The sequence below is a fragment of the Arachis stenosperma genome, chromosome 4, assembly GCF_014773155.1.
Source record: "Arachis stenosperma cultivar V10309 chromosome 4, arast.V10309.gnm1.PFL2, whole genome shotgun sequence".
NCBI lineage: Eukaryota > Viridiplantae > Streptophyta > Magnoliopsida > Fabales > Fabaceae > Arachis > Arachis stenosperma.
The window spans coordinates 34,519,748-34,591,836 of NC_080380.1; the positions used below are offsets into that span (position 1 = coordinate 34,519,748).

At 35.2% G+C, this 72,089-nt stretch overlaps 3 protein-coding genes and 1 non-coding gene across 5 annotated transcripts; 1 reads left to right on the forward strand and 3 right to left on the reverse strand.

Moving 5' to 3' along the window:
• Window positions 1–852: 852 nt before the first annotated feature.
• LOC130976826 (mst2 complex subunit nto1) lies at window positions 853–2,379 on the reverse strand. 2 transcript variants are annotated; one of them, XM_057901757.1, is made up of 2 exons: window positions 1,178–2,379; window positions 853–1,102 (listed from the first exon to the last, which is right to left on the reverse strand). In XM_057901757.1, the coding sequence occupies exons 1-2, from the start codon at window positions 2,126–2,128 to the stop codon at window positions 1,058–1,060; spliced, it is 996 nt and encodes a 331-aa protein (XP_057757740.1). In that variant the 5' UTR covers window positions 2,129–2,379; the 3' UTR covers window positions 853–1,057. The 2 variants fall into 2 exon arrangements, with proteins under 2 accessions (XP_057757740.1, XP_057757739.1); XM_057901756.1 differs by having other exon boundaries at window positions 853–1,108.
• A 30,482-nt stretch (window positions 2,380–32,861) lies between these two features.
• LOC130978024 (small nucleolar RNA R71) lies at window positions 32,862–32,969 on the forward strand. Its single transcript, XR_009085688.1, has one exon. It is a non-coding gene; the product is annotated as a small nucleolar RNA R71 (small nucleolar RNA).
• A 9,940-nt stretch (window positions 32,970–42,909) lies between these two features.
• On the reverse strand, window positions 42,910–44,114 carry LOC130974864 (protein FAR1-RELATED SEQUENCE 9-like). Its single transcript, XM_057899704.1, has 3 exons — window positions 43,826–44,114; window positions 43,586–43,729; window positions 42,910–43,499 (listed from the first exon to the last, which is right to left on the reverse strand). Exons 1-3 carry the CDS (start codon window positions 44,112–44,114, stop codon window positions 42,910–42,912), a joined length of 1,023 nt encoding a protein of 340 aa, XP_057755687.1.
• Window positions 44,115–44,118: 4 nt separating this feature from the next.
• LOC130974865 (uncharacterized) lies at window positions 44,119–45,936 on the reverse strand. The gene is made up of 2 exons (XM_057899705.1): window positions 45,837–45,936; window positions 44,119–44,882 (listed from the first exon to the last, which is right to left on the reverse strand). Exons 1-2 carry the CDS (start codon window positions 45,934–45,936, stop codon window positions 44,119–44,121), a joined length of 864 nt encoding a protein of 287 aa, XP_057755688.1.
• Window positions 45,937–72,089: the final 26,153 nt, after the last annotated feature.

The following is a 72,089-nucleotide window of genomic DNA, read 5'->3' on the forward strand; positions in this document are numbered from 1 at the left end:
TGAGATTTTAAATATAATTTTGAAAAGTAGTTTGAATTGATTAATTTGACATGGTTAATTGAAATAGATTTAGATTCTTTTAATTTTAAATTTTATTTTAAAAGATAAAATGTGATCTCTCATTTATTTTATAGATAAGACAAAAAGAAAATACAAAAGAAAATTATTCAAAGATAAAAAATTATACTTTACTATATTAAATAAAATTTTAAAATTTAAAAGATCCAAATTCAATCGAAAAAAGTTATCAAATTAGTCTGGTTCATTGTTGGACTTTTGTAATTTTTGACTATCCAATTGGAGTAGGGAAAAACATGATATATTCCTTCTAGAAGATTATGGTGAAGACATGGCTTCTTTAGATGTTTGTACCCAAATAATTCAATGCATTGGCATCAAAGCAAATGTCTTTCGTGCATTGATTTACAAGGAAATCCTTCTCTCCCTATAATCAAAGAAATTAATTAATTTGTTATTGTTAGATTAACCTATATTTGGAAGAATTATACAAAATCCCCATTATCTGCAACTCAATAATGCACAATTCATTTTTATCTCATACTTTAATATCCCTCTGATTTTGGTCGTTTTATATTTAACTGTTTATTTTAGATTTGGGGGAAAGAAAAAGAAAGAAATGCAGAACAATGTCTTATCTGTGTGGTCAGTGATCAAAAGGAAGCTAATTCAAACAATATGGCAATGGATATGGATATGAATGCTATGAGACTATATAAGTTAATTTCTCCCACTGTGTAGAAACAGCATATGAACATGGCTAAACTAAAGTTTGCGTCGTAGTCAAATCTTGATACATATGGCATCAAAGGCTGAGTGTATTTATTGCTGAAACAAACCAAGGAGGGAACTGAACAAATAACATTAAGTTTAATCATAATTCAAATGCTATATTACTGAAATCCATCACAGAAAACATGTTTAGTGCAAAACTAAATTAGAACTCAATTGAACTCTAAGAGAAACAAACTTTGCTTTTCCCTAAGAAAAAACGGGGTCAACGAACAACAATGTTAAAGAAACCTAGCTGCCAAATTTGCTACACTTCATCTTCAACCGCAACAATTTTGTATTTCCCTGATTGCTGTTGCTGCCAAAAAAAAACCCATCAAAATTGAATTCTAAGTAAATCAATACGAGTGAGTTATAAAACGGTTACCTTGTCCCAAATTTGGGTGTGGGTTTTGCAGAAGCCAGCAACAATGGTAGCACCCTTCTTGCCTTGCTTATACTCAATACAAAGCTCCTCTTTAATCCCACAAGTAACATGAAACGCCAAACCGCACTTTGGCTCAGAGCACACAACAGCACAACCATCACAAGAATCACAAACATAGCACCTCTCCAACCACCTCTTCTTCGGAACCATAGAACAATCGATTCCTTCTCTCCCTTCAGGATCCAAGAAGAACACCTCCGGCACCAGCAGCGCGCAAACGATGTGAGCCCAACGGTTATCCGTTGTCTTCTTCATCGCACCTTCGGTCACCGGACAGAGGCAGCAGCAGCAGCAAGAACCAGAGGATGCATCTGAAGCAGCTTCTTCGTCTTTGAAACGACACCGTTCGCAGAACCAGTCTCCGTCTGGGATTGACTTTGAGAGCGGGTTTCCGTAGCAGGAAGCGTGGACCATTAGGTCACAACCGTCGCAAAATACGATTGGATCCGTAGGGTCTCCGTCTGTGCTCTGGCATACACAGCATAAAATCCCGTCGTCAACGTCAACGTCAACATCATCGCAATCGTTGACGTTACCGTTGCCGTCAAGATATTGCTCTTGACGCTTTTGGAGAGATGAGGGGAGAGATTGGAGCTTTTTGTCGATTTCTTGGTATTCGAGGTTGAGGTCGATTTGGAAGGGTGAAACGGCGTCATTTTGTGGGAGGAAGGGTTGAAAAGCGCATACTCTTTTCTTGGCGGGTAAAGAATAAGCAGTGGCGGAAGGAGGGATTGGATTTGGGTTCAGGTTTTCGTAAAACGCAGCGTTTCGGGAATCTTTGCGCTTCTTGGCAGGTAAGGGAGTGTTTTGTTGTTGTTGTTGGAGTTGTAATCTGAGTCTCTTGAGGGGAGGTAGGTCGTAGAATGTGGAACCAGAAGAAGAAGAATCCATTTTTTGTTCGGGGGCGGGGGGGTTCTGTCTCTGTGTCTTTGGTAGGTTCGTGAATTGGAATTTGACAAGTGAGAAAGAAATGGGTTTGGCACTTTGGTGCTATGCTTTCAATTCAAAACTAAAAGATGCAATGGAAGTGGAAGCGGTGAATTGAAAGGGAAAATGAAAAATGAAAGGGAAAAGAGGGCCGGGAAAACGGAGGAGGGAAGCGAGGAGGGGAGAGGTTTTCGAAATGAAAACATTTTTGGTAGTTTAGGGCAATGAAAATTTGGCGCGAAAGCCAAAACGGTTTGTGTGTTTACTGTTTAGACTTTGGAATTTTTTTGATGAATAAATTAACGCGGGCGCGGTTTGTTTTCTGAAATCTGGATCTGGTTGTTGCCATTCCGACTAGATTAGTACTAATTAATTAAGTACAAGTTGTACAATACAAACTAAATAAATTATTAGAATATTAGTAATTACTTAAGTTTTTTTTTTAAAATAAAAAGCTCAACACAATAAAATGTAGCATTTAAAAAGTCCAGAATTACAATACAAATATTAACTAAAAAAATTGAAATTATCTCTAATATTATCATCCATAACTAGAATAAACAAAGTCAATTCACTCTTTGTAGTTTCTAATTAACTTAGTAATTACTTAAGCTACTAATACTTGTTCTTTTGCTAACTGTCCAACTATGCATGATAGTACCAAAAATTATTAAAATCAATGTTATAATTCAAAACACAAATACAATTTCTCTTATCTTGAATTAAATATTTGTACATTATTAAATTAGGGAGTTTATGGCCGAATTGAGTCTTAAGGTCAACCGTTTTATTTTGATTTGACCTAAAATAAATTGGATCAATTCCATATAAAATTAGTATATATAAATTTATATATTTTATATACTAAAATAATAAGATTTTAATTTTTTAAATTAAATTTAATAAATATTATATTATATTTATACTAAAATAAATCATTTAAAAAAATATATCGTATAATATAAAAAATATTAATTAAAATATAAAAATATAATATAACATTATTAGTTTCAATTTAAAATATATATATTTTTATTATAAAAAATAATTTTTGATTGGGTTAGGTGACCGAGAGAATAATTTAAATCCGACCCGAAAATAACATCGAATAGAAATAACAAATTTAAATCCAACAAAATATATCTTAGGTTCGGACTAAATTTTAAATAGGACTAGATCTTGAACACCTCTACTATTAAAAATAAATTTGTTTTAAGAGTTAATTACCAATTCAATTTAATACAAAAAAGTCTTTTAAAAAATTTGACTAAATGTTAAACCTCCCTCTCTCTAAAAAAATTCCAATTTGAAATCTTTATGCCGTTTAAGTTGGGGTAAAATTCTTGATAACTTGGGACTAAAATGTGTGTTGTCAAGCCATGTTAGAACATATTTTGAATCATTGTGTGCTTTTAAACTCCTAAAACAGCAAAAAGAGGTATGAATTTGCATTTTTTCGTAGCAATTTAAATTTTATGGGGGTTAAAAATAATAAAAATTTCAGCAGTGGTGCAGTTAACATTTACGAGATGTATCGCCAAATGCTCACTCTAAGGTAGCGTTTGTTTCCAGATACTGAGACAGAGATTGAGAAACTGAGACTCAGTATTGTGTTTGTTAGTTTAGAGACTGGTACTAAAATTTCTGTCTCTGTCTCTAAAATTTCAGTATTTCAGTACCTCCAAAAAGTAGGACGCAGGGGACTGAAATTTTTAGAGATGGAGACTGAAACTTTAATAACATTTTATACCTAAAATACTTTCATTTCAATTAATTAATTCTAATTTTACCATTTGTACAAATTAAATTAGAGTTTCATTCTTATTTCAATTCTTGTCTCTCATTTTGCACCAAATAGAATACTGAGATTTGTTTCAATCTCGGTCTCTTAATCTCTGTCTCTCAATCTCAGTCTTTCTGTCTCTGTCTCTCCACCAAATACTAATAGAAGCAAGAGAAGGCTAATTACAAAAGGAGTAAGGAATGATACGCAAAGGAGTCATTTGTTTGGAGCCTTTTGCTATGATACAGTGTCTTAACTTTGTCTGTTTGTGCTATTATTTTTTTCTTATTTTCAATTTTGTTTAGTGGTGTTCACAAGTCGGATTGGTTCACTGAACTAATTAAATTTTAATTGGTTCGAATTGGTTTGATTTTAAAATTTTTTGAGTGGACCCAAACCAAATTCAAACCAATTAAATTTAAGTTGAACTGGTTTGGATAATTGGACATCCAATTGAAAATATAATTTATAAAAAAAATTAAAAAAATCGATAAAGTTCTATAAGTACTATAAATAAATAAAGAAATAATAATAATAATAATAATAATAATAATAATATAATTATTATTATTATTATTATTATTATTATTATTATCAATTTAAATTTAAATAACTATCATAATTTAAAAAATTTTTGAGTTAAGAAATAAAGATGTATATATTATTAGATTTTATTTTTTTTTAAATTAATATTAAACTAATCGGATAAAAAATTGATTTGGGTTCCGCAATCTCATAACCAATACTCGAATTAATTACGATTGTGTTTAATCATTGATAAACCCCATTTTTAGGGTCTATCTTGTGCTTAATTTAGTAAATTTTATTCATTATTCTCATACTTATGCATGTAATTCGCATGTTTTACATTTTTTTTTCATAATTTTGCACTATGATTGAAAACATACTTTTTTTACCTTAATTTTGCTAATTTTAATTATTCCTAATTACCATTAAATATCGTGATATGTTTGTTGAGTGTTTTCAGGGTTTATAGGGCAGAAATGGCTTAGAGGATGGATAAGAGGCATGCCAAAGTGGAAGGAACGCAAGAAAATGATGTTTTGGGAAGCTGGTAGCGACGCACATGCGTGGACGACGCGTACGCGTGACCAGAATTTTGTCAAGCGACGCGTACGCGTGACAAAGCGTCACGTGCTACAGATATCAGAACTCGCTGGGGGCGATTTCTGGGCTGGTTTTGTCCCAGTTCCAAGCCCGAAAACACAGATTAGAGGCTGCAGAATGGAGAAATCAGGGAGACACTTCTCATTCACATAATTTTAGGTTTTAGATGTAGTTTCTAGAGACCTCTCTCCTCTTTCTAGGTTTTAGGGTTTTTAGGTTTAGTCTTTCTCAATTTCAGATTTCTATTATGCTTTAATTTAGTTTCTCTTCTACTTTTATTTGTTCTAGCATTCTAGTTTATTTATTTTCCTTGTTGATAACTTTATGTTGCCAATTTAATTTATGAATATTTGATGTTAGATTAAATTTCTATATTAATGCAAGTTGAGGTATTTTATGTTTATTGCTTCTTCCTTCTTCCTTCTTTTGTTTTCATTGATGTTTGAAATTGGTTATTTAGATTTTTCATTCTCTTATTACTTTTCTATGCTTTTATTTTATGCCTTCCAAGTGTTTGATAAAATACTTAGTTGGATTTTAAATTAGCTTTCTATATTCTTGACTTGGATTGATTAGTTGAGACTATAGAGTTATCAAATTCTCTTGTTGAAGGGTGATTGAAAATAGCTGATTGGCTTAGGCTTCACTAAATCTAATCTTTGATTAGGACTTGTGAACCTAAGTTGATTTTGTTCACTTGACTTACCTTCATTGTAGAGGTTAACTAAGTGAAAGCGAAATACAATTACCATCACAATTGATGACGATAACGAGGACATGACTTCTAATTCTCAATCCTAGTTAAGAGTTTTCTTAGTTATTAATTTAATTTCTTTCCATTTTATTTCCATGTTTCTTATTTCAAAAATCCAAAAAGATACTTTTCTATAACCAATAGTAAAGACACTTCCCTAAAATTATGTAAATGAGAAGTGTTCTTCCTTGATTCCCCCACTCTACAGCCTCTAATCTGTATTTTCGGGCTTGGAATTGGGACAAGACCAGCGCAGAAATCGCCCCTAGTGTTTTCTGATATCTGCAACACGTTACACTTTGTCAGGCGTACGCGTCGTCCACGCGTGCGCGTCGATTGACGAAATTCTGGTCACGCGTACGCGTCGTGTCACGCGTATGCGTCACTTGCATCCTGCGCCAGTCACGCGTATGCGTCATGTCACGCGTGTGCGTCGCTGCCAGCTTCCCAAAACATCATTTTCTTGCGTTTCTTCTACTTTTGCATGCTTCTTATCCATCCTCTAAGCCATTCCTGCCCTATAAACCCTGAAAACACTCAGCAAACATATCAGGGTATCGAATAGTAATAAGAGAGGATTAAAATTAGCTAATTTAAAGCCAAAGAAGCATGTTTTCAATCATAGCACAATATTAGGAAGAAAAATGTAAAACATGCGAATTCTATGAATAAGTGAGACAATAAGGGATAAAATCTACTAAATTAAGCACAAGATAAACCCTACAAATGGGGTTTATCAATCTCTCCACACTTAAACATTAGCATGTCGTCATGCTAAATTCAAGAGAAGCAAAAGAGTGAAGAGGAATGGTAGAATGTATGAAATGTAACTTATCTAAATGCAAGCTACCTACATGCATCATGCTATTCTAATTACTATGTGTGTGTGTGTGTGTGTGTGTGAGTCAAATTTTCAAGAAATTATATATGCACAATCAAGAGCTAAATAAATCACATCAAACACGTTCACAGTTGAATTGAGTTACTAAACAAAAAAAAGAATTCACAAACTTGCAAGATAAGCAATGATCAATCATGTCTGATCTAATTTTACCCAATTACACCCATCGGGTCTAGAACTAATATAATCGGGTTGGGTTGATTTTGGATAGGTAATCGGATTATCTGTACCGGTGAACACCTTTAGTTTTGTTATTTTGATTAGTATTGCAGAAGACTTTATATTGCTTGTATCAGGGGTATTCAGAATGCGGTTTAGATCGATTTTGAGTCAAAAATTTATTTAATTCGAACACTAATTTTACCTGTAGTGCGGTTGGATTGGATGGTTTTCTCTAGACAATCCGATCCAATTTTAAACGGTTTGGATTGGATTGAATTTGCGGTTTTGTAAATTAAAAAATAAAAAATATACTTAACAAGTTTCAACATCAAATCTTAAATAACCAATAATGACATAACACCTTTCAATAGTATACTGGAAAATCAATAATAACATAATAATAGAATAATAAATTCTTTTTTAAATTTATAAAATATTTACTAAATAATAATAATACATGAATAACATAAAAATGTATAACAAATTGAATATATTAAAGGTAAAAGTTTAAATATAATAATAAAAAATAATATTATATCACATTGTGTGGTTTTCATTGGATTGTATCGATTTTTGAGAAGTAAATATGAAATTTGATCAAATCCATGCAGTTTGCCTAAAATATAATCCAATCAAATCCAAAATAGTGCGATTTTAATAGTTTTTAGTTTGGATTAGATTGAATAAGTGGTTTAATTTGAATCAATTTAAATTTAAACACCCTTAGCTTGTATTATTGTTCTGTTGACAAAGTCCCAGTGGGAGGCCTTGTTAGCAACGTCAAGGGAGAAGAAATCGAGAATGGTAGAACCCTCCGTAGTGGATAGAAGCTCAATAAAGAATATCCTATTATAGAAGATAAAGTAGGACTCGCTATTGTTGTCTTTGTCAAGATTGTAAGATTTTAGAAATTTATTAGTTAATCATCTTATTTAAATTTGGGTTAAGAGATATTAAACTGTCCGATTCGTGTTACAAATTTAAAGTTTTTAATTTGGATATTCACATATAAGATTTGAACTCAAAAAATTATTTAGAGCGTCAAAGTGTAATTATTTTTAAAAAAATGTGTACCGGTGTCATAAGTAAATGTACATATTTATGTCACTCTGATACTGCCAACAAAAAAATTAAAGAAGTAAAAATAACGAAAAAAATATTCTAAATACAAATTGAACAAATATCTTTTAAATTAGACCCTCTAAAAAGACAAAAATACACTCATCCTTAACTAGTAAGCCTTGTGTTTTATCTCTCTCTTCAATTATTATTATTATTATTATTATTATTATTATTATTATTATTATTATAACTTAACAATTAAAATGTATCACATCACTTTTTTCTTGTTAAAATTTAGATGGCATATTTTTTTTACTTAATAAATTCTGTTGCTCCGTTATCTTATTTACTTTACGATTTAGTATAGATTTATTTACTTAAAATAATTCTTTTTTGTTAGAAAAAAAATATTTGCCTATTATTTCTATCAGATGACATAAATTAATTTTAAATAATTTATATTAATTGTGTATTCTTTTAATGATTGGAGAAAAGAAAAGCATCGATATTGTAAATAATTAAAGTAAAGACTAAATTTTTTAATGCAAGAATTAAAATTATAAAATATAATTATTTATTGTCCTATTCTTTATACATTCTAAAAATAGAAAAACGAAAAGAACAATTAAAATTATAAAGAAAATTAAACTTTTATATTTTTCGAGAAGATAAAATAGTTGAAATAGATGAAGCAATCTAATTTATTAGCTTAATGACTGACTTGTCTTTTTTTTTTTTTTTTGGATTAGGGTTAAGGTTCACATAAGCAGACCTAACCCGCAGAATTCGATCCATTTCCAACAGACCCATACCTCCGACTTGGTTCCCACCCACTCTAACATAGACCTTCTTCCTCCGCTAGTAACATATATGAGTTCCATGAACGTTGAAGAAGATGATGTTCTTTGTGGACTCTCTACACGCTGTCGTGGAAGCTTCGTCGGAACACATCTCGTTGCTACCTCTGTGTCATAATTGTTGAAACCGAACCGATCATCGAAGCGGTCAGACTACTAGATCACTAGTTTAAGCAATGAGTAACTGGTTGAACCGATTGATCCGATCATACGTAAATAAAAAATATATAATAGTAAAAAATAAGAAATTTAAATTTAAAACACATAATTTCACTAACATTTTAAGAATAATCAAATAATTCTAAAATAATACGAAACAGTAATAATAAGTATTTCATTATTTCTACTCTGTCAAAAATATTTTTATTTTATTTTTATGTTTAAATAAGTATTATTTTCACATTTCAATAATATATTAATTACTTTATACGTATTATACTATTATATACTACAAGTATTTATTAAAAAAATATTATTAATAGATATTATATAATTACGAAAATAAAAGGTGAGTGAGTGTATGATTATTGTTAAAAAAAATTAATTTAAAAATGAGTGAGTTTCTAACTAAAATTAAAATAAATTAATTAGAAATAAACTATTTGATGAAAGATATTTATATGTATTATAATTTGCATATATATTGACAAGCATGACAGCCTGGTGGCAATTTATTTATGTCCCTTTCTTTGAGGAGAGAGATTCAAGTACGAAGGATCACACTGTTCATGTACCATTCTTTTCTACTACTATTTTTTGTAATTATATTCTTTCATTAGATTATATACTATTATTTTCTAATATTATTATTATTTATACAGATATGAGTCTTAGAAAAGAATAATATTAAATTTTATTTTTTTATTTATGAGAACATTATAGCTTATTATATTATAAATTAATATTGTACCATTCAACATGAAATAAAAATATATGTATTTGATTTTTGTTACTTATTTTTTTAATGGTCTAAAATAACATATATTATATGTAAAACCCGGTTAATTAACGGCTAATTAACCCATAAATGAGAATTTATTCTAGAAAGCCTAAAATGTAATTTTTATGGCTAAATGTGATAGAGGAGACTGAGACGAGAATTTCGGTACCAATTTTATAGAATTCGGACCAAGATTGGACCAAACGGGCCAAATCGGGCCAACCGGACCCAAAGTGGGCCCTTGGCCCAACATAACTTAACCAAAACCCTAGTTTTCAGCACTCTCTCTCCTCACAACACTCAAAAACACGCTGAACTTAGAGAGAAAGGGAGGAAGAACACTCTCTCAAGTTCTCTCCCTTGGTTGATCTTCAAACCACCATAACTTTTGATCTAGAGCTCCGATTGCCGCTCCGTTTGCGGCCACGCGTTCACCGAGGAGAGCTCTACAAAACCCATACAATAAATCTTGAGGTAAGCCACAAGTTTCTGTTCGAAATTCCAGTCCTTATTTTCGAGTTTCATGGGTGAAATGTTGAGATTTTGGGTTCTTTGATGTTATAGGACCCAACTCTCTTGAAGGAGAAGGTTAATCTTGTCTCCTTGGACCTTGGGCGTGGTAAGATTCTCAACCCTAGTGTAATTTTGTTGTTCTATGATGTTTGGGTTTTGAGATGTTGTGTATGGGTATGATGGTTGTGGCTTAGGTTGTATATGTGTGGATATTGGAGCTTGATTGGTGATTTTGAAAAGCTTGGAAAGGGTTTGGTGGTGAAAAATCTGTTCTTGGAGGTGTTGAGGCCTTGAGAGCTTGTGGATAAGTGATTTGGAAGTGCTCCGGGGGAGCTTGGGAAAATCGGCTAAGGTATGGTTTCGGTTTCCCGTATCTAATATGTAATGTGGTAGGAAATACTTAGGCTAGAGGCCCTAAGATAGGCATTGAATTGTTGATGTTGTTGAATGATTGAGATATATGATGCGGTCATATATGTGATGATGATTATTGATGCCTTGGTGGTATGATGTATGAGAAATATGCATGTTGTGATATATGCTTGATGATTGGTTATGGTTGAATTGTGGGTTGAACCATGTTGATGGTGAGTATGATGTTGATTGTGTACAATAATGATTTATTGGAATTGGTGTTGTTGAGAATTGGCATGAGGGATAGTATATGATATGTCAATGTGTTTGAGTTTGAGCCACTTGGGTGAAGTGGGGTAAATGATGAGATAGTGATTTTGGTAAATTGTGGTAATGTGTCAATGTGTGAGTTGAGGAGGCTTGATGTTGAATTTGATATATTTTGATTGATTTCAAAGAAAAGGGATGAACTTGGCATGTTTGATTGGTTTTGAAAAGAGTTGGAAATGGCTTGTTTTAAAAATGGCACTTTGTGGTTTTGTATGAAAATATGGTTTTTGGGCACACTTTGGCGGGACATAACTTGGACTATGGATCTCCGTTTTGTACCAAATCTGTTTAGAAATGAAATTGGATCCGGGATGTCCATGCCGTTCAAAGAACGGGTGAAAAACGATTTAAAATGAGGAAGTTATGTCCGTTGGAAGATTGGGGTTTAAATCTGTGAATTCTGCAGCTTTTAACTTAGAAAATTTTTAGCAGAATGACCCCTTGCGCGTGGGCGCACCTGGCGCGTACGCGCCGATCTTCCAGAAAGCGCCATCCACGCGTGCGCGTGACGTGCGCGGGCGCGCCGATTGTGCTGCACCCAATGCCCAGCCATTTTTCAGAGAGTTATGCCAGAACTGTGCCAGTGTTGTGCCTGGGGCACGAGAACACCCGCGCGTACGCGTGGTTGGCGCGTGCGCGCCGATTGGCAAATTTTTAATCCATGCGTTAACGTGCATGACGCTTACGCGTCGATGAGTTTTTGAGGCCATCCACGCGTGCGCGTGGAGTGCGCGTACGCGTGGCCCTGTTTTCATCCCAAAGTTGATTTTTGAGTTTTAAAAGCCAAATCTCATACTTCTAAGCCTCCGATCTCACCATTTATGTCTTAAATCATTATGACCTGCCTAGCTATTAAAAAGGGGCTAGTGAATGAGGTAACTTGCGAGTGAAGCAAGGGAAAAATGAATGATCAATAAGGATCAAGATGACTATGTGAGATGCGGAGGATGGTGGTGGAAGTGCTTGTTATACCATGGGTCGAAAGGCCGTAATTGTTAATGAAACGGCTGGTTATGAATTTAACCGTGAGCCGGATGGCTGGTTATGGATTTAACCGTGAGCCGAAAAGGCTGTGTATGATATGAATATTGGCTGGTTCTGGACTGAACCGTGAGCCGGATGGCTGATATGGATGTTGATCCATGAATGAGAATTCATGCATGTTTATGCTGAATTATTGATTATTGAGATTTGCACTTCCACTATCAGAGGCACGAGATCCCTGGGAGAAGGCAGTGGCTAGCCACCACGTGCTCCAGGTGGAGGCTCGAGACTCTGTTGACCCTATGTCGTAAGTGTGGCCGGGCACTGTGAAAGACCCGGATGAGCTCGCCCCCGAAATATTCACCAGTGAGGGTGATGGATATGGATCATGTTTATGATCAAGTTTATAACGAGTATAACTCGAGTTGGGGATACGCGACAGAGGGACAGTCCAATGGTTAGCGACCAGGACTTATCGGGTTGGCTCTATAACTGACAAGATGATATCATCAGCCACTAGGGATAGGCATTCATCATATGCATACTATGTGAATTGTTTGAGATTGCCTATTTGACTGCATATTACTTGCTAATTGTCTAAATGTCTTAACTGCTCCTATTTGTATATTCTTTGTCTGATATAACTGTGTTTGCTACATTATACTCCTGCTGGTGGTTGGGAGGTGAGAAGGAATTGGAAAGGGAAGTATTAGTTAGACTGAAGAATCTTTAGTCAGATGCCCTTATATGGTTTAGCTTGTTTATAAGCTTTGAATTATCTGGAGGAAGTTCTAGGATTGCCTTTGGCTTTCCTCTATTATTATGTATTATATATGTGGAAGCTGTTACCATGCTGGGGACCTCTGGTTCTCACTCATGCGGATTTTGTGGTTTTCAGATGCAGGACGTGAGGGTTCCCGCTGAGGCATACTGGAGACTTCTAGATTCGCGAAGATTCCTTGTTCTTGGGGACTCTGTTTAGTTTATATGTTTTGCTTAGATACTTTTATCTCCATTAAATAATACAAACTGTGATGACTCCTCTTATGGGAGATTTTGGAGAATTGGTTTTATGTATTTGTGTCCCTTTGGGTTTCCTTTGGGGTTTTCCTTATTTTATCATATGTATATGTTGCTATGCTCGGACCGGTTATCTTCGCAGCCGGATCTTGAGTCTTGATATTCCCGTTTTTGACACTCTTTTTATATATATAATCTCGCGTTGGTTTATCCTTGTTCGTTGCGTTATCGATCGGAGTGTTGCGCTTTTGAGTTGCGGTTTTTGTTTACCCCTTTTTCTACAAAGGCTCCTAGTTATAATCAATCATTCATACTACTATACGTACTAAATTTTTATTTTAGAGGTCGTAATACCTTGCCATCTCTGAATTATGACTTAAGCATAAGACTCTGTATGGTAGGGTGTTACATTATGGTATCAGAGCAGTTCGTTCCTGTAGAGCCTGAGGGATGGACTGACTATGCTTCTGTGCATTCTCTGTGTGTGTGTGTTATGTGCTATTAGTATATCTGCTTGATATAATTGGCATAAACGTTCATGAGCATGCATTTGGGACTTTGAAGTACTAGACTTCCGATATCGAGACTGATCAACTTAATATCGATTGTTTGGTATGTATAGGAACCAGATGGCGCCTCGTGGACGCGGTAGAGGTAGTGCGAGAGGTCGTACGAATGCTCGTGCACCGGAGAATAACCCTAATGACCCGGTGAACTTTATGGCTGCGTTGGAGAACATGGCTGCTGCTATGCAAGCCACTACTGAGGCTCTTGGTCAACAGATGAACAACCATGGTAATGATGGAGGTGGAGTTCAGGGTCCGATGACCTTGGCAAACTTTTTGAAGTTTAATCCGCCTAAGTTCAAGGGAACTACTAGCCCGACTGAGGCTGATACATGGTTTCAGGCTATAGAGCGAGCACTGCAAGCACAAGTGGTACCTGAAGGACAGCGTGTCGAGTTTGCCACCTATATGCTCACCGGTGAAGTGTCGCATTGGTGGCAAGGCATCCGACGTCTTCTGCAGCAGGGTGATGACTATATCACCTGGAATGTCTTTCAAGAAGAGTTCTATAAGAAGTACTTTCCGACTTCTGCTAGGACGGCTAAGGAACTTGAATTGTTATAGCTGAAGCAGGGTACTATGTCCATATCAGAGTATACTGACAAGTTTGAGGAGCTGTTCAGGTTCTCTCGTATGTGCCAAGGGACTCCGGTGGAATATGAGGAATGGAAGTGTGTTAAGTATGAAGGAGGACTCCGAAGTGATATCTTCAGTTCAGTGGGACCAATGGAGATTAGAACTTTCTTCGAATTAGTGAACAAGTGTAGGGTTGCTGAGGAGTGTGTGAAAAGGGAAACCGCTGAGAAAGGGAGTCACAAAGGTTCATTTCCACAGAACCGAGGGAAGAGCTTTGCACCTAGAGGTCCGTCTTTCAAGAGGGGAGGCTCTTTCAGGAGGCCCAACAACAACAACTCCCAAGGAAAGAAGTTTGGGAAGCAGCCTCAGAATGATCAAGTTTGCACTAGGTGTGTGAATCACCATCCGGGAGCACCATGCAAGGCCGGATGGGGTTTGTGCTACAATTGTGGAAAAGCGGGGCATAAAGCCGCCAGTTGTCCGGAGAGGCAGAAACAAGGTGCTGGGAAGGCACAACAGACTGGTCGGGTGTTCACCACTTCAGCTGTAGGAGCTGAGGGATCCGAGACACTTATTCGAGGTAACTGTGAAATGGATGGTCAAACTTTAAATGCTTTATTTGATTCTGGAGCATCGCATTCATTCATTGCATTTGAGAAAGCCCATGAGTTAGGATTGAAGATTGTAACCTTAGGTTATGATCTAAGAGTGTACAACGCTACTCATGAAGCTACGGTAACTAGGCTAGGGTGCCCGGAAGTTTCCTTTAGGTTCAAGCAGCGTGATTTTGTTCATAATTTAGTCTGCTTACCGATGATCGGCCTTGATCTTATCTTGGGATTGGATTGGTTATCTAAGAACCATGTTCTGCTTGATTGTTCTACAAAGTCGGTGTACTTTATGCCGGAAGATACAGATGGGCCGGTCGTGGTGAATAATTATTACTTGAATTCGATGATGGTGAACTGTTCTGGAATCGAATGTCAGGGTATCATGTTGTTAACCGCGGGCGTTTCAGGTGATGATCAAAGGTTGGAGCAGATTCCAGTTGTGTGTGAGTTTCCGGAAGTGTTTTCCGATGATATTGATGAGTTTCCACCTAACCGAGAGGTTGAGTTTGCTATTGAATTGGTGCCCGGGGCGGGACCAATCTCAAGTGCTCCTTATAGGATGTCACCGTTAGAGATGAACGAGCTTAAGTCTCAGTTAGAGGATTTGTTGGGAAAGAATTTCATACGACCAAGTGTCTCCCCGTGGGGTGCTCCAGTGTTACTGGTGAAGAAGAAGGATGGGAGTATGCGGCTCTGTGTGGATTACAGGCAGCTGAACAAGGTTACAATAAAGAATAAGTACCCATTGCCGAGAATTGATGATCTCATGGATTAGTTACAAGGAGCTGGAGTTTTCTCCAAGATCGATTTGCGATCCGGTTATCACCAGATAAGGGTGAGGGATGAGGATATCCCTAAGACCGCTTTCAGGACTCGTTATGGTCATTACGAGTACACTGTGATGTCTTTCGGGTTGATGAACGCTCCTGCGGTATTCATGGATTACATGAATAGAGTTTTCCGTCCGTTTCTGGATAAATTCGTTGTTGTCTTCATTGATGACATACTAATTTATTCCAAGACTGAAGAAGAGCATGCGAAACACTTGAGGACCGTGTTGCAGATTCTAAAGGAGAAGAAACTTTATGCAAAACTGTCTAAGTGTGAATTTTGGAAGAGTGAGGTGAAGTTTTTGGGCCATGTGGTGAGTAAGAAGGGAATAGCCGTAGACCCAACTAAGGTGGAGGCTGTGATGGATTGGAAACAACCAACCACCGTAACAGAGATAAGGAGTTTTCTGGGTTTAGCTGGCTATTACCGAAGGTTTATCAAGGGCTTTTCACAGATAGCTTTGCCAATGACAAAGTTAACCCGCAAAGACACTCCGTTTGTTTGGACTCCTGAATGCGAGGAGAGCTTTCAGACATTGAAGAAAAAGTTGACTACTGCACCTGTGTTAGTGTTACCCGAGCCGAATGAGCCATTTGAGGTGTATTGTGATGCCTCATTGAAGGGTTTAGGGTGCGTGCTGATGCAGCATCGTAATGTGGTGGCGTATGCCTCACGACAGTTGAGACCTCATGAAGTTAGTTACCCTACGCACGATTTGGAACTCGCTGCGGTTGTGTTTGCCTTGAAGGTGTGGAGGCATTATCTCTATGGGGTTAAGTTCCAAGTTTTCTCTGATCATAAGAGCTTGAAGTATCTCTTTGATCAGAAAGAGCTTAATATGAGGCAGAGAAGGTGGATGGAATTGTTGAAGGACTACGACTTCGAGTTGCATTACCATCCGGGAAAGGCAAATGTAGTGGCGGATGCGTTGAGTCGGAAGTCATTATATGCGGCTTGGATGATGCTTCAAGAGGAGAAGTTGCTCAAGGGATTCGAGAGTCTTAAAATTGGTGCTCGAGAAGTATCCGGAACTTTATGTTTGAGCCGATTAGAAATCTCAAGTGACTTTAAGTCCGAACTCCTAAAGGCTCATCAAAATGATGAAGCGTTATGGAAAGTGTTACCGGCCATTGAGCAAGGAAAACAGTGGAGAGTGTCGGAAGAAAAAGATGGGTTATGGAGATTCAAGGGTAGGATCATTGTGCCGAATGTTGGCACTTTGAGGCAAGATATCTTAAAGGAGGCACACAAAAGCGGATTCTCCATTCACCCGGGAAGTACTAAGATGTACCATGATTTGAAGGCGATGTTTTGGTGGCCGGGTATGAAGAACGATGTGGCGGAATATGTTTCAAAGTGCTTAACTTGTCAAAAGGTAAAGATTGAACATCAAAAGCCTGCCGGTATGTTGCAACCTTTAGAGATTCCACAATGGAAGTGGGAAAGTATTGCAATGGACTTTGTGTCAGGATTGCCAAGGACTAGGGCTGGTTTTGATGCTGTTTAGGTGATTGTGGACCGACTGACAAAGTCAGCTCACTTTTTACCCATTCGGATGACTTACACCCTTGAGGAGCTAGCACGGTTATACATAAAGGAGATTATGAGACTTCATGGTGTACCTGCTACTATAATCTCTGATAGAGATCCTCGTTTCACTTCAAGGTTTTGGGGTGCATTTCAGAAGGCTTTTGGGACCCGATTAAGCTTGAGCACGGCTTACCATCCTCAAACAGATGGTCAATCTGAGAGGACGATCCAAACACTAGAGGATATGTTGAGAGTTTGTGTTTTGGACCAACCGGCGAGTTGGGATCGGTATATGCCATTAGTGGAGTTTGCATACAATAATAGTTATCATGCGAGCATCAGAATGGCTCCGTATGAGGCCTTGTATGGGAGGAAATGTCAATCTCCGCTATGTTGGTACGAAGCTGGAGAGAAAAGCTTGTTGGGGCCAGAAATGATAGCTGAGACTACTGAACAAGTCAAGAAAATCCGTGATAGGATGCTTACGGCGCAGAGTCGTCAAAAGAGTTACGCCGATCAAAGGCGAAAGCCCTTAGAATTTGAGGAAGGAGACCATGTTTTCCTTAAAGTTACTCCGACTACAGGAGTAGGTAGGGCGATCAAGCCAAAGAAGTTGAATCCTCGATACATTGGTCCATTTCAGATCCTAGAGAGGATTGGACCGGTGGCGTATCGGATGGCTCTACCACCTCACCTTTCGAATCTGCACGACGTGTTTCATGTGTCGCAGCTTCGGAAGTACACTCCTGATGCTAGCCATGTGTTAGAACCTGAGTCGGTTCAGTTAAGGGAAGATTTGACGCTTCCAGTGGCTCCAGTCAGAATTGATGATACTAGTATCAAACGGTTGCGTGGAAAAGAGGTTTCTTTAGTGAAAGTGGCTTGGAGTCGAGGCGGTGTTGAGGAACACACTTGGGAACTTGAGTCGGAGATGCGAACGGATTATCCGCATTTATTCTCAGGTAATTGCATTTGAATTTTGTGGGCAAAATTCCCAATTAGGTGGGTAGAATATAAAACCCGGTTAATTAATGGCTAATTAACCCATAAATGAGAATTTATTCTAGAAAGCCTAAAATGTGATTTTTATGGCTAAATGTGATAGAGGAGACTGAGACGAGAATTTCGGTACCAATTTTATAGAATTCGGACCAAGATTGGACCGAACGGGCCAAACCGGGCCAACCGGACCCAAAGTGGGCCCTTGGCCCAACATAACTTAACCAAAACCCTAGTTTTCAGCACTCTCTCTCCTCACAACACTCAAAAACACGCTGAACTTAGAGAGAAAGGGAGGAAGAACACTCTCTCAAGTTCTCTCCCTTGGTTGATCTTCAAACCACCATAACTTTTGATCTAAAGCTCCGATTGCCGCTCCGTTTGCGGCCACGCGTTCACCGAGGAGAGCTCTACAAAACCCATACAATAAATCTTGAGGTAAGCCACAAATTTCTGTTCGAAATTCCAGCCCTTATTTTCGAGTTTCATGGGTGAAATGTTGAGATTTTGGGTTCTTTGATGTTATAGGACCCAACTCTCTTGAAGGAGAAGGTTAATCTTGTCTCCTTGGACCTTGGGCGTGGTAAGATTCTCAACCCTAGTGTAATTTTGTTGTTCTATGATGTTTGGGTTTTGAGATGTTGTGTATGGGTATGATGGTTGTGGCTTAGGTTGTATATTTGTGGATATTGGAGCTTGATTGGTGATTTTGAAAAGCTTGGAAAGGGTTTGGTGGTGAAAAATCTGTTCTTGGAGGTGTTGAGGCCTTGAGAGCTTGTGGATAAGTGATTTGGAAGTGCTCCGGGGGAGCTTGGGAAAATCGGCTAAGGTATGGTTTCGGTTTCCCGTATCTAATATGTAATGTGGTAGGAAATACTTAGGCTAGAGGCCCTAAGATAGGCATTGAATTGTTGATGTTGTTGAATGATTGAGATATATGATGCGGTCATATATGTGATGATGATTATTGATGCCTTGGTGGTATGATGTATGAGAAATATGCATGTTGTGATATATGCTTGATGATTGGTTATGGTTGAATTGTGGGTTGAACCATGTTGATGGTGAGTATGATGTTGATTGTGTACAATAATGATTTATTGGAATTGGTGTTGTTGAGAATTGGCATGAGGGATAGTATATGATATGTCAATGTGTTTGAGTTTGAGCCACTTGGGTGAAGTGGGGTAAAATGATGAGATAGTGATTTTGGTAAATTGTGGTAATGTGTCAATGTGTGAGTTGAGGAGGCTTGATGTTGAATTTGATATATTTTGATTGATTTCAAAGAAAAGGGATGAACTTGGCATGTTTTGATTGGTTTTGAAAAGAGTTGGAAATGGCTTGTTTTAAAAATGGCACTTTGTGGTTTTGTATGAAAATATGGTTTTTGGGCACACTTTGGCGGGACATAACTTGGACTATGGATCTCCGTTTTGTACCAAATCTGTTTAGAAATGAAATTGGATCCGGGATGTCCATGCCGTTCAAAGAACGGGTGAAAAACGATTTAAAATGAGGAAGTTATGTCCGTTGGAAGATTGGGGTTTAAATCTGTGAATTCTGCAGCTTTTAACTTAGAAAATTTTTAGCAGAATGACCCCTTGCGCGTGGGCGCACCTGGCGCGTACGCGCCGATCTTCCAGAAAGCGCCATCCACGCGTGCGCGTGACGTGCGCGGGCGCGCCGATTGTGCTGCACCCAATGCCCAGCCATTTTTCAGAGAGTTATGCCAGAACTGTGCCAGTGTTGTGCCTGGGGCACGAGAACACCCGCGCGTACGCGTGGTTGGCGCGTGCGCGCCGATTGGCAAATTTTTAATCCACGCGTTAACGTGCATGACGCTTACGCGTCGATGAGTTTTTGAGGCCATCCACGCGTGCGCGTGGAGTGCGCGTACGCGTGGCCCTGTTTTCATCCCAAAGTTGATTTTTGAGTTTTAAAAGCTAAATCTCATACTTCTAAGCTTCCGATCTCACCATTTATGTCTTAAATCATTATGACCTGCCTAGCTATTAAAAAGGGGCTAGTGAATGAGGTAACTTGCGAGTGAAGCAAGGGAAAAATGAATGATCAATAAGGATCAAGATGACTATGTGAGATGCGGAGGATGGTGGTGGAAGTGCTTGTTATACCATGGGCCGAAAGGCCGTAATTGTTAATGAAACGGCTGGTTATGGATTTAACCGTGAGCCAGATGGCTGGTTATGGATTTAACCGTGAGCCAGAAAGGCTGTGTATGATATGAATATTGGCTGGTTCTGGACTGAACCGTGAGCCGGATGGCTGATATGGATGTTGATCCATGGATGAGAAATCATGCATGTTTATGCTGAATTATTGATTATTGAGATTTGCACTTCCACTATCAGAGGCACGAGATCCCTGGGAGAAGGCAGTGGCTAGCCACCACGTGCTCCAGGTGGAGGCTCGAGACTCTGTTGACCCTATGTCGTAAGTGTGGCCGGGCACTGTGAAAGACCCGGATGAGCTCGCCCCCGAAATATTCACCAGTGAGGGTGATGGATATGGATCATGTTTATGATCAAGTTTATAACGAGTATAACTCGAGTTGGGGATGCGCGACAGAGGGACAGTCCAATGGTTAGCGACCAGGACTTGTCGGGTTGGCTCTATAACCGACAAGATGATATCATCAGCCACTAGGGATAGGCATTCATCATATGCATACTATGTGAATTGTTTGAGATTGCCTATTTGACTGCATATTACTTGCTAATTGTCTAAATGTCTTAACTGCTCCTATTTGTATATTCTTTGTCTGATATAACTGTGTTTGCTACATTATACTCCTGCTGGTGGTTGGGAGGTGAGAAGGAATTGGAAAGGGAAGTATTAGTTAGACTGAAGAATCTTTAGTCAGATGCCCTTATATGGTTTAGCTTGTTTATAAGCTTTGAATTATCTGGAGGAAGTTCTAGGATTGCCTTTGGCTTTCCTCTATTATTATGTATTATATATGTGGAAGCTGTTACCATGCTGGGGACCTCTGGTTCTCACCCATGCGGATTTTGTGGTTTTCAGATGCAGGACGTGAGGGTTCCCGCTGAGGCATGCTGGAGACTTCTAGATTCGCGAAGATTCATTGTTCTTGGGGACTCTGTTTAGTTTATATGTTTTGCTTAGATACTTTTATCTCCATTAAATAATACAAACTGTGATGACTCCTCTTATGGGAGATTTTGGAGAATAGGTTTTATGTATTTGTGTCCCTTTGGGTTTCCTTTGGGGTTTTCCTTATTTTATCATATGTATATGTTGCTATGCTCGGACCGGTTATCTTCGCAGCCGGATCTTGAGTCTTGATATTCCCGTTTTTGACACTCTTTTTATATATATAATCTCGCGTTGGTTTATCCTTGTTCGTTGCGTTATCGATCGGAGTGTTGCGCTTTTGAGTTGCGGTTTTTGTTTATCCCTTTTTCTACAAAGGCTCCTAGTTATAATCAATCATTCATACTACTATACGTACTAAATTTTTATTTTAGAGGTCGTAATACCTTGCCATCTCTGAATTATGACTTAAGCATAAGACTCTGTATGGTAGGGTGTTACATTATAAAATTATTTATATTATTTAGGTAACATTTTTCTCTTTTGATAATTATTCATTGATAAATACTGAATTAACAATTCTGTTTGTTATATTTCAGTGTGGTTATTTTAAAAACATTTGTTTAAATGAGGGAAAAATAATATAAAATTAACATTTACATGGTTCTCAGTAAATAAGTAGTCAATCTTTGTAAAAAATAATTTGTTTATATCATACATTTTTCCTTTTTTTTACAAATAAAAATATAATATTAAAAATGAGGAGTCATTAAATTTAAAGAGTTAACTATTTTTTGATGCGTAGTCTTTTGGATTAAACATGATAAAAAATTGAGTTTCGAAAATTTTGTCGCTTCTGATATTTTATTAGTAGATACATAAATCATCATATAGGTAGTTAGAAAGCTTTGCATATATAAATATGGCATCTTGTAACCTTCTTAGAAACATATGTTAGTATTAATGTTGAATTAGGATCTGCTAAATTTTAAATTTTCACTTTAGAGGGTAAAGTGTGTATTATCATTTTTGAGAAGTATCTTTTTTGTGTTTTTTTCCTAGTTCCAACTATGGAATAAATGGTATGAGATCATACTTTATACTCTAAAGTAAAATCTAAAATTTAGAGAATCCAAATCCATTAATATTGTATGCAAACTTTTTTACTTGCTTTATTTACACGACAAGCCTGTTCGTTGATTTAAAAATTTAATCATCATGTATGTTAATCTTTTAAAATCTAATTTAAAATGTAACATTTTAACTTCGCTAACAAAATTAATTCTAAAAAATATTTTGGTTTTTGTAGACTTCATTTTAGTTCTTAACTATTTAAATTAAATTTGTAATTTTTAGCGATTTTAAAAAACAATAATACAGACATGTTGGTACCTTTTATCTTTTTAATTAATGTTGAAAGGAATATGTAAAAAGATCACGGACTATGATAAATAGTTTCCAATTTAAAGGCAACGTAAAAGTTATACAGCAAATAGTACACCGATACAGAGTAATGTTCGATCACCTAGGTGAAGAAAGTGCAGCATCTAAATTGGCATCATAGCAAAATAGAAAGCATTGTTCCAAATGGCTTATGGTTCTCCTATTACCAAATGTGAGTTGATATCAGTTGTGAGAATGACGTGGTTGTGGCCTACGAAGACGGCAGGATCGTCTACTCCAAGGCAGACTCGGAACTTGATAATAGGTACTCAGGGTGATTCAGGCGGCGATAATTCCTTAATGATGAAGCCATGTCGCGATAACGTGCACGAAGTTGTTCAAGGTCGTTGCGGTTCTCGTAGTGGACAAGTTTCTCCTCCTCTAACAAGTCGTGGTTGAAGTCATCAACGACCATTGCATGCAACTACAACAGCTTTCTCAGCAAGGCTGCTGCAGCATCTTCGCGCGTAAGATGTTTTTCGGTCGAGTATCTCCCGGCCACACTGCAAGAAGAATACTCCGAGTCAATTAGAACGACAAACAGGAATATGTGAACAGTTCCCCTGGTGGTGGAGTCGTAGGTTTGCTTGTGGTAGACAGGCGGAGGTTCGTGCAAACTAGTACACACTTGCTGGAGTGAGATTTGGCAGCCCTTGTAAAGAGCCGCATGGCTCCAATCACGATCCGGAACAAATTCGATTCCTGCAAAAAAACATGTGGTCAGACACATATTGCATGTGCAAAATGGGGATGTTCTAGTAGGTGGAGGATGACGGACACGTACTGTGTTCGTGGCGGTCCGCTAGGGTCAACTGGCAAAGGACGTCGTTCTGGTTGAATGACCATGGAATAGTGTGAATGCTTGAGCCAGCTCATCGCCGTGCCGAACGTGCTGCACAACTTAGTGCCCGAATGTGCTCCATAGATGCAACTTGGTCGGCGGTGGCGGCAGGGTTGATCGGGTGTGACATGGCCAGCGGGTTGGAAACACAACGTGAGTTTGAAGGGCCTTTGGTGTGTTCTATACGAGGTAACGTGAAGGCAAGAAAATGTATGGATTCAAGTATATATAGGCAAGAGATCTATCCCCTCCACCACATAGAATGGGCCATACGTACTATGTTCATTTTGCAAAAAGAGTGGAGACATATTGGCTAAAAAAATCCTTATGGAGTTTTGGTAGGTGCAACATCACACATTTGAATTAGCTTAGAACAGAATGCTGGTATGTAATTTTTGTTAGTCACCACCACTGTATAAGTTTTAAATAGTATAAGTTAACTACAATAAAGAATTAATGAACTACAAATTATATACCATGTTTAAAACGCATTACACATGAACATAGGATAGAGTTTAAACTATAATCAAATTAAGCATAACAGAAATAAAAAAAATACATTACTCGTTTAATTGGTTTTCTGATTTCTTAATCAAAGTCATTAGATGGAAAGCGCGAACGACATGGAAGTACGCTTTAGAGTTTTAATTTTTTAGTAATTCTGAATGTAAGAATATTACAGTTAATTGGTCTTAACTTTGTTCAATTTAATAAGATAAATTATTCATGTGAAGGAGCTTTAGGTATAGTTTTGAGTTATAATTATTCAATTATCTATTGTGTAAAGAATTTTCTACATTTGGAGGTTCACAAGAATGCGCGTGGCTTACGACGTAAAATTAAAGACAAAAATTGAGTCTAATTCTTTAAAAATGCTCTCAGTATTGTTTTTCTGAATATTATTTGATACAACAATTTATTAAACCTTATAATTTAATTCTGACTTTATGTTCAATTTTTTAATGTAATTTATATTTTTTAGTAGGTTTAGTAATTATTAAAATAAAAATTTTTTTCTTAATTATCGGACCAAAAGAAATAATGGTAAAATCTGATAGTGGTAAGAATATGTCAGCAGTAACTCCAAGTTAAAGTGAACGTGTAGGCTAAAACAAACGTAATGAAAAATAAAAAAGTGAACAAAAAGTGTATCAGAAAAATAAAAAAGGTCCCTAACAATGACTAAAAAATATCTTACTCAGAATGGCATGAAACAAAAGAAGTTGACATTTAGTTTTATACTTTTGCCATGAGGAAAAATCAAATACGATGCAGTTAATAGAATTCCACTGCCATAGTCAGATGAACTAAACAACTATAACCGAGTCGAACAATAATCGATAAAAATTGGTTGAATACAAGAGTGTGGAACAAAGTATACAGCGGGTAATGAACTGAATCAAAGACTTGTCCAATCCCAGGAATCATGCAAGTCAAGAAGTTGGCGCAAGCGCAAACGCTGTTTTAACCGGATTGGAGCATGTCCATGGTTTAGGAATGTGGGATGTTGGTTAATGAATTCTTCATCTCTTTACATCTTTTGAAAAATAACCCATTGCAAATCCCTCAAACTTTCTCTTCACGTTTCAACACCTTTGTTCCTTGTCCATGGTGGGTGAATTCTGTTAAAGAGACCAGCACCGTCGTTTGAAGAAAATAGACAGACTTATTCTCCAAAGTGAGTGATTTTTCTCGAGCTAAGGAGGCTCTCTTCAGAGAATATATTCTTCGGCAGTTGCTGTCCACTAACAGGTATATCTCTGACTTTTTTAATGTCATCTATGTCGTCTCTTAAGTGACAATATTACTCAACTTTATAAAGCATTCACACCGTTGGAGTCCAACGTGGCCATGTGTCGTTTGCAAGAGACAGCGAACTTTAATTCTTTACTTTACAAAGCTTGTTATCCACCGTTTTTACCCAACCCAAGGCATCTTTTATCGTTTTACGACACTGTTAACCATGAGAGTCGTTGTTGGCTATGTGAAAGGAAGTACTTTTCTATTGAGACAATTATTTGCTGAATCATATGGTAGGAATGAAATAGTTTCTCCACTAGTCCGGAAGCTAACATTAAAAGCAAGCAACGCAGCGCATTTTATTAAAAAAAGACTATCCTTTTGTGTACTCACTATGCATTACCCTTCAACCAGTCTTCTTATTTATTATCCTAATATACCGTGAAAGCTGCTGTCCTTTTCGCTGCAGTAACACCTAATGCTTTTATAATTTGTCAACTTCTAGTGAGCGTATTCATAGCTACTGCAAGACAAATTTTAACATGTGAACCACAAAAGAGAAACACTGTGCATTTTAATGTTGAACACGGGTATCCAAATAATTTTAACCATGTTTCTCCCCATAGGAAGTTGGCATTTGTTATAAAAAAAATATTTTATTAATCCAGAAATTCAATTTTGGATATGTTATTGCCATTCGATTATCCATGATTTTCATTATTACCCTGTTATACCCTAAATTATGCTCTCGTTGCTGTGTTCTACTCGGTGACCTTTTCGTAACTTCCTTGTTTGTATCGATGTAGTTGATGCATGTTTCTTTTCTTTTGGGTTCCGGGAACCACAAATGGGATGATGACCAAAAAACACCCAGCGTCATTTGATGACTCACCAATGTAAGCCATTTCAAACGTTATTGTTGGTATTATTTTTTTCCCATAATCAAACCAAAAAAGTGACAAAATAGTGGAAAAAAAGGAAAAATTGCGGCCCAAAGACCAATACTTCCAACGCATTCGAATTAAAAAAATGGTTAAAACAATACATGAAAAAAGTTAACGCAACCCATAAAAGAACATAAAAAGAGAGTGGGTAAAAAAGGCTTCGTGGGCCTTCCATTGGCAGTACTCAAAACTTCCACCCAATGCGTGAATGCAGTATCACTGTATTCACATTTTGTAAACTGAATTAGGGTTCATGCAAATCAGAAGGTGACTTTGATCCCGCACCTAAATAAAGTGACCTTCGGCTGACCTCCACTTATGCACGAACCCACGATTTTGTCTGCCGATTTACAGCACCCAAATCCGTTGACTAGAATGCTGAGGAAAATGGTTGTCTGCAGGTTAACGATAAAATGGAAAAGGAGATGGAGTTACTTGATGGGTGGTGGGCGAAATTGTGAACTATACTTTTTCACAACTCTCATAATCCCTGGTACTGGCTCCAAAAACTTGGTGCGCTCAATACCATGGCATTACACAACTTCGCACAACTAACCAGCAAGTGCACTGGGTCGTCCAAGTAATAAACCTTACGTGAGTAAGGGTCGATCCCACGGAGATTGTTAGTATTGAAGCAAGCTATGGTCATCTTGTAAATCTTAGTCAGGCAAACTCAGATATATATGGTGATGAACGAAAATAACATAAAAGATAAAGATAGTGATACTTATGTAATTCATTGGTAGGAACTTCAGATAAGCGCATGAAGATGCCTTCCCTTCCGTCTCTCTGCTTTCCTACTGTCTTCATCCAACCCTTCTTACTCCTTTCCATGGCAAGCTCGTATAGGGTCTCACTGTTGTCAGCAGCTACCTCCCATCCTCGCAGTGAAAGCTAATGCACACACTCTGTCACAGTGCTGCCAATCACCGGTTTGGTTCCCTCCCCTACCGGAATAGAATAACTCTTTTGCGTCTGTCACTAACGCCCAGTAGGTTACAGGTTTGAAGCACGTCACAGTCATTCAGTCATTGAATCCTACTCAGAATATCACAGACAAGGTTAGACCTTCCGGATTCCCTTGAATGCTGCCATCAGTTCTTGCCTATACCACGAAGACTCTGATCTCACGGAATGGTTGGCTCGTTTGTCAGGCGAGCACTCGGTTGTCAGGCGATCAACCATGCATCGTGCAATCAGGAATCCAAGAGATATTCACTAAGCCTCAGATGCTTGTAGAACAAGAATGGTTGTCAGTCACTTTGTTCATGAGTAAGAATGGTGATGGGCGTCAATCATCACCTTCATCATGTTGAAGAACAAGTGATATCTTGGATAAAGAACAAGCGGAATTTGAATGAAAGAACAATAGTAATTGCATTAATACTCGAGGTACAGCAGAGCTCCACACCCTTAATCTATGGTGTGTAGAAACTCCACCGTTGAAAATACATAAGCATAAGGTCTAGGCATGGCCGAATGGCCAGCCTCCCAATGATCTAAGAACTAAAATGTCCAAAGATGATCTAGAGATCTAAAAGTGATCAAAAGATTTCTATACAATAGTAAAAGGTCCTACTTATAAGAAACCAGTAGCCTAGGGTGTACAGAAATGGGTAAATGACATAAAAATCCTTTTCCGGGCCCACTTGGTGTGTGCTTGGGCTGAGCAATGAAGCAATTTCGTGTAGAGACTCTTCTTGGAGTTAAACGCCAGCTTTGGTGCCAGTTTGGGCGTTTAACTCCCATTTGGGTGCCAGTTCCAGCGTTTAACGCTGGGATTTCTTGAGGTGACTTTGAACGCCGGTTTGGGCCATCAAATCTTGGGCAAAGTATGGACTATTATATATTGCTGGAAAGCCCAGGATGTCTACTTTCCAACGCCGTTGAGAGCGCTCCAATTGGGCTTCTATAGCTCCAGAAAATCCGCTTCGAATGCAGGGAGGTCAGAATCCAACAGCATCTGCAGTCCTTTTGAGTCTCAGAATCAGATTTTTGCTCAGGTCCCTCAATTTCAGCCAGAAAATACCTGAAATCACAGAAAAACACACAAACTCATAGTAAAGTCCAGAAAAGTGAATTTTAATTAAAAACTAATAAAAATATACTAAAAACTAACTATATCATATCAAAAACATACTAAAAACAATGCCAAAAAGTATACAAATTATCCGCTCATCACAACACCAAACTTAAATTGTTGCTTGTCCTCAAGCAACTGAAAATCAAATAAGATAAAAAGAAGAGAATATGCAATGAATTCCAAAAACATCTGTGGAGATCAGTATTAATCAGATGAGCGGGGCTTTTAACTTTTTGCCTCCGAACAGTTTTGGCATCTCACTCTATCCTTTGAAATCCAGAATGGTTGGCTTCTTTAGGAACTTAGAATCCAGATAGTGTTAATGATTCTCTTAGTAAAGTATGATGATTCTTGAACATAGCTATTTATTGAGTCTTGGCTGTGGCCCAAAGCACTCTGTCTTCCAGTATTACCACCGGATACATACATGCCACAGACACATAATTGGGTGAACCTTTTCAGATTGTGACTCAGCTTTGCTAAAGTCCCCAATTAGAGGTGTCCAGGGTTCTTAAGCACACTCTTATTTGCCTTGGATCACAACTTTATTCTTTTTCTTTCTTTTTCTTTCTTTTTCTCTTTCTTTTTTTTCGATTTTTTTTTTGAAATGCTTTTTCTTGCTTCAAGAATCATTTTATTGATTTTTCAGATCCTCAGTAACATGTCTCCTTTTTCATCATTCTTTCAAGAGCCAACATTCATGAACCACAAATTCAAAAGACATATGCACTGTTTAAGCATACATTCAGAGAACAAAAAAAAAATATTGCCACCACATCAAAATAATTAAACTATTATAAAATTCAAAATTCATGCAATTCTTTCTTTTATCAATTAGGCACGTTTTTATTTGAAGAAAGGTGATGGATTCATAGGACATTCATAACTTTAAGGCATAGACACTAAGACACTAATGATCATAAGACACAAACATGGATAAACATAAAGCATAAAAATTCGAAAAACAGAAGAACAATAACAAGGAAATCAAAGAACGGGTCCACCTTAGTGATGGCGGCTCTTTCTTGCTCTTGAAGATCCTATGGAGTGCTTGAGCTCCTCAATGTCTCTTCCTTGTCTTTGTTGCTCCTCCCTCATGATTCTTTGATCTTCTCTAATTTCATGAAGGATGATGGAGTGTTCTTGATGCTCCACCCTCAGTTGTCTCATGTTGGAACTTAGTTCTCCTAGGGAGGTGTTTAGTTGCTCCCAATAGTTTTGTGGAGGAAAATTCATCCCTTGAGAAATCTCAGGGATCTCATGATGAGTGAGATCTCTTGTGTACTCCATCCTTTTCTTGGTGATGGGCTTGTCCTCATCAATGGGAATGTCTCCCTCTATGTCAACTCCAACTGAATAACAGAGGTGACAAATGAGATGAGGAAAGGCTAACCTTGCCAAGGTGGAGGTCTTGTCCGCCACCTTATAGAGTTCTTGGGCTATAACCTCATGAACTTCTATTTCTTCTCCAATCATGATACTATGGATCATGATGGCCCGGTCTATGGTAACTTCGGACCGGTTGCTAGTGGGGATGATTGAGCGTTGTATGAACTCTAACCATCCTCTAGCCACGGGCTTGAGGTCATGCCTTCTCAATTGGACCGGCTTTCCTCTTGAATCTTGCTTCCATTGTGCGCCCTCTTCACATATGACTGTGAGGACTTGGTCCAACCTTTGATCAAAGTTGACCCTTCTAGTGTAAGGATGCTCATCTTCTTGCATCATAGGCAAGTTGAACGCCACCCTCACACTCTCCGGACTAAAATCCAAGTATTTCCCCCGAACCATAGTGAGATAATTCTTTGGATTCGGGTTCACACTTTGGTCATGGTTCTTGGTGATCCATGCATTGGCATAGAACTCTTGAACCATCAAGATTCCGACTTGTTGAATGGGGTTGGTAAGAACTTCCCAACCTCTTCTTCGGATCTCATGGCGGATCTCCGGATATTCACCCTTTTTGAGTGAAAAGGGGACCTCGGAGATCACCTTCTTCAAGGCCACAACTTCATAGAAGTGGTCTTGATGCACCCTTGAGAGGAATCTATCCATCTCCCATGACTCGGAGGTGGAAGCTTTTGCCTTCCCTTTCCTCTTTTTAGAGGGTTCTCCGGCCTTGGATGCCATAAATGGTTATGAAAAAGCAACGCTTTTACCACACCAAACTTAAAATGTTTGCTCGTCCTCGAGCAAAAGAAGAAAGAAGAGAGTAGAAGAAGAAGAAATGAGGAAGAGGGGGAAGGTGGTGTGTTCGGCCAAGAAGGGTAAGAAAGGGTGTTTAGGTTGTGTGAAAATGAAGAGTTGAAGAAGGGTATTTATAGGAGAGAGGGGGGTAAAGGTTCGGCCATTATGGGTGGGTTTGGGAGGGAAAGTGGTTTGAATTTGAAGGGTGAGGTTGGTGGGGTTTTATGAAGGATGGATGTGAGTGGTGAAGAGAAAGATGGGATTTGATAGGTGAGGGGTTTTTGGGGAAGAGGTGTTGAGGTGATTGGTGAATGGGGGGAAGAAGAGAGAGAGTGATGGTTGGGTCCTGTGGGGTCCACAGATCCTGTAGTGTCAAGGAAAAGTCATCCCTGCACCAAATGTTGCTCAAAATCACGTTTTGAGCCATTTCTGGCGTTAAACGCCGGGCTGGTGCCCATTCCTGGCGTTTAACGCCAGGTTCTTGCCCTTTACTGGCGTTTAACGCCAGTCTGGTGCCCCTTTCTGGCGTTAAACGCCCAGAATGGTGCCAGACTGGGCGTTAAACGCCCAACAGCTAGCATTACTGGCGTTTGAACGCCAGTTTCTTCTCCTCCAGGGTGTGCTGTTTTTCTTCCTGTTTTTCATTCTGTTTTTGCTTTTTTCATTGTTTTTGTGACTTCTTATGATCATCAACCTACAAAAAAGATAAAATAACAAAAGAAAATAATTAATTATAAAACATTGGGTTGCCTCCCAACAAGCGCTTCTTTAATGTCATTAGCTTGACAGAGGGCTCTCATGGAGCCTCAGAAATGCTCAGAACCGTGTTGAAACCTCCCAACACCAAACTTAGAGTTTGAATGTGGGGTTTCAACACCAAACTTAGAGTTTGGTTGTAGCCTCCCAACACCAAACTTAGAGTTTGACTGTGGGGGCTCTGTTTGGCTCTGTTTTGAGAGAAGGTCTTCATGCTTCCTCTCCATGATGACAGAGGGATATCCTTGGGCCTTAAACACCAAGGATTTTTCATTCACTTGAATGATTAACTCTCCTCTGTCAACATCAATCACAGCCTTTGCTGTGGCTAGGAAGGGTCTGCCAAGGATGATGGATTCATCCATGCACTTCCCAGTCTCTAGGACTATGAAATCAGTAGGAATGTACTGGTCTTCAACTTTAACCAGAACATCCTCTACAAGTCCATGGGCTTGTTTTCTTGAGTTGTCTGCCATCTCTAATGAGATTCTTGCAGCTTGCACCTCTAAGATCCCTAATTTCTCCATTACAGAGAGGGGCATGAGGTTCACACTTGACCCTAAGTCACACAAGGCCTTTTTGAAGGTCATGGTGCCTATGGTACAAGGTATAGAAAACTTCCCAGGATCCTGCCTCTTTTGAGGTAGTTTCTGCCTAGACAAGTCATCCAGTTCTTTGGTGAGCAAGGGAGGTTCATCCTCCCAAGTCTCATTTCCAAATAACTTGTCATTTAGTTTCATGATTGCTCCAAGGTATTTAGCAACTTGCTCTTCAGTAACATACTCATCCTCTTCAGAGGAAGAATACTCATCAGAGCTCATGAATGGCAGAAGTAAGTCCAATGGAATCTCTATGGTCTCATTTTGAGGCTCAGATTCCCATTGAAACTCAGAGGAGATTGGTACACGCCCACTGGTGTCTTCCTCAGTGGCATCCTCTTCCTCTCTTTCCTCTCCATATTCGGCCATGTTGATGGCCTTGCACTCTCCTTTTGGATTTTCTTCTGTATTACTTGGGAGAGTACTAGGAGGGAGTTCAGTAACTTTCTTGCTCAGCTGACCCACTTGTCCTTCCAAATTTCTGATGGAGGACCTTGTTTCATTCATGAAACTTTGAGTGGTCTTTATTAGATCAGAGACCATTGTTGCTAAGTCAGAGGTATTCTGCTTAGAACTCTCTGTCTGTTGCTGAGAAGATGATGGAAAAGGCTTGCCATTGCTAAACCTGTTTCTTCCACCATTATTGTTATTGAAACCTTGTTGAGGTCTCTCTTGATTCTTCCATGAGAGATTTGGGTGATTTCTCCATGAAGAATTATAGGTGTTTCCATAGGGTTCTCCTAGGTAATTCACCTCTTCCATTGAAGGGTTCTCAGGATTATAAGCTTCTTCCTCAGATGAAGCATCCTTAGTACTGCTTGGTGCATTTTGCATTCCAGACAGACTTTGAGAAATCAAATTGACTTGTTGAGTCAATATCTTGTTCTGAGCCAGTATGGCATTCAGAGCATCAATCTCAAGAACTCCTTTCTTCTGATTAGTCCCATTGTTCACAGGATTCCTTTCAGAAGTGTACATGAATTGGTTATTTGCAACCATTTCAATCAATTCTTGAGCTTCTGCAGGCGTCTTCTTCAGATGAAGAGATCCTCCAGCAGAGCTATCCAAAGACATCTTAGATAGTTCAGAGAGACCATCATAGAAAATACCTATGATGCTCCATTCAGAAAGCATGTCTGAAGGACATCTTCTGATTAATTGTTTGTATCTTTCCCAAGCTTCATAGAGGGATTCTCCATCCTTCTGTCTGAAGGTTTGGACTTCCACTCTAAGCTTACTCCATCTTTGTGGTGGAAAGAACTTTGCCAAGAAGGCATTGACTAGCTTTTCCCAAGAGTCCAGGCTTTCTTTAGGTTGAGAATCCAACCATATTCTAGCTCTGTCTCTTACAGCAAAAGGGAATAGCATCAGTCTATAGACCTCAGGGTTAACCCCATTAGTCTTGACTGTGTCACAGATTTGCAAGAATTCAGCTAAAAACTGATGAGGATCTTCCATTGGAAGTCCATGGAACTTGCAATTCTGTTGCATTAGAGAAACTAATTGAGGCTTAAGCTCAAAGTTGTTTGCTCCAATGGCAGGGATAGAGATGCTTCTCCCATAGAAGTCGGGAGTAGGTGCAGTAAAGTCACCCAGCACCTTCCTTGCATTGTTGGCATTGTTGTTGTTTTCGGCTGCCATGGGTTCTTCTTCTTTGAAGAATTCGGTCAGGTCCTCTAAAGAGAGTTGTGCTTTAGCTTCTCTTAGCTTTCGCTTCAAGGTTCTCTCAGGTTCAGGGTCAGCTTCAACAAGAATGCCTTTGTCTCTGCTCCTGCTCATATGAAAGAGAAGAGAAAAAGAAAATGTGGAATCCTCTATGTCACAGTATAGAGATTCCTTGAAATGTCAGAGGAAAAGAAAAATAGAAAGAAGAAGGAGAAGAAGAATTTGAACTTTAATTAGATAAGGTTCGAATTGTGCATTTAGAAGGAGTGGTACTCCATAAATAGAAGGATGTGAGAAGGAGGGAAGAGGATTTTCGAAAATTCAATTAAAAGATTTTGAAAACATTTTGAAAATTTGATTGATAATTTTCGAAAATTGAAAGTGGAAGAGAAATCAAGTGATTTTTGAAAAAGATTTTGAAATTAAAAATTAAAAAGATTTGATTGAAAACTATTTTGAAAAAGATGAGGTTAAAAAGATTTGATTGAAAAGTTATGGTTTTAAAAAGATGTGATTGAGAAGATATGATTTGAAAACCATTTTAAAAGATATGTTTTGAAAATTATTTTAGAAGATTTGATTTGGAAAATTAGTGACTTGCCTAACAAGAAAAGATATGATTCAGACATAAAACCTTCCTTAACAGAAAAGGCAAAAAATGTTCAATCAAATCATTAATTGTTAGTAAGTATCTTTGAAAAAGGAAAGAAATTGATTTTGAAAACATTTGATTGAAAAGATATGATTTGAAAAAGATTTGATTTTGAAAAACTTGAAAAAAAATTGATTTGAAAACAAAATCTTCCCCCTAGCACCATCCTGGCGTTAAACGCCCAGAATGGTATACATTCTGGCGTTTAACGCCCAAAATGCTACCTTTTTGGGCGTTAAACGCCCAACCAGGTACCCTGGCTGGCGTTTAAACGCCAGTCTGCCTTCTTCACTGGGCATTTTTGAATGCTCAGCTTTTTCTGTATAATTCCTCTGCAGTGTGTTCTGAATCTTCAATCCCTTGTATCATTGACTTGAAAAGACACAAATTAAAAATATTTTTGGATTTTTAATAATTAAAATGCAACAAGAATCAAATAACAATGCATGCAAGACACCAAACTTAGCAGTTTGTATACTACTGACACTATATGAGACACATGAACACTCAAGTCAATAGAAATTAAAGATTAAAACAAGAAATATATGCATGGATTCGAAAAATGTAACAAAAACATGCATTTGACACCAAACTTAAGATGAGACTCTAGACTCAAACAAGAAATATTTTTGGATTTTTATGGTTTTGTAATTTTTTTGGGTTTTTTCGAAAATTAAGTGGGAAAAGGTATCAAAATCCTTAATGAGAATTCCAGGAATCAGTGCAATGCTAGTCTAAGACTCCGGTCCAGGAATTAGACATGGCTTCACAGCCAGCCAAGCTTTCAAAGAAAGCTTCGGTCCAAAACACTAGACATGACCAAAGGTCAGCCAAGCCTTAGCAAATCACTGCTCCAAAAGCAAGATTGATACGAAATCAACAAGCTCTTGTGGTGATAAGTTGAAACCTCGGTCCAATCAGATTAGACATGGCTTCTCAGCCAGCCAGATTTCAACAAATCATCATGAAACTCTAGAATTCATCTTCAAGAATTTCGAAAAAAAAATACCTAATCTAAGCAACAAGATGAACCGTCAGTTGTCCAGCCTGAACAATCCCGGGCAATAACACCAAAAATTTGATGTTGTTGCCGGATCTTGGCACTGATGTTACCAAAGGCTTGCTCAAAACTAGAACAATCCCCGGCAACGGCGCCAAAAACTTGGTGGGCGAAATTGTGAACTATACTTTTTCACAACTCTCATAATCCCTGGTACTGGCTCCAAAAACTTGGTGCGCTCAATACCATGGCATTACACAACTTCGCACAACTAACCAGCAAGTGCACTGGGTCGTCCAAGTAATAAACCTTACGTGAGTAAGGGTCGATCCCACGGAGATTGTTAGTATTGAAGCAAGCTATGGTCATCTTGTAAATCTTAGTCAGGCAAACTCAGATATATATGGTGATGAACGAAAATAACATAAAAGATAAAGATAGTGATACTTATGTAATTCATTGGTAGGAACTTCAGATAAGCGCATGAAGATGCCTTCCCTTCCGTCTCTCTGCTTTCCTACTGTCTTCATCCAACCCTTCTTACTCCTTTCCATGGCAAGCTCGTATAGGGTCTCACTGTTGTCAGCAGCTACCTCCCATCCTCGCAGTGAAAGCTAATGCACACACTCTGTCACAGTGCTGCCAATCACCGGTTTGGTTCCCTCCCCTACCGGAATAGAATAACTCTTTTGCGTCTGTCACTAATGCCCAGTAGGTTACAGGTTTGAAGCACGTCACAGTCATTCAGTCATTGAATCCTACTCAGAATACCACAGACAAGGTTAGACCTTCCGGATTCCCTTGAATGCTGCCATCAGTTCTTGCCTATACCACGAAGACTCTGATCTCACGGAATGGTTGGCTCGTTTGTCAGGCGAGCACTCGGTTGTCAGGCGATCAACCATGCATCGTGCAATCAGGAATCCAAGAGATATTCACTAAGCCTCAGATGCTTGTAGAACAAGAATGGTTGTCAGTCACTTTGTTCATGAGTAAGAATGGTGATGGGCGTCAATCATCACCTTCATCATGTTGAAGAACAAGTGATATCTTGGATAAAGAACAAGCGGAATTTGAATGAAAGAACAATAGTAATTGCATTAATACTCGAGGTACAGCAGAGCTCCACACCCTTAATCTATGGTGTGTAGAAACTCCACCGTTGAAAATACATAAGCATAAGGTCTAGGCATGGCCGAATGGCCAGCCTCCCAATGATCTAAGAACTAAAATGTCCAAAGATGATCTAGAGATCTAAAAGTGATCAAAAGATTTCTATACAATAGTAAAAGGTCCTACTTATAAGAAACCAGTAGCCTAGGGTGTACAGAAATGGGTAAATGACATAAAAATCCTTTTCCGGGCCCACTTGGTGTGTGCTTGGGCTGAGCAATGAAGCAATTTCGTGTAGAGACTCTTCTTGGAGTTAAACGCCAGCTTTGGTGCCAGTTTGGGCGTTTAACTCCCATTTGGGTGCCAGTTCCAGCGTTTAACGCTGGGATTTCTTGAGGTGATTTTGAACGCCGGTTTGGGCCATCAAATCTTGGGCAAAGTATGGACTATTATATATTGCTGGAAAGCCCAGGATGTCTACTTTCCAACGCCGTTGAGAGCGCGCCAATTGGGCTTCTGTAGCTCCAGAAAATCTGCTTCGAATGCAGGGAGGTCAGAATCCAACAGCATCTGCAGTCCTTTTGAGTCTCAGAATCAGATTTTTGCTCAGGTCCCTCAATTTCAGCCAGAAAATACCTGAAATCACAGAAAAACACACAAACTCATAGTAAAGTCCAGAAAAGTGAATTTTAATTAAAAACTAATAAAAATATACTAAAAACTAACTATATCATATCAAAAACATACTAAAAACAATGCCAAAAAGTATACAAATTATCCGCTCATCAATGGGCCAGTGGAGGTTTCCTCCGACGACGACGAAATTCAAGAATGGCCTGCATCAAAGACTTTGAACAGCAGCCCACTCCAGAAAACCAGGTTAAGCCATACTCTAACCCTACTGGAATCGCAGAGGTAATTATTTTCTCTTGACAGCAAATTCATTAAACAAACATTTGTCTTTGTGTAGGAAAGAAAACAGCCACCGAGTTCGACAAGTAGGCGTCAGCTTAAATGTGAATTCTCAAGTTGTGAAGATCCAACAACAGATAGATGACCTAAAGGCTATAATCGTAAAACAAGGGCAATTCAATTACGATGTGCTCGAAATGCTCCACCAAGCCATAAGTGAGAAGGATGGTTCACCAATGGTGGGGGAGCAACTCCCCGTACATCATTCGGTCTAAGAACTGGGCGACGACTACAATGGAACCCTTGAACAAGACGGACACGCCAAGGCTAAGAACCTACAAACGGCGTAAGACCAGGACCAAGAATAACACGAAGGATGACCCTAATTATGATCCAAAGCTGAATCATATATCCAACTCAGACGACGGATCATTCAAGTGCAGCCGAGGTAAGGGCAAAAAAAGGCATCATTCAAGACTGCTATGCCAAAGTCCAGTCCTAGGGGGAGGCGTAATCTGTTTCTGGCTTCGATGAGTTCACCTGGATGTCACGGACCCAATAGCTCGTATGTCACGAACACGACTGTGAAGATTGCTCGAGCAAGGAATCTTCAACAGAAGTTCATGCTGCATCGGAACCTGGATAGTAGTTTCATGGCCGGAGACATTGGTAAAACAATACCCAACATTTGTTCCTTTAACATGGAAGTGGTAGTGTAATTCGTTATATTTAATGTCAAATGAATCTGTTTCTAAATGAAGTTAAATCCTGCTATCATTTTTTAGGGTATGCCGGTCTCGTTTCAACCTACACTTGACATGGAGATAAAAGGGTTACACCTGGCTACCGCAGCCTACATCTTTAACACAAAACTGGATCAAGAGTGAGTTTTACGTATCCACACTTGTATACATGATGGCACTAGTAACTGCAATTATATAAATAGGTTCAAATATCGTGGAAGCTAATGAGTGGACTTGGCTACCGAAGGTAAAATTGAATCTGTCAAGTATTTTTAAAAAGGTGATATATCCAATTTAATCACCCTTCCAAACATTTTCCCATCAAAAGTGGTTCATGTTGGAGTACGAAACATTTATTAAGTAGATAACTCATTAACTTTGATATGATTAACGAATTCATGGAGATGCTTGTTTGGAATCCGCATTGTGCCATGACACGGAAGGCACTAAGGACTTTAGAGCCGTGAACGCAATTAGTGGATGACGTATGTCACACATCCAAAACTGTCTAAAGTTTGTGCCTATTATCTTCTTGTAGCAGCACGCTCTCTTCTTAATGTCCTTTTTTTTTTAATGCAGGTGCTGATTTTGCTAGCAAGGATGCTTGCGTTTGAGTCAACAAGGCTGCAGTGGTATTTTCCAACGACATTTGTGGTTAGTTTTCGAACCATGTAATCTGGTTTGCATTGGTCAACTTTGATGGGGATAAACCGGAAAGTGTCGAATGCCTGTGATACATGAGCTGTGACGGATAATTAAACGTTTTCAAAAGATTGAATAATTCGTTCATTGTTAATACAATTAAATGTTCATTTTTTATATATATTACTAACTAATCATTTACAATTTCATGTCTTATAAGATTACGAAATTTGCTTTTTATAATATACATAATTAATTTTTTTAATTGATGTCATTAATACTAAAGAAACTAGAACTAACTTCAAAAGAAGAAACATCAATAGATATCCGTATATTTGAATGTTACTTTTCATTTTAACTGTTCTTTGTTGTTAATTAATATTACTAGATTTCAAAATTTAAATTACTAATGGATCTGATTATTCAATAATAATTAACCATGTAATAAAAAATATACAATAATATAATTACAAAATAAAATGCAAAATAATGGAATCAATTACAAATATAAAAAAATATAAATAAATCTTTAATTGAATCAAAATAATTTAAAGAATGAAGTTAAGGCAAGGTTGCGAGAACCGGACCGGTCAATGAACCGGTGAGATTACTGGTTCAATGGTTCAATGGTTCAATGGTTCGACCGGGGTTCAACCGATTTAATTAAATATTAAATAAAATTATTAAAAAACTTAAAAATAATTTTAAATATATTAATTTAATAAAAAACCGTTAAAAAACCGTTAAAAAACCGGCCGGTTTGACCGGTTTACCGGTTAACCGGCCGGTTCGACCGGTTTTTTACCGGTTTTTTGCTGACCGGTTTTTGAGCTTACCCGGACCGGTTAACTGACCGGTTCCCGGTTTTTCCGGTTGAACCGGCCGGTCTGGTCCGGTTTTCAGAACCATGGTTAAGGAGTCTTACTAAGAAATACAGAGTTAAAAAAGAACAAGAAAAGAGAATTAGAATTTTAGAGAGCATAAAAAATTATACTTTTAGTACTTAAATTTAAATTACTGACTTAATTTTTAATTATCTTTTTATTATTATTTAATTATTTTTATAATCAACATGATATTATTATAAAATAGTTAGATATTTTTTCTGTACATTATGGAAACAGAGATAGATTAAAAAATTATAATAAGGTCAAATTTATTTATTGAGTGGGGCAAATAAATTTTTATCCCATGTACTACATGTACCTCTATAAAATTTTAAAGGGGGCATTTGCCCCTACACTCTCCAAAGTAGATCCGTCCCTGTACACGAGGTTTCTAATTAATGGAAACTCTGACTGGCCATGTAACATTTTCAATTTGTAGCAAATAGCGACTGGGCAAGGACCTATACCTAAAACAACCATTTCTGCTAAACATGGTTAAATTTTTGCATGCTGCCTACATGACCATCGTAGATGACTGAATACACAGTTTGTTTCCTGAGTTATGGCAGATTTACTACCCCATGTGGTGTGATAACCACTGGTTTCTCGTTGTCGTTGACCTCTCACGAAAGCAGCTGGTGTATCTTGACTCGCTGCGGTCCCCAACAGCAAGGTCAAAGAGACGTCGATAGATCCAGATATTGGTAATATTCTTATTCCGTAACGTTTAAATATCCTAACAGCGTACTAATGACAATTAACGTTTTTTTTTTTGAAAAAACATATGTCCCCATTGCTACTTGCATAACCTTAATATTTAATTGTAGATCAAGTTTTGTTAGTGTCGACATAACTGCTAGCCATGGGGTGTTGACTTAAAGGCCTGCACCTGTCGAATCCTGGTGTCCTCCTTTAATATCCATATCAAATCTACAACCATGAATAGAAGAGAATGGCTGACTTATATTGTAGAATACTAACCATTCAAATTTGGTTAAAAAAATCAAACGTGATGATTAAAGCAACCTTGCAATCTTATTTCAATAAAATGATTTTTACCTTTCCAGTGTCTTACAATAAAATGATTTTTTTTGAATTTCAGTTAAGTAATACTTTAACCAAAACCAATTTAGTTGAATATCATGTCATAAGTTTCCGTCAAACGTAAATTCCTGTTGATTCCATTCGGTAAAGGAGGTTAAACTTGAATGTGTAAAATAAACATTTGATAAGCCTTGTGAATCAATCTTTCGTTTTTACGGTTGGATTAATTGGATGTTCCTTTACCTAGGTAATAAAATTATATGCAGAAATAGTTCACAGGTTAAAATTCAAAATTAAGATTGCTGTGTTTGCAATAAGTGTTTGTTTTGATATTTTAATTCTGGACCATTCAATTATAGTTATTTTTTTTTGAATTTCCAACCAAATTCTTGAGTTGAACAAGACATTATTAACACTAATGAACTGTTATTATTACACAGGCAATCATTCTGGATAACCTTTTGGATGACCGTGCTTGGTATGCTAATGCAGACACTGACAAAATAGAATGCAGTGAGTTTGACATAAAGGAGCCTGAGGTTGTCCAACAACTTCCTGAAAGGTGAATTATTTAGACCTAGAACATAGTAAAATTTATATTCAGTGGCTGCAACTATTATGATACTTCAATTGTTTAAGAAAAATTGAAATCTGATTGAGTGACTTGATTTGTCTTCTTTTCAAACACGGGGCCAATAACCACGAATAGCAATGACTGTGGCGTATTTGTTGCACAGTGGATGATCATGTACCACTTGTTCCATGACTATGATGTCGAAGTATAATCTGCACTTACCTTACATGCAACTATAATGAATTACCTCACTTCCCAATGAACTTGTATGAGTTATCGTCAAATGTAAAGTTGCACCACTACTTATTCTCACCTACAAGTGTGCTTTCGAATATTTTAGGCATTTCAGTTTGTGACTGATTACAGCAGGATGCGCCTCGCAATCGACATGGTGTTAAAGTATCACAACTATAACAGAATGGAAACTGTTGAATCTGTTTCTTTGGTTTCAGGCATACAAACTTTTGTTCCGTTCAAGGATTTTTTTAGTCGTGCTATTTTGTAAGGTCATTAGTGTAACCAATATGGAAGTGAAAACTGTTATGTTTGTGCTGCAGCACATGTGATGTTTAACATGTAATGTGGATTTCATGCTACTAGACATGGTTATTTTGAATGGCTTGTAAGCTTTAATTTACAAGACTGTTTGCATAGCCTTCAGTAATGGTTAGAGAATATGGATTGAATGGCATACTTTTAGATGAAATTTCTTGCTGTCATCAGCATCACCTTTTATGTTCACAAATTCAACCATTTAAACTGTCATCACAAAGCATTCATGCATGGAAAATTATTAATAATACAGGTCATGTCACCAACAATGTTGTATTTAATGGAATTTATTTTTTCAAGCGTGACTTGATGCATTACCTTTTATTGGTGATTTGATAGTGATAAAAAATTATATCGCACAAATGCCTAATGCTAACTAATGATTTTTTTTAGTTACAATTCTAGCCTTATTTTAATGGCCGTTAGTTTAGACATGTTCAAGAAAAGAATTTCAAATCTTGAAACTACATAAATAACTGAATGACATAAGTTACTGTATAATTGAAAATTCTTCACAGTAATAAAAGATAAGGAAAAAATAACCTGCCTTAATAATGCCTAACATCAAAATGAAGAAGTCATGACAGGAATAGAACAAACTACTTGCATTCAACACCAAAAGTATTACTTAAAAAAAGTCTCATTCATGGGACAACCACCATATAAAAACCAATTTTAACATCACATTAACCTACCACAAAAACGACTAAACTGTCAACATAACTAGAATCATTTACATTGTACAACCAAGATAAAAATATGTAAATTTTTTCTAATCATCTAAAGACTTCAATCACATGCCGTCATGTCCATCAACCTAGTTACGTCGTGACCTCTTTATGGGAATTATAAACTGGCCTATGGCCAGATCCGCCATCCTACAAACAAATAAATCGCTTGTGCAATCAAATGCTATAGTTCAAAACATTAATGCACTACAACTATCATGACATAAGTAACAAGTACAAATGTCTAGCATTACCACATCAGGCGCATATGAATCACCAGAATCCTAGGAATTAATCAACACATACAAACCTCATCAACAACATCGTCATCCATGGCAGTGCAATTTCTTCTGTCGTGGCCTAATCCGAGGCACCGCCTACAAGGCCTCCTGTTATTGGCATTTGTGCTCCCCCGAGGTGCTCCCTTAGACCTGATAACCTTTGGGTTGAGAATGCAAGTTTCATCCTCCCCTGCTTGAACACGACTGCTCCTTTGCCCTATGCCACCTAGAGATTCAAACTCCCTCGACATTTTGGCAACCTCTGTCATGGTAGTGTTTTATGCTTCCGTGCATTGCGCGGCTGTAAAACACAGCAACAGGCAGGCACTCCACAATGCACCATATCTAACGCAAAATCCATCAGTGGGATTGACTGAGGCATGCTAACTACTGCTATTGGCGACCTTAGCATCTTTGCACCACCTACGCAGGACCAATCGGCTCGGCAAATCTTCTTTCTCTAGCTCTTTCAGGACACAAAATATATGGCAGCAAGGCATCCCTAATCTCTCCCACAAATTACAAGAACATTCATACTTATCACAACTTCTATCCATGAAAACCGAGTACACATGATGGGACTTTCGATGCTTTTGGAACATGAACTTCTCGGTGCCACTGATACTATCCCTGTGCAACACTAACAATGCCCCAATTCCCTCGATCTGTTTTTGCACCTCATAGAATATTTCCTTCATGTATAACTTGCTCACAGATCTTTCCAATGTTTCGAGACCCGTTGTCATCATCGGATTTGAATAAAGAGTCTTGTAATCCGCAATGAACTCGTTATTCCGGTAATCCTTAACTACTAGATCCAGGTTCTCGACCAACTCAAGTAAGCAATTTCCGAACTTGATAAATTTCTTAAGTGATGAATTAATACCCTTGCACCGAGAAGTGGTTCGAATGCCGGTACAAAACTTCTCACACAAATAAGCATTTGCCCATATCTCTCTCTCTTTTCGTATGTCTTTACGACCCAATCATTGTCCTCTACATTGAATGACGTGATCGTGTCCACTCAATAACTGTTAAATTCTTCCACATCAAAGTGACCATACACAGCAGTCTTAAACGCGGCACAAAATTCTTTGTCCTTGATATTAACAACTGCATTTCGAGCAAGATGCCAGGTGCATAGTTTATGTATCGCATTAGGGAATTCACATCTAATGGCCTCTCGCATGGATTCATCACCATCTATGACAACGAATTTCGGCTACTTGTGTGTCATTACTTCCAAAAAGCTACTTAACAACCATTTGTAGGATGGAATTTTCTCGTCCTCTAGCAAACCAAACCCAAAATTAATTGTTTGTCTACGATGGTTGGTGTCCGAAAATATCACAAGAGATCTGTTATATAAGCTTTTTCTATACGTCGAGTCAAATGCTAACACATCACCAAAGCATTCATAGTCATGCTGCATGTTACCATCTGACCAAAATAGGTACCCAAGTTGCTTCTCAGTGCAATAAGAGTACTGCACAACTGCCATCGGATCCAACTCAGCCTTGCCCTTCAAGTAGCTTATGATTGCGGCTACATCTCCCTCGACGATTCTGGATTGCCTAACTCCATCCATATAATTATACCAAGTCCTTACTTATGAAGTTAAGATTCTGATATCCACCACACATGTGGGCAAAGAAACCCCTTATTTGAGTTGTTTGGAACCCAGCTTCATGCATTCTATGTATATGCGCTTTGTGCCCTTTTGGGATCTTCCTATGTGAAGCCATGATATTAGTGAACTCTTGGGGCGCCAACTCATGATTATGTTCCTCGACCAATATTTTCATCCGCCATTTCCCATAAATTTTGTCCAAAAACACCACAAGCTTGGCATCGCAATTCATTCTCATCTCTGGTTTATGAGTCCTTTTTCTGTCAACTCGCTCGTAATGCTTCTTTTCACGCAGCCTTTGCCGATTGCAGTAGAAAAACTTCCTAACAATATTTCCTTCCTCGTCTTTAATAGAATCTCTCTTTTGCACCGCAAAACCAATACCCTTTGCATACGCTACATAGCTTGCATACGCATCTCCAATCCCATTAAATTCTACACATAATAACACAAAAGCAATCACAATGTCTGGACAGCTGAATTGTTTACCCATGACATTCTCGGAGTTTGCATGATCCTCTGCGAAAGCATGCATATCATTTCCATCATCATCCTTGCCTTCGTATTCACTATCTACATGGCCACTATCCCCTTCCTCAGTCAGTGATTCCTTCAACCCGTTCAAATCATCCCCATCTCCCAAATCGGTGCTCCAACCATCAGTCCAATGGCCTGAAAACTCTAACGTGCTGCCATCATCCAAATCCAACTCACTATCAGACATCCCTGGATTAAAAAAAAACCCATTTAGGAACAAAGCATGTCGTACACATTGTCTCTTATGGAATTAACTTAAATGGAGACAATTGCTATACAAATTGGCATTAAGCGAAGTCCATAGTCATCAGTCAATAGTCTATCACAATTTTTGGTCTATATAAATTGGTTGACTCATTGGTTTCTAACATTACAAAGACAAATTTTTAATTTTTGGGTTAAGGTTGACCAGAAGAGAATTGCTAAAAGAATATATCAAATACAGTTTAACCAAAATCATTTATACATACTAAACGCACGTAGTTTTGTTTTCAAAAGAATAAGTTTGGCCATTTGATTTTACAGCATAGGGACTTCAAGACTATGACAACGGTTAAATATTCTACTAGGTTTACTATTTTTGGAAAAGTCATAAGGATATGCTTTTGTTCCAATCACAAGGAGACCCTAATAAATATTTTTTTTGGTGGTCAATTACAGGGTTCATCTTGTTTCTGAGCATCATAATAGAGGTATTTATTTACTTTCAGAAATTCAATTTAAGCAACTCTGTGCATTTTTTTGGAAACAAAACCAGTATATCCTATGCCTAACATAGCAGATTAACAACCATCTCAGCAAATTCAGCACAATTGCATATTCCTCCGATATAGAACAAAGATAAAAAATTAAACTCACCAACATTGTTCTGAAAATCAAACCGGATTGGTCGGTTCAACCGGATTAACCGAAAACCGGTCACCTAGCCAGTCCAGGTAAGCCTATAAATCTCTGGCAAAAAATCGGTTAAAAACGGTCGAACCGACGGTTAATTGATGAACCGGTAGAACCGTTCTGTTTTTTAGAGGGTTTTCATTTTGAAAAATACACCCTCTGAAACGTCGTCATTTTTTCCATAAAAATTAAAAAAAAAAAGAAGAAAGGCTAAAGTGCTGAAGGAGGAACCCTAAATCACCAATTTACACTCATCTCTCCTCTCTTCTCTGAGAACCATTACAGCCACCACCACCAATCGAGCAGCCCACCGCCACCGCGTCCCGCAGCCATTGCGTCCCTTAGCCATCGCGTCTCGTAGCCACAGCAGCTACGGGTTTGACCACCGCAGCCTCCACCGTGTCCTTGTCATCGCCAACCTTGCCTCCTCTGTCGTCGCTGTTGCTCGCCGCTGGTAAGTAATACTATGTTATTCCTCCTCGCCGACTTCTAATTTTCTGTTCATGATTTTCTGATTTGCTGGACTTTATTTGGTTGCTGAATTCATGATTTTCTGAGGTTATTTTGGATTCATGATTTTTTATTTTCTGAGGTGATTTATTTGTTCATGATTTTCTGAGGTTATTTTTTAATTTTGATTTTTTGAGATAATTGTTTATTGAGGTTATTGTTATTTATTCATGATTTTGGTTGCTGAATTTATTTGTTTGTAAATTTGTATGTTACAGATGGAACAGTCCCAAAGTAACCCACAACTACAAGATAATGCTATTCAAGATTCTCAAACTGGTTCTTCTAGAGGTAAATCTGATCCAGCTTGGCAATACTTTACAGTGAAGTATGACAAAAATAACCCGGTAAAACTTTATTGATTCTGAGAAAGTTGTGGTAAGGCAGTTAATTTAGTCCATTCCTCGGAGATTTGTTGGCTGATTTCAGTAGCTAGTTATGCTCGTATACATTTACAATTTTATCTCAAGTAAAACCAACAAGAGGAGGGTCAAGCATCGGTGTTGGAGTTGCATATGGTGTGGCTGATTCTCTCATTAAAGCCAATGAACTTATCTCCGAGGTATGTTAAGTCTATTCAAAACTGGATGAAGAGAAATTTTTTATTAATGTAACCATTTTTGTTGAAGTAGAATGAAAATAGAGAAAATTAAGGAGGGATACAACTTGACTAGAATTATTTCCTATAAAATATATACCTATCTCATAGTATATGTTAAGTTTTTGTCATTGATTTTGTCTGTGACAGGGAATTGACAATAAAGTATGAAGGGAAAGTGCTTTGAAAGCGATAAAGAGACTGGAACCTGGTAAGTTATTATATTTCTATGTTCAATTTACTTTGAAGGTTTTTTAAATATTGAATAAGAATTGATGTTTGACTTTCATATCTTGGTAGGTGAATGGTGGAGGCTACACGGTGGGAGTGCTCCTAATTTGCAAAAAATGGCAGTTCGTTTTTTTCATCAAACATCTTCATTATTCGGATGTGAGAGGAACTGGAGCCTCTTTGATTAGTGATGATTATGATTATGATTTGTGATGAGTTGCACATTTGATTAGTTGAAAACTTGCTAGTAATTGTTTCTTTTGAACGTAGAACATTATGTGTTTGTCATTATGTGCGTTTTTTTTGTTTTTAGTTATAAACTTTGATGTTTGAAGTTGTTTATGAACCTATAATATTAAGTTATGGATAATTTATTACATGAAATTTTAAATTTTATTAAGTTAGAAATTATTGAATTTATATATTTAAAATTATTTTTAGATTTTTTAATAATTTTACTTAATATTTAATTAAACCGGTTGAACTCAGGTTGAATCCTGGTCGAACCAATAAACTATTGAACCAGTGATCTTACCGGTTTATTGACAGGTCCGGTTCTCGCAACCTTGCTCACCAATGTTAGAGCACAGAATAGGAACGAACAGGAGCCAGATTCCACCGTTTCCGAAGACCAATGACGCAACCCAGGAGAGACGAGGAACACCATGCGAGTCAGAAATCCAGAACCAGCATCCAGAGTTCAGGGGTTCCACCCTTAAGAGAGATCGAAGGGACACTTTAAAGGAGACAGAAGAGAGGCAACGATGACGCAAACCCTACCGTTCCGCTATTCTTCTACTCTATCTCGTTGAATCGTCGGCAAAGATTCCGATTTGCCTCTTTGGGGATGCCATGCGACCACCTCCCGCAATAGTGTGCACAACTTCAAGATGAACCCTAACTTCTCTAACTAGCTTGAAGGTCTGCTCATTCAATTCTAACTTTGGGAATGTTTTCATTTTTCATTTTGATTTCTGTTTCAATTCCCTCCTATTTCAAGTATGGGAATGTTTGAAATTCGAAAAAATGACCCTCACAAACTACCATTGCTAATCCATTACATTTCCTACTTATCCGTGTTTACTCACTTTTACTGTGGCTCATTAACCAAACTAATTATTTCCATAGTCAAACTCATATGGGAGTTAGTCACATTCATTCCATGTGTCAAGTTCCAATTGGCTACATATTTTTTAGCCACTTTGTCCACCTAAATAAATTGGCCACCATAAAAGTCACCTTTCATATAACAATATAGAGTGACTCTAAGATCTAAAAAATACATATTAGACTCGCATTTATAATCAAATTCAGATTTCACAATTATAATAAAATATATTCATAATTATAATTAAATTCTACTACCATCAAACTAGATTTATATTTAATTTATAATTAAACAAATTGACAGTTACAAAAATATGTATGTATATGCAACATATATAGTTTTGTATTGTTGATTGATTTTTTTACGATGATGTTATATGATTAAATAATTTTAGTAATTAAGTTCAATATCAAATTGATCCAATAGCTTAATGATTTAAAAAAAATAGTTGAAAAAGAACAAAAAAAAAAGACAGGCATAAAAAAAAGAAGAAAGATTTAGTTAAACTTAATTAAAAAAATAACTTGTTTATTTAATATTTTTCGATTTCTTCTTATGTTGATAGAGCTACTTTTTGAATAATTAATAGGTATATATAAGATTTTTTTTAGAATAATTAATAAGTATTATATTCAATAGATAGAAAGACATTTCAAAACTTTTCAAAATAAATTTAAATAGATTATTCTAGTTGTGAAATGTAAAATTATGTCTAAAAGATATATCTATAGCCATGCATCTTCATATAATATAGCTCATATGACAGATTGAAACACTATTCAATTCCTGTTTTATTTTTGACTGAAATTGACCATTGCTAATGCTATTCCATTTCAGTATCTCATTCTGCTTAATGGGAAATAAAATCTCTCAAGCAGAACCCAAGCTGTCCTATTTCTCTTTGCCCTTTTTCGATAGATGCTTCTTGTATTGTGCTATTCGTTAGCATCATATCACATATATTTATTACCTAAAAGATATCATGGATTATTCATAGCAGAGCTAGATGAAGTATTAGAGAGAGTAAAAATATTAACAAAATAAAATAAAATTAAAATAAAATTTATATATAATTTATATGTAAAAAATTAAAATTAGAAGACTCATTGTCTCTCTTTTCTACTACACTCCTCCCTTGGAATTATTATATATCGAAGAGAAATAATATTTGTATTATATATATATATATATATATATATATATAGTAAATTCTCTCGTAAATAAAGAGTTAATTACTTTTTATGATGTATTCAATAATTATTAGATGAATTTAATTATATCATTATAATTAACACTAATAATTTATTTGACCAGAGTTTTCTAAAAACCAAATTATTTAATTATAATAAAAAATTTTCTGTAAATTATAAAAGTTTTTTTAAAAAAATTAATTTGTAATTTTTAACTTTTTTTTTCAAAACATTCAATTTATTATTCAATTTTAACTGAAAAATAAAAAAAACGTATTTGTCAAAAAATTTGAAGGTTCATATCTTTTACTTAGGTTCAACACTAGCTTGAAATACCCTGGGTTTCAATATTTCTACTTTATCTCTAGTGATTATGGGATGGATATTAGTACTGGCAGTAGGTTGATCAGGGATGGAAGGGATAACAATTTCCAAATAAAAAATTGGGATCGGAAAAGAAATATCGGATGTGGCTCTATGTGATGTGGATTCAAGAGGGGTGGAGGAATTCAGTAAAAAAGGCTGAGGTGACGATAATGATGATGGCAAAGAAGGTTGTATAGAATGATGTGTGAGGGGGTAGTTGAGATGGGAATTGTGGTTGTGACCTGAAGTGGAGAAGGAATAGCGGAACAAGGTGGAACTTGGTTTGAAGGGAGAGGAGGAAGAACAAGTATGTGTGGTAGTGGTGGAGAGTAAACAACGGTGGAATCTGGTTGGTTAGAGCCATGAAATACAGAGTTTGGGTCTTTGAAGGAAAACTTATCTTCATCAAACACTACATTGCGAGTGATTATCACCTTCTCAGAACTTGTGAGACATTTATAGCCCTTATGTGAGGTGCCATAACCAAGAAAAATACTTGGACAGGATCTGAATTCAAGCTTGTTCCTATTGTAAGGTCGTAAATAGGGGAAGCATAAATAGTTAAAGACCTTTAGATTCTCATAGGAAGGTGTAGTTTTGGACAACTTTTCAACTAGGGAGATACCATTTAGCACTGGTGTGGGAAGAATGTTGATCAACTTAGCTACTGTGAGGAAAGCTTCACCCCAAAACCTGGTAGGTAGCGATGTTGCTGCAAGCATAGTTAACCTCATCTCCACAACGTGCCTATGCTTCCTTTCAGCCATGCCATTCTGTTGATGGACATGAGGACAAGAGAACCTGTGCACAATTCCCTGCTCGTATAATATTATGGACAAGCTAACATATTCTGCAGCATTATCACTTTGAAACATCTTTAATTTAGCATTTAACTGTAATTCAGTCATATATTGGAAATGCACAAAAACTGACTTTAACTGAGCTCTATTTTTGATTAAGTATAACCAAGAAAATCTAGAATATGCATCTATGAAATTCACAAAGTAATTGTTTCTATTCGAATCAGAGGTTGGATTTGGGCCCTAAATGTCAGAATATACGATCTCTAGAGAATTATGATACACAGTTTGTAAAGCAGAAAAATAAAGAGAATGAGATTTTTCAATGCAACAAGGTTACAAAAGAAATTTATTTAGGAAAAGGGGAGTATCAAAAAACTTCAGAACTTTGGTAACAATACTTTAAGATGCATGACCAAGTCTGGCATGCCACAGCAAAAACTTATTTGCATCTAACTCCACTGAACTAAGTAATGTAGCAGGGGTGTGCATAGGATGAAAGTTCAGCAACTTATACATTCCTTTGTCAACAATTTCTCTCAGGAGCACCTCTTTAGAGTCCTGGAATTTGACAAGGCAGCCATAAGAATGACACTCAAAGTAGACATTGTTATCATAGTAAAATTGGTACACACTTAACAAGCTTTTGGTTATTGATGTAAGAGTTTATGTTGATCTAGAATTTCTCAATAAATTGGATAACTTCGTTGCAAGTATAGTCTAGACCAACAACCAATTCTCCATCAAAATTTAATTTTGGTTGTACAAGTTCAACCCAATAAAAATATCTGAGAGTATTAGTCCCAGGTTGTTTTCCCTAAGAATTACAATCGAGTACTCAATTATTGGTTATGAGTTTCAAGGGGTTGGGTTGATAAAAAGACAAGAAACTAAATGACAAGAAATTAAATGGCAAGAATCTTAAATGACAAGAAAATAAAGCAACCAACTAAAGATAACAAATATTAAAAAGAGGCATTCATGCCAAGGATTGAGAATCTAGGTTTTCTATCCTAGTCATTAATCATATCACAATAATTAACAAAAGTTAATCCTATTTCGTCATCTCTAACATCGGAAGAAGGTATAATGTTATCTTCACATTGAGAGAAAGTCAAATAAGACTAGTTAATCTCAATCCATAAGTCCTAATTAACTTACTAATTGAATTAGCAAGAGACTAGAGTCAATGGAAATAATATTAACTAACAACTCTAGATCACCAACATAAGTTGGGTATTAATGACTTAAGAGCACCTAATTTCTCTTCCCAAACCAAGAATGATAAAAATATACTCTAACATCCAACCAAGCATTTCGTCAAACACTTGGAAGGTGATGAGCGGATAATTTATACACTTTTTGGCATTGTTTTTAGGTAATTTTTAGTAAGATCTAGCTATTTTTAGGGATGTTTTTATTAGTTTTTATGCAAAATTCACATTTCTGGACTTTACTATGAGTTTGTGTGTTTTTCTGTGATTTCAGGTTTTTTCTGGCTGAAATTGAGGGACCTGAGCAAAAATCTTATAGGAGGCTGAAAAAGGACTACAGATGCTGTTGGATTCTGACCTCCCTGCACTCGAAATAGATTTTCTGGAACTACAGAACTCCAAATGGTGCGCTCTCAATTGCGTTGGAATGTAGACATCTAGGGCTTTTCAGCAATATATAATAGTCCATACTTTATTCGAGCTTAGACGATGCAAACTGGCGTTCAACACCAGCTCCATGCTGCATTTTGGAGTAAAACGCCAGAAACACGTCACAAACCAGAGTTAAACGCCAAAAACACGTTACAACTTGGCGTTTAACCCCAAGAGAAGCCTCTGCACGTGTAATGCTGAAGCTCAGCCCAAGCACACACCAAAGTGGGCCCCGAAAGTGAATTTCTGCACTTAGACTTATTTATGTAAACCCTAGTAGCTAGTTTAGTATAAATAGAACTTTTTACTATTGTACTAAGGGTCTGTCTTTTGACCGGGTCTTTTTTCCCTATTTTCGAATTCATATGTCATTTGGGGAGGCTGGTCATTCGGCCATGCCTAGACTTTATTCTTATGTATTTTCAACGGTGGAGTTTCTACACACCATAGATTAAGGTGTGGAGCTTTGCTGTTCCTCGAGTATTAATACAATTACTATTGTTCTTCTATTCAATTCAACTTATTCTGATTCTAAGATATTCGCTGCACTTCAACATGATGAATGTGATGATCCGTGACACTCATCATCATTCTCACCTATGAACGTGTGCCTGACAACCACTTCCGTTCTACCTTAGATCGAGTGCGTATCTCTTAGCCTCCATTCCGAAAGATCGGAGTCTTCGTGGTATAAGCTAGAATTATTGGCGGCCATTCCTAAGATCCGGAAAGTCTAAACCTTGTCTGTGGTATTCCGAGTAGGATCTGAGATGGGATGACTGTGACAAGCTTCAAACTCGCGAGTGTTGGGCGTGGTGACAGATGCAAAAGAATCACTGTATTCTATTCCAACATGATTGAGAACCGACAGATGATTAGCCGTGCTGTGACAGCGCATTTGGACCATTTTCACTGAGAGGATGGGAAGTAGTCATTGACAACGGTGACGCCCTACATACAGCTTGCCATGGAAAGGAGTAAGAATGATTGGATAAAAGCAGTAGGAAAGCAGAGATTTAGAAGGAACACAGTATCTTCATAGGCTTATCTGAAATTCTCACCAATGAATTACATAAGTATCTCTATCTCTATTTTATGCTTTATTTATCTTTATATTCGAAAACCATTATAACCATTAGAATCCGCCTGACTGAGATTTACAAGATTACCATAGCTTGCTTCAAGCCGACAATCTCCGTGGGATCGACCCTTACTCACGTAAGGTTTATTACTTGGACGACCCAGTGCACTTGCTGGTTAGTTGTGCGAAGTTGTGAAAAAAGAGTGATATTACAATTGTGCGTACCAAGTTGTTGGCGCCATTGAGATCACAATTTCGTGCACCAGAAGGCATAAAAGGAAAGCATATTAAATTGCAAGAATAATAAATTCTACAACTACCCAATGCAAGAAATTAACAATAAGAACTCAATTAAGCAACAATAAACAAACAAACATCAAATTGCATTAAAGAAAATTGAAATTAAAAGAGTTCATCAAACTAGAAAGTAGCTCAAAGGAGAAATTAACAAGAGGAACTAAGGAAATTAAAGTGCTAGAACTATAAATTGCAAGGAAAACTACATGAAAACAAGAAATAAAATCTAAATCTAAGAGAGTTTGACTTAAATCTACCCTAATTCTAGAGAGAAGAGGGAGTTTCTCTCTAGAAAACTACCTAAAGCATGATCCTATACTATCTAATTGCTCCCCCTTTATTCTCTCTTAAATTCTGCATCAAATAGTTTCAGAAATGAGTTGGATTTGAGCTTGGAAAGCTCAAAAATCGCCTCCAACGTATTCACTTTAATGAGGTCACGTGACCAGCATCACGCGTGTGCGTGGCTGACGCATGCGCGTCGATTGGCAAAGTTCTCTTTCACGCGTATGCATGGGGGACGCGTGCGCGTCACTGACAAATTCCCTCCTCATGCGTACGTGTGGGGTGATGCGTGCACGTGGCCTTGAATCCTCCAAATGCTCATTTCTTCATGAATTCTCAACTTTGCATGCTTTTCTTTTCACTTCTTCCATACAATCCTTGCCTTATAAACCTGAAATCACTCAACAAACATATCAATGCATCGATTGAAATCAAAGTGAATTAAATTTAGCAAATTAAAGGCCCAAAAAGCATGTTTTAACCATTAAGCACAATTAGGAGAAATTCATAAAACCATGCTATTTCATTGAATAAATGTGAGATAAGTTGATAAAGTTCCCTAAAATCAACACAAGATAAACCATAAAATTAGGGTTTATCAATTATATCAGGGACTAACAATAGTTTTTGCATAATAAGATTTTTAGAGCTCAAATCAGTTTTAAAGTAAGCTTTACCAATACAGTTAATTCTCAAACATGTTCCATTACCAACAATTACTTGGTCTGAACCATCATACTTCTCCTTTTCAGCCAAATTGTGAGACTCTAATGTTATAGGATGTGTTGCACCGGAGTCCGAATACCACACTGCATCATTCATGGTGGCTTAATTGGCAAGAACATTGCTGTAATTTGCTCTGGACTATTCAGGTTGCTCTGCTCCACCATTGTGTCGCTCATAGTACTGATGCGGGTCATTTTCATATCGGTACCAGCATGTTTTGGTTGTGTCCAAACTTATTAAAGAGCTGACATTGAGGTCTTTCAAATTTAAATCTTTTAAATTGCGGTGTGCTGCCAGAATGTCTTGATCTATCACTAAATTAATGCTGAGTAAATTGTCCTTCACCAGAGTATCGCTGTTGTGACCTGCCATAACTCGAAAATTGCCTTCTTCCTCTTGCAAATCTTCATCTTCCTCTAAAACCTCTCCTAAAATTTCTTCTTTGAGCTAGATTTACTTTATACTTGAAATTTTCTTGGGACTTCTCTTGATTTTCTTGAGACACATAGTTGAATTCAGCCACATTAGCATACATTAGGTGATCAATTTCTATTTTTCTAAACCTTTCTAACATACTCTCATGAACAAATAGTATTGCTTCTAATTCTTCTACTATGATTCCTTGTGATCTTGTCAAAAGTGACGTTAACAGCGGCGCATAGTCTTTAGTTAATCCGTAAAGAAGAGCATTCACATAATCACTCTCACTCACTATCTTTCCTACCGAAACCAATGCATCAATTGTACCTTTAATTGCTAACGCATAATCATTCACAGATGTGCCTATTTTAGTTACACTTAACTTGTTCCTTAATTGCATAACGCTAACTTTAATTTGGGAAGCAAATTGCGTCTCTAACCTGTTCCAGATCTAATAAGTGAAAATGCATCCAACCATACGGGTAGCATAAGGCTTTGTCATCGAAACTAAGAGCCACGACTTGAGCAGCGTGTCTTGTCTCTTTCATCTCTGAAAATTTGGATTGATTTTTCCATTGATGAGCGTTTGCTACGGAATCCCTTTTTCAGTGATGTGATTCAGTAGATCATTTCCTTCAATCATCGCTTTAACTTAATCTTTTCATTGCAGGAAGTTATCACCATCTAATTTCATATAAATTGGTGTTGTTGTAAACCCTGGTGTGCTCGCCGTTTGAGCTGAGCTGTAATCTGGTGGTGCGGCCATTGCGCCTGAGCTTGCCGAACCATGAAAGGTACTAGAGTAGTGAGTGAGAGAGAACAAGAGAAGCAAGAAATCAGAAAGAGAGAATAGGATACTAGAGAGTACTGGCTATTGTATTGGAGATGATGAATTGAACCACAGAACTAAGTTATGGTTCTTCTCTTACATTATTTATAAACATAGATTAAAAGCCTTTAAAATACAACTAATTTAGCTCACTCAGTAGAGACTTAACAACTGGTGGACGAAATTGTGATCCATGTTCTTTGTATTTGTATGAAATCATTATTATGGCACCAGTTGAATTCACAACTCCGTTCAACTAACCAGCAAGTGTACTGGGTCGTCCAAGTAATAAACCTTACGTGAGTAAGGGTCGATCCCACAGAGATTGTTGGTATGAAGCAAGCTATGGTCACCTTGTAAATCTCAGTCAGGCAGATTAAATTGGTTTATAGATTTTCGAATATTAATAATAAAAAGAAAATAAAAGGGATAGAAATACTTATGTAAATTAATAGTGGGAATTTCAGATAAGTGTATGGAGATGCTGTGCTCCTCTTGAATCTCTACTTTCTCATTGCTTTCATCCTATCCTTCTTACTCCTTTCCATGACAAGTTGTATGTAGGGCATCACCGTTGTCAATGGCTACATCCCATCCTCTCAGTGAAAAAGGTCCTATGCTCTGTCACGGCACGGCTAATCATCTGTCGGTTCTCAATCAGGTTGGAATAGAATCCCTTGATTCTTTTGCGTTTGTCATCACGCCCAGCCTTCAGGAGTTTGAAGCTCGTCACAGTCACTCAATCCCAGAATCCTACTCGGAATACCATAGACAAGGTTTAGACTTTCCGGATCCTCATGAATGCCGCCATCTATCTAACTTATACCACGAAGATTCTGTTGGGGAATCTAAGAGATATGCGCCCGGCCTAAAGTAGAACGGAAGTGGTTGTCAATCACGCGCGTTCATAAGTGAGAATGATGATGAGTGTCACGGATCATCACATTCATCAAAGTTAAGTGTAACGTATATCTTGGAATAAGAATAAAAGAGAATTGAATAGAAAGTAATAGTAATTGTATTAAAACTTGAGGTACAGCAGAGCTCCACACCCTTAATCTATGGTGTGCAGAAACTCCACCGTTGAAAATACATAAGTGAAAGGTTCAGGCATGGCCGAATGGCCAGCCCCCATGTGGTCACAAGACCGAATGATCAAAGACCTCTAATACAATAGTAAAATGTTCTATTTATAATAAACTAGCTCCTAGGGTTTACATGAGTAAGTAATTGATGCATAAATCCACTTCCGGGGCCCACTTGGTGTATGTTTGGGCTGAGCTTGATCAATCCACGAGCTGAGGCTTCTCTTGGAGTTGAACTCCGAGTTATGACGTGTTTTGGGCGTTCAACTCCGGATCATGACGTTTTTCTGGCGTTTAACTCCAGACAGCAGCATGTACTTGGCGTTCAATGCCAAGTTACGTCGTCAATTTCCGAATAAAGTATGGACTATTATATATTGCTGGAAAGCCCTGGATGTCTACTTTCCAACGCCGTTGAGAGCGCGCCAATTGGAGTTCTGTAGCTCCAGAAAATCCATTTCGAGTGCAGGGAGGTCAGATTCCAACAGCATCAGCAGTCCTTTTGTCAGCCTTTTTCAGAGTTTTGCTCAAATCCCTCAATTTCAGTCAGAATTTACCTGAAATCACAGAAAAACACACAAACTCATAGTAAAGTCCAGAAATGTGAATTTAACATAAAAACTAATGAAAACATCCCTAAAAGTAGCTTAAACTTACTAAAAACTACCTAAAAATAATGCCAAAAAGCGTATAAATTATCCGCTCATCAACAACACTAATAGATACTAACAACAATTATGTGTAATTGATTTCTCTTGTTCATTCTCTCCATCACAAACAATTGAATTTATTAGTACCTTATTCATATTGGTTTAATGAGTTAATCAACTTAAAAGACAATAAATGCCTTAAACAACCAAATATTATATATGTACTCTCGAAAATTGTTTTAGAGATTAAATTTTAATTTTGCTTTTTGCAAACATATATATTACTAATTGATTAAAAAATAAGATTTTTTTATTCTTGAATTTTGATCATTTATTTAAATTGAATTTCACTCAATTTTTTGTACACATTTTTAAATAATTATCTAAATATTGGCACAAGAATTTATGTTAAGTTCACAAATCTCTTATCAAATACAAAATTTATTTGCCATTTATAAAATAATTATTTTTTAATTATTTTTGTTAGATTTTTATTTTTGATTGTGTGTATTAATCTTTCAAAGATAATTTGTCATGTTTTCGATAATTTACTCTTTCAAAATTAATATCCAAGTTGGAGACAAAATTCTTTTCTAACTCCATAGGTACTCCATCCACTGGATTTGGCATAGTCCAAAATTCTCTCCGAATAGTGAAGAATTTATATTTTAAAATTGTTTTATCAAATAGAGGCAGTTTCAAAATCACTGCAAATAAATTTATCATTTAGCAATGATTAACGATTGTTGAAAATTGTTTCAAATCTTAATCTCCACGTCTTAAAGGATGACATTCACTGAAATGTTGGTAATTTATTTTATAGCAATTTAAAGCCGTTGCGAATAGCGAAAAAACCCTTCGCAAATTCTCATATCTCTTTAGTGATAATCACCATGCATATAGGCACTCGATCAGCATGAAACACGCACCTACCCCAATTTTTTTTTATAGGAAATCATTTTAATTATTTATACATTAAAAGAATATATCGATCAGAAAGTATAGTGCGTTCTCAAAATTAATTTTCATTTTTATAGTTAGCACTTGAATTTATTGATGTTAATATTAGGGATAAGTATTGTTTTAATCCCTAACGTTGAGAGTCAGAATCAAATTCGTCTTTAACGTTATTTTGGATTTAAAATCGTGCCCAACGTTTTATTTGGGAGTAAAATCACAAGATAAAGAGAGAAGCAACCTTGCTTCTTCGTTCTTCATTTATTCTGAGTCTCATTCTTCAAAGAAGAGAGAGAGAAGCGAGTAAAGACTCAGAGAGAAAAAAGTCTTTCTGTCACCGACGCCGACACCCTCCCCCTCGACCTCGCCTCGCCGCGCCTCGACTTTTCCATCGCCCTTGCTTCACCGCGCCTTGCCATTGTTTCGCCTTGCGTTACCTTACCGCACCTGGACCTCGCCCTCGCCTCTGGTCGTCGTCGAGGAGGTGGTGGTGGTGGTGGTGGTTGTGCTGCTCACGTTTCCAGCATCACCGCCACGCCTCCCTTTCTCTTCCCTCCCTAATCTCCGCTATCCAGATTTACTACCACCACCACCACGCAGCTCCACCGTCACTGCCATTATAGGTAAGTTAAGATTCAAGTTCCTAATTCCTGTTCTTATTTATCAGAATTCCTAATTTTCAAATTCATCACAAAATCTAATTTTCAAATTCATCACAAACCTTTCTGAATTTGTGGTTGTTGTTGTTGGATTTGAGAAATTTGAAGAAGAAGAAGAAGAAGTAGAAGATCTGAATTGCTTGATGTTGTTGCTTTTTTCATTCTTTTTTGTTTTTTGTTTTTAATTATGAATCTGTGATTGTTGTTGTTGGATTTGAAGAATTTGAAGAATTTGAAGAAGAATATCTGAGTTGCTTGTTGCTGTTGCTTTTTTCATTTTTTTTAATTCTGAATCTGTGATTGTTGTTGTTGAATTTGAAGAATTTGAAGAAGAAGACGAAGATCTGAATTGCTTGGAATTGTTGTTGTTGTTGTTAATTGTATTTAAGGATTTGTAATTTTAAATTTTATTAATGGAAGAAGAAGGAAGAAGAAGGATTTGTAGTTTTACATTTTATTAATGATGGAAGAAGAAGAAGAGTCAACTGGTAAAAAAAGGGTATTTTTGTCATTTAAAAAAAATTTATTAAAAATGATGATTTTAATATCGTTTTAAAACGTTGGGGACGATTTTAAATCCAAAATAATGTTGAGGATGAATTTAATTCCGACTTTTAACGTCAGAGATCAAAATAATACTTATCTCTTAATATTAATTAATTAATTAATTACGCTAGAATTCATTAAAGTGAGGAGTAATTTTGATTTCATAATATAAAAGAGTGAGCGCAACTTTTAAGGGAGCAGTTCTCGCAAATATATTACTAGTTTAACCTTGTAATTTCACAGTTGCATAGAATATATCTTATAAATTTATTCAAATAAATCAAACCTATAAAAGATCCCATATGTTCGGAAAAAGTCAAATAAAATAAAATAAAATAAAATTCTAAAGAACAAATTCTTGTTCCACTCTCCTTTTCTTGCTCTATCCCAAAGCTTATATATTATTCCCTCGGAAAAGAAATTTCGCACTGACGTTGATTGATTAAGGGCTAGTTTGTAAAATAATTTTTTTTTGAAAGTAGTATATTAAAGTTGATTTGTTATGAATATAGTTTTTTAAAAGTTATAATACTTATATTCAATAAATCAAATTAAAAATTATTTTTAATAAATATAAATAATAATATTTGTATTTGATAAAATAATTTTAAAATTTAAAAAAATCATAATAGTTATAATATAAGAATAAATTTATATATTTATTAACATATGAGATTATATTAAATTGTTAAATTTTAATAAATACAAATTAATCTTAAAAAATATTTTTAATATAATTTTAATTTTTAAAAACTATAAATATAATCATATAATTTTTTAATTTATTAAATGGAAAATAAAATATTTAATTATTTTTAGAAAAAACACAAGCCCCTAGTTAAAAAGTTTAACCAAACAAATTCTAAATATATATAGGGATGAGGTGGATACCATATATTCAAACCTAGTCTATATGCTAGTTATCCATAGTGCCAAATCCAAATATCCAATGTATGTATCTTTAATTTATGTGCTTATTATAAAGGAGGGGGAAAGGAGTTCAACAATTACTGTTAATACAACTAACTTGGTAAATAATAAAGTTGGTTACACAACCGAAAAAGAAAATTAATAAATTATAGAGCCATATAATCTCAGAAGTTGTGGATGCTCCAAAGAATATAATGATTAATGAATGATGATTACTATATACCCTTTTAGTAGGAAAAAAAATCTATCATTACGTCTCTAAAGGTATATGATAGTGAAATGTCAAAAGAGTCAAAATGAGGTATTGGGGATTTGCATATATGCAAGCATCAAATTCATTCACATAATTACTATTAAGCCCCGGCCCTCCTTCTTGCTATATCAACCAATTATATATATATATGCAAGATAAGCAAGTGATAGATTCACCATGTATACAAGAGCTAAGGGAAACAACATACGATGAAATTTAGAATTGAAGTTTTCGATCTAAAGGTCTTTCATGTAGAGGTTGAAAGCAAAATTAAGCCAAGGATGACTTGCCGGCAATAATTATATTTGCTATAGAAAAGGCAAGCTTCATCATTTGCGAGATTATGTCGGCAAGTTGTTCTTTGGCTATGTTTTACTTTCTTTTTCTCATGTAAGACTCTAATGATCTCATATAAAATTACAAGTGTTATAAGAATATTACTTAAGTGTGTGATTTATAAATGCATATGGTATGCTTGGTTGCATGCACATGAAAATTCAAAACATAAATTCTGTTAGATTATTTACCTTATGAATATATGATGACTAATGAACAATTTACGTACATCCACAACATTTCTTATTAATCTTATTAATCTTATTATTGCTTGCTCCTCTTGTATATATGCGGGCTAGTTTAATGTCATATCTATTTCTAATATGTTTCCCCTAAATTTTAAGATTTAAAGTAGATGAATTAAAGAAATTATTTTGAGGTAACTGTTAATTATTAGATATTGTTTAAAAGTTTCTGGTGATTTGTTTATTTTCTTATTTTCTTTATTGAGGATGATTGTATCCAATTTATGTTGCATATACAAAAAAAATTTGTCACCAACCAGTCATTGTATATAGAAGTACGTATCCGTTATCTCATAACAAAATTTGTTATGGGAGTTATTTAGATAAAGATGTCTAAAATATTTTTTTAAATATTTTAACAATTAAAATTTAATATATGTAATCGATTAAACCATATTATTTTTGTCATAATTAGATCAGACAAATTGATTTAACTAAAAAATCGATGAACCAAATTTTAAATCAGTCTAAATTAATATTTTTTTATAAAAAATGACTACAATATCTCTATTATAAATAATATATATATATATATATATATATATATATATATATATATATTAATTTTGAATCTTAATCCCATGACAGCAGAGAGAGAAGGATTAAGATTTAGGGTTTTCAAAATTTATATAATAATAATAATAATAATAATAATAATAATAATAATAATAATATTTTGTTATTTTCTATAATTAAGATATTATAATCATTTTCTATAAAAAATATTAATTTAGACGAATTCAAAATTTAGTTTATTGATATTTTGGCCAAATCAATTTGTCTAACTTAATTTCGACAAAAATAACACGGTTTAATAAGTTATATGTAGGGCTGGAAGTGAGTCGAGTTGAGTCGAGCTAGACCAACCTCAAGTTCGACTCACAAAAATTGTGCTTGGCTCACGGCTTGGCTTATTAACAATCGAGCATATTTCTTAAACGCAAGTTTGGCTCACCGAAAGCTCAAAAGGTAGCTCAAATAATAGGAACATAGTCTATAATTCTATATCAATAAAGTATATATAACTTATATTTTTTTAAAAATATTTAAAAAAAATTAATTTTATATATTGTTTATCTATCAATAAATTATAAATTTTTTATTTATGTCTTACATCAAAATTATATATAAAAAATAAATATAAAATTTTAAATAATTAAGATCATTAATATATATATATATATATATATATATATATATATATATATATATATTACTATTTCATATGTATATATATAATATTAAAAATATAGATTAAATGCATAAAGGATATGTGTATTAATAATTATATATATAATTGTGCCAACTCACGAACTAATGAGCTAAACTTATCCAAACTCAAGTTCGGCTCATTTAATTTATGAGTTTAATTCTAGATTTAAGTTTGGCTCACCAGTTCACGAGTTTAGCTTATCGAGCTATTAACGAGTCGAGTTCGAGTTGGCTCATAAGTTGGCTTAATTCACTTCCAACACTAGTTATATATATTGAATTTTAATTACTAAAAATTATTTAAAAAAAAAGACGTTTTAAACGTCTTCATCTGAATAGTTCTCATTTGTTATATCGTTATAAACAAATTTAATTATTTATCTATTACATGTTTGATTATTCTATTATCACATGTTTGATTATTTTGGTGGCTAGTAATTATTTAATTAAAAATATAATAATATATATAAATATACATAAATATATAATAATTGATATAATAATTAATTTTTAATAGACATAAAATATTTTGTGAGAAACATCACTAACTAACTTCTTGATTCTGTTGCTAGTAGGGGGAGTGTTTTGGCGTGGAGATTCCAATTTGTACCAAAAAATGAACATGAGAGCTTATTATGTGAATCAATGAATGTATCCCAGTAGGCCAGTAGTCTAGAGTTAGTTTTCGTCGGTTAGAGGTAGTTATTCTTATTAGCTGGATTAGTGTTTTAGAGAGTTAATTATCTATTTTAGAAAGTTAGTTATCTATTTCAAGCTACTACAAGCTCTTCATTCTGTAATTTTTATATATATAAAAACCATCGTTAGTGAATAAATCATTCGCTTCTCGCCATAACCACTTGTTCCAGTAATGATAGAATAATGTTAAAGGCATTTTTTTTCAATAAATTTTAAATCAAACACTTTAATAATTTTCATTTTTTATAAGTTTTTAAGGATTATTTTTGTAGAATAGATTAGCTAGTATGTTTTATTTTAAATCAAATTTTTAATGTATGTTGAACAAATAAATTTATAACAAATTTTATTATTATAAGACAATTAGAATTCAGAAAATATAATTATAAAATAAATTAATTTTCTTTTAAAATATCGAAGAATCAATTTAATAGAGATAATTTTCGAAAAAGCAATAAAATATCTAATCTAAATTCTTTTAAGACACTGATTTAATTTAAATGTTTACTTTACAATATCATATTTAAGTGGGGAAATGCCTTTTCTAAGGCCTGTGTAACTTGTTATTTTCTTTTTAGTTATATAAACAAATAAGATAGAAAATTTGATTGGTGACATTTGAAGATCATCACTAGTCTCATGATTTAACATTGATATCATTTTTTTTTCTTTTCATTTACTATATGCAACGATGATAAAACATAAAATGAAAATGTCTTGAAGACGTAAGTAGAAGAATAAAATTTGTGTTAGGGTTAGATTGGAAAGTGAAAAACAGTGTAAAACAGTAGAGACATTAACGAGGTTTTACCCATTGTTTAGACAACAACGCACTCAATGCTTTATAGAGATTTCTTTTGACCATAAATAAGATGCCAAATTATTCGGTTAGATTATTGGATTTCTGCATGAGATGCAAAAAAATTTATTCCGCAACTTTATTGATTCCTCTGTACCTTTTTGCTGAAATTGATGATTGGTTCAAGTTATCCCATTAGAGTATCTCATTCTTAATTTGGAAAATATTCCACACAGGGCCACTACTACTGACTCCCACGCACTGCATTATCAAATTTTATATATTGTTCTCAATTAGCATTTTACAGTTGCACAATGCATCTATCAATTCAAAAAAAAATTATTTATATAAAGATATCTATTTAAAGTCTCCAAATTATTTTCATACAATTAAAGAGATATGCTTCATAATATTTTTTTTACAATTTATTATCATGTATATGTGATACTTATCTTATTTTATTTTTAAAAAATATTATTATATTAAAGTGGGTCTCAATAAAACTAATACATTTTAAAAGTATTATCAATATGAATTTTATTTAGAAAAAATTACTGAAGAGTAAATATTATTTTTGTCTTCTACTTTTATATTTTTTTTAATTTTAATTTTAATTTTAATTTTAATATGTTTAGTTATACCATTGAGTTAGTCAAAAATTGGCATACATAAGTAATACTTTAGCCTATAATTATTATATTAGAATTTTCATTAACGGTATGTTAATTTTCAAGAGTATAATGAAAATATATTTAAAAGGGCGCCATTCACATAGATGTTAAAAACATCTTGCGATAAAAATAATGATATTTTTTAATGACTATTAAATGCGTGTCTCAAATTTTAATTAAGCAAGTATCATTGTATTAAACTAATCGGTTCAATCCTCATTAATTTATAAAAAGATTGATTTAGCGATTCATTATGCTAATTAATTTTATATTATTATTCAGTTTTTATTTTATTTTTTAAATTCAATAAAAAATATATTTTATATAATCAAAATATTATAAAATTTTAAAATATATTTATTATTTTTTGAAAATATATTTTTTATTAAAATTAATATAAAAAATATTTTTTATTAAAATAAAATCATAAATTTCTAAAACATGCTCACTACTCTTTTAAAATTATATTTTTCACTAAATTTTACGGCACAAAAATTATAAATTTTTAAAACATTCTCATCACCCCTCTGAAATTATACTTTGTGGTATATTCCATAAAAAATGTGTCACAATAAAATGTTACATAAATTTAAAAAATATATTAATTATTCTCCTAAAATTATATTTTGTACCAAATAAAGTTCTAAAAATACACATCATTCTTTTAAGATTATATTTTTCCCTAAGTCTACAAAAAAGAATTTTTTGTCAAAATAAAAAGTTACATATTTTTAAAACATACTCACCACTCTTCTGAAATTATATTTTGCACTATAATCAAAACTAAAAATATTTTTTATTAAAATAAAGTTATATATTTCTAAAAATACTATTATTCTATTAAAACTATATTTTGTATCAAAGTCTACAAAATAATTGTAAAAGTAAAAGTTTATGAATTTATAAAACATAACCATAAGTTTTCTAAAAATATATTTTAGATCAAAATTAATTAATATAAAAAATATTTTTTATTTTACATCTAATTTTAAAAAAGAAAAAAGATGACCAATGAGCATTGTGAACCGTTTTATTTCACTCCATGTAATGAAAATAATAATAAATAGGTGAATGCTATCCTACCCTCTCTAAAGTAATATATAAGTTACCTTCTTTGATGTGTTTTTTTTAGTTAGTCTCTTCTTATTGAAACCAAATAAAGTTTTAAAACTAAATACTTATTTAGAACAAAGATAGTATTTTTCATTCTTTTAAGTTTTATAACATATTCAAGGTGATACTTCTATTTATCATAAATAAATCGTGTTCATATACACATCATTTTTAGTATAATTTATAATACAAAATATAATTTTAAAGAAGTGATGAGTATTTTTTAGAAATTTACAACTTCTTACTTCGACAAAAAATTATTTTCTGTAGAATTTATGCAAAATATAATCTTAAGAGAATAATGGATATATTTAAAAATTTATTTGGTACAAAATACAATTTCAGAAGAATAATTAGGATATTTTTTTAATTTATAATATTTTACTTTGATAATTTTTTTTAGAATTTGTCGCAAATTATAATTTTAAGGAGTGATAAGAATGGTTTAGAAATTTATAATGTGTGCTTTGAATTCTTTTTTGTAAAATTTAGTGAAAAATATAATTTTAAAAGAGTGGTGAGTATGTTTTCGAAATTTATGATTTTATTTTAATAAAAAATATTTTTTATATTAATTTTAATAAAAAATATAATTTTAAAAAATAATAAATATATTTTAAAATTTTATAATATTTTGATTATATAAAAAATATTTTTTATTAAATTTAAAAAATAAAATAAAAATTGAATAATAATATAAAATTAATGAGCATAATGAATCGCTAAATCAATCTTTTTATAAATTAATGAAGATTGAACCGATTAGTTTAATACAATGATACTTGCTTAATTGAAATTTGGGACACGCATTTGATAGTCATCGAAGAAATATCATTATTTTTATCACAAGATGTTTTTGGCGTCTGCATGTGAGTGGCGTTCTTTTAAATATGTTTCCATTATACTCTTGAGAATTAGCACATACCGTTAATGAATTTGGGATACGCTTGATAATCATTGGAAAAATATTACTGTCTTTATTATCACAAGATGTTTTTGGCGTCCGTATGAGAGTGACGCCCTATTTAAAATGTTAGAAGTGAAATTAAAATAAGTTAAACCATTAAAGATACTTTTAAAATTTTTTAAAAAATTTAAAGATAAAAAAGCATCTTTATCCAAATTTTATCAACAAAGTCTTTTTTTTTTTTGCCTTGTTTCTCTTTTGTTTTATCATAAGACCTAGCACAAAAGAAATTTGTTTGGATTGTTTAAGTTGCATTTCTCGAATTTGATCCTTAAGAATAGTGTGAATGATTTCATGACAGCTCTTATCTCTATCTATTATAAGGTAGACAAGAACGAAGTTAAGGATTTATTATTGAAAAAATATAGGTAGACAATGAAATGAGTAAATAATATGAATAATAGAATAAAAAAAATTTAGATTATAAATTAAATTATTAATTTTAAAATTTGAAATTTAATAAATAAAAATTAGTCCCCAATTTAAATTTAATCTCTTTCCTCCATTTGCCATTTTTGGTCTGCAGAAGCACTTCCAAACGCCGCTTCATTTTCTCTCTCTCTGATCTGACGCCACCCAGCCTCCAGCCGACGCTCCCATCTGCCCGCTAACACCGCCCAAACATCTCCGCGAACATCCAATCGCTCTGTGCGTCATCTTTCGCACTGCCCATCCACGTGCCAACCGTGCACCCCCGCAACCCCGCTTTTACCATTGCAGCTCACCACCACCGTTGACAACAAGGACAACCACCGCGACGCCAATGTATTGTTCAAAGTCATGCAGAATTTTCATTCCGTTCTCTCCTCCTACGATTTCGACCGTAAGATTTCATGGCGGTTCTCGTTTCTTTCTTCCCTTCTTTCTCCACCATCTTCGCCATAAACCTCGCAATGCCGCACAATATAGATCTAAAAGACTACGTCTACGACAACATGCTGGACGTGCATTGAGAAGGTAGGCGGCGAAAATTTTATATATGTACGTGGATGTTTCTTTTTCGTACAAATGAGATGTTTATTTTTAATGTAAATGAGATATTTGTTCTTCATATAAATGAAATGTTTGTCTTTTATGTAAATAGAATGTTTGTTCTTCATGCGAATGGGATGTTTGTTCTTAATACAGTACTCGAGGTTAGTGACGACAAAAGATGACGACAATCGGGAGAGAATTTGAATTAGAAAAAAGTGTAACTAGAGTTAAAAAAGATGAGAGTAATTAAAATTTTTAATGATAAAATTAAAAAGAATTTTTTTTAATTTGATTATTTGGGGTGATTTTTTTTAATTCTCAATAAATTAAAAAATTAATTCATCATTCACGTTGTTAAAATTTTTTATTGTCTACCTAGCGATACTTTTATAATGAGCTCCCAAATAATGAACACTAGAAGGTTTACGCATTTTAACCTTTGACAATCAAGCCAAAAATGTATTTGAACACTTTATTTTTTACAATTAAATAGCTTATAAGAAGGCTCTACTAAAATAATTGTTTTGAAAACTAATGACGAGGTCATTAAACATGCTAACTTTCTTTGTATATTGCGGGTGCGTTAATCGCATTGTAGTTAAATTTTTTAACGGTCATAAATTTGAACTCATACTATAAATTGAAAAAAAAAAAAACTCATGCTAAAATTGGTAGTAATAATTATTCAGATAATATTAGTTAAATTCTTAATAATAAATTTATTATTATTAGCAGAGGACAAAAAAGAAAAAGAAAATTTGATGTTATTAATTAGGTGTAAAATAAGAATGTCAATGGACTGACTTAGTTCATTTCAGTCTGTTCAGATATAAATGGCAAACTAATTATATATTAAGTATATACAGACGTTTAAAATGAAAGTCTGATCCAATTAAGAGATATCTGTGAAACTAAATAAGTCAATTTATTTATTTTTTATTTTTATTTTTTTTGTCTAAATAATTTTAAAATGAAAAAACCAAAGAAAATCAACTTTTAGAGTGAAATATATATCAACTTTAAACCAAAGAGTAGTTCTAGAAGTGTATGATCTGCGCATAAACCGTAGCAAGACGGAATATATGGAATGTAAGTTCAGTTTGAGAAGGGAAAATCCTAATATAGATGTGAAGATTGGAGAAAACATCCTACAAAAAGTTAAAAGTTTTAAATATCTTGGGTGCATCATACAGGATAATTGAGAAATTGAACAGGATGTAAATCATATGATCCAAGCAGGTTGGTCAAAATGGCGGAGTGCATATTGTTTTATATACGATAAAAAAGTGCTTTTAAAACTTAAAGGTAAATTCTATCGCACCGCTATAAGACCGGTTATGCTTTATGGTACGGAGTGTTGGGCGGCTAAAGGGGAGCACGAACATAAGCTGAATGTGGCAGAGATGAAGATGTTGAAATGGATGAATGGTCATACGCGATTGGATAAATAAGGAACGAAGATATAAGGGAGAAAGTTGGAGTAGCACCTATTGTGAAAAAGATGGTTGAATCGTGTCTCAAGTGGTTTGGACATGTGAGAAGAAGACCGATAGAACATTAAATCAGGAGGGTGAATGGGATGGAAAATAGACAAGGGACAAAAGGCAGAGGAAGACCTAAGAAGACCATCTATGAGATGGTCAAATGAGATCTACATGTAAACAGTCTCTTTGTATATATGATACATGACAGAGCACAATGACATCATTTGATTCATGTAGCCGATCCCACTTAGTGGAACAAGATTTTGTTGTTGTTGTTTAATAGATTATTGACTTAAAACTTGAGATATTTTAGTTAGAATTTGAGATATTTGGGTTGGATTATTAAAAAGTTGTTAAAAAAAACATTGAACAAACTAAATAGGTCAGCCATTTTATTTCATGGACCATCCCATTTATTTCATCGGTTAATAGACTGAGATTGTTAAACGTTTAATTTTCATAGACCTATTTTTTGAGACGAAAATCCATCAATTTAAGGTGTTAAACGACGGAGTAGTCCAACAAATTCAACTCATTTTGACTAACTTGTAATTTTGTAAAGAGCAACCAGAATAATGTTGCTCCAGATAGTGATGACGTGGTGATTTGATATGTCCACTTATCATTATCATTATTATTATCAAGGATAATGACATTTGAATTTATAATCTTAGGCATATATACCTTTTTTTCCCTGAAATTTTCAGTAATCACATCACAAGAAATAATTTTGTTTTAAAACCACTCTTAATTATAAATAGCCTAAGTAGTCAAGTAGAACCATAGCCTAAAATGTATATATGCTAAGCCTTTGACATGTCATTTGAGGATAAGTATTATGACCATAGCAGAGCACAAATCCTCATTCCATACCCTCTCTATCTGTTGTTTTCCCCCATAAAAGATTCTATTCCCACATTGAAGGGAATTTAGCACACTACTGAGGCCAGTTGATTGAGGGAAAGGTGGAGACCTCAGAATTATTGTTGTCACTTGTCAGTGCTAGAAAGTGGCCAACCCAAATGATGAAGGAAATCTTTGAGAAGAAGAAATTCAAATAAGTGATGTGATAGGAACATATTAATTCAACATCTAATATAAATATATAATCCTCATAGAGCACAAAAAAAGTTGTGATTATAATATCTAATTTTTTTTAATCATAACTGTTTTAATCTAAGGATGAAAATTGAAAGTTTAAATGCCAATTTCAAAGAACATTCGTATTAAAATCTAAAAATAATAAAATAAATATTGTTAATACACAAATTTAATTTTGATATATTAATAGTATAGAATAATTTTATACGTGTATCTAATTACGTAATATTATGTTAGTAAAAATAATTATTCTTTTTATTAATCATTTGAATAGTTATCCTAAAAAAATAAATATGATTAAATAAATGTGTTAAATATTTTATATTATCATACTATAAGTATATTAAAATTAAATTATTTATTATATAATATTGTAAATGTAGGGGAAAAAACTATATTTTCAATTCAAATACTTAAGATTGCATTTATTTTTAAGAACAGGACATGATAAGACACTGAGAACAGGACAGAATAAGACACTGATGGACAGAGACACAAAATTTTATATTTTTGTATTTTGTATTTTCTGGATACATTATCTCTGTCTATGTCTCTTCTGTCATACATGATTTTTTGTCTCAGTATTCTTATCTCAGTGTTCTGTCTCTGCAAACAAACGCAGGCTAAATAACAAATGGATGCCCATGCACCAGACAGGGTGTTGGATAGCCCTTTTGAGAAGAATAACCATCACTTGCCCTTAAAGAGGAGTGAAGGGTGGTTTGTCAAAGTGAGAATATTGTACAATGTACAAGTGCATTTGGCACCACTAGTCTCTATACCCCCTCTTGGCTATAAAATGGCGTTAAGATTGAACATAGTTATATAGTCAACATATCAATGATAATACATTCGTTTTTTGGTCTAAGGGTCTCTCATGAAGTGGTTGAAAGTGAAATTAAGCCAAGGATGACTTGCCGGCAATCGCTTGCTACTAAGCGAAATTAACTTTGCTTGATTTAGCCGGCAGGTCATCCTGTGGCTATATTTGACTTTTTTCTTCTCATGTGAGATTCTAATGACCTATCATTAAGCTTATCTAAGAATCAAATCTATTGAGTTCTTTCTCAAAACTATGGTATACTTCCGGATTGATGAAACAACACTCTTATCTTGATGAGTGAGTATCTTTTTTCATAATTTTTTATTTTAATATTTAACTATTATGTAGGATATTTGAACATTAATGCTACAAATAAAAGGATGCATGTCAACATAAAATGTCAGCTCAGTTGTATGTGCTAAAATCTCATGGAGATCCTGCTTTAGAGAAGCTTGGCAAAATGAATATCTAGTGTTAGATGCTCTATTATATCTTGTTGTTATGATTTCTGTGGCTGGTAAGATATATAAAGACATGTATATGTCTCTGACCTGATACTAATTGACAAATATTTTGTTACATTATTCATGGCAACAGTAACTAATGCATGATGAAAAATTAAACCTTCATATATTGTTAAACATAAACATCTCTCTCCAATGTTTCCATTAAACATTTGTTTATTTATGCATATTATTTTATTTGTTTATTATTTTTTCCAATTGAAAGCAGTAATACAGTTGACGCAAATTATGTAGGAATCTTAAAGAAAAGACTCATTGTCTTGTGCTACTTGGTGTTAGGATAAAAGTAAAATATACCTTTGTTTTTGGTAAAGTAAAATTGGATTTGTCTTTCTTTTTTCTTTTGTTAAATCAATAATCTCTTTTGATGTTCAAATGTACAATTC

Excerpts from the sequence above, each read along its gene's own strand:
- LOC130976826 (XM_057901756.1), bottom strand. The coding sequence starts at position 2,128 with ATGGATTCTTCTTCTTCTGGTTCCACATTCTACGACCTACCTCCCCTC. Across the intron at positions 1,109-1,177 it reads ACACCCAAATTTGGGACAAG|CAACAGCAATCAGGGAAATA; the intron begins GTAACCGTTTTA and ends TTTTTTTGGCAG.
- LOC130974864 (XM_057899704.1), bottom strand. The coding sequence starts at position 44,114 with ATGGATGGAGTTAGGCAATCCAGAATCGTCGAGGGAGATGTAGCCGCA. Across the intron at positions 43,730-43,825 it reads AACAATTAATTTTGGGTTTG|ATGGTGATGAATCCATGCGA; the intron begins GTTTGCTAGAGG and ends TCGTTGTCATAG. Across the intron at positions 43,500-43,585 it reads GTTTAAGACTGCTGTGTATG|ACATACGAAAAGAGAGAGAG; the intron begins GTCACTTTGATG and ends TGGGTCGTAAAG.
- LOC130974865 (XM_057899705.1), bottom strand. The coding sequence starts at position 45,936 with ATGGCTAAGGGACGCAATGGCTGCGGGACGCGGTGGCGGTGGGCTGCT. Across the intron at positions 44,883-45,836 it reads AGAAGAGAGGAGAGATGAGT|GGATGTCTGATAGTGAGTTG; the intron begins GTAAATTGGTGA and ends TTTTTAATCCAG.